Source organism: Chiloscyllium punctatum, chromosome 26 (assembly GCF_047496795.1).
Source record: "Chiloscyllium punctatum isolate Juve2018m chromosome 26, sChiPun1.3, whole genome shotgun sequence".
NCBI lineage: Eukaryota > Metazoa > Chordata > Chondrichthyes > Orectolobiformes > Hemiscylliidae > Chiloscyllium > Chiloscyllium punctatum.
The window spans coordinates 31,990,124-32,062,212 of NC_092764.1; the positions used below are offsets into that span (position 1 = coordinate 31,990,124).

At 40.9% G+C, this 72,089-nt stretch overlaps 2 protein-coding genes across 2 annotated transcripts; one reads left to right on the plus strand and one right to left on the minus strand.

The window, feature by feature from the left end:
- The first annotated feature begins 2,092 nt into the window (after positions 1-2,092).
- Positions 2,093-18,123, plus strand: uraha (urate (5-hydroxyiso-) hydrolase a). Its single transcript, XM_072596066.1, has 4 exons — positions 2,093-2,273; positions 8,853-8,992; positions 17,257-17,392; positions 17,931-18,123. The coding sequence occupies exons 1-4, from the start codon at positions 2,223-2,225 to the stop codon at positions 18,018-18,020; spliced, it is 417 nt and encodes a 138-aa protein (XP_072452167.1). The 5' UTR covers positions 2,093-2,222; the 3' UTR covers positions 18,021-18,123.
- A 2,179-nt stretch (positions 18,124-20,302) lies between these two features.
- Positions 20,303-60,196, minus strand: gas8 (growth arrest-specific 8). The gene is made up of 11 exons (XM_072596065.1): positions 60,077-60,196; positions 59,012-59,104; positions 56,833-57,030; positions 50,973-51,179; positions 49,931-49,985; positions 43,055-43,260; positions 41,186-41,353; positions 35,503-35,589; positions 28,413-28,622; positions 26,746-26,811; positions 20,303-21,537 (listed from the first exon to the last, which is right to left on the minus strand). Exons 1-11 carry the CDS (start codon positions 60,077-60,079, stop codon positions 21,388-21,390), a joined length of 1,443 nt encoding a protein of 480 aa, XP_072452166.1. The 5' UTR covers positions 60,080-60,196; the 3' UTR covers positions 20,303-21,387.
- Between the last annotated feature and the right edge of the window lie 11,893 nt (positions 60,197-72,089).

A 72,089-nucleotide genomic window follows, 5' to 3' on the forward strand; every position in this document is an offset into this window, starting at 1 on the left:
TCAAATGTGTAAATTCAGATTTTGTATTTTCTGTATGGACAGTTGAAAGATATCACAGCATACCATACCATGGATGGGCTTAGAAAGTCGCCATCTTGAAATTCATCAATTAGCCTAAGCTAGCTCAAAATTCAAGTCCTGAATTATTGGAATCCAAATCAATTTCTCTTCACAAGTCAACCTTCATGGAACTTGCCCAAAATAGTCTAACAAAGCCGAATTGCACAAGCTCATTTGTATGTTAAAATTATGTTTTATGCATGCACCTTAAAATCAAACTACTTGAGAAACAAAAAATTCTCAATTATGGAGCAAATATTTGTCATTTAACTCCAAGTAGTCAACTATATTATTTCGAGGGCACTTTCCTCTGTGTAGAATAGAATTTATCATTATAAACTAGATGTACATGCCCACTCATACATAGTAATTGGAAAAATGAAAAAGAAAACATATTGTGTACTATGTTATAAAGATGTGGGTGTACTGTACCTTTAAGAGAGTTAAAAGCTGGTAGAGCTACCTGACAGCACCAAGTGTTCTCAATAAGGTAACGATGTAACACTTAGTCAAAAGCTAAATTAGCTGGTTGCCTGGAAATGACAAAACAGATGCGGATTAGGCCAATCAGTTTAAATTATACCCAGAAAAAACACCAAACTCTAATCCAGTTTGAATTTAGTATATTGACAATCTTAAAAGCTAATGACACAATCTGATGCGTTGAGGGTATAGACTGGAAACATTGAACAGTTGAGAGGAGAACTGCCAAGCTACCAGCATGTAAAAAGACTGCCCAAAAAAAACTCTCTTAAAAGGTACCTTTATCGATAAGTAATCTGTAAAGCAGAATCCCCAAGAAGAAGAATAGAAGACTAAGAATCAGAGAAAACAAAAGCTGCCTAGTTTTCAGATAAGAAGTTTCGTTTAGTAAATCGTAATCGGGTTTTATCATACTAGTATTATAGAAGGGAAGGTAAAAGCTAGGTTTGAGGAAGGAATTGTAAATAGTTGTTAGTTAATTATTCTCTCTCATACTTCAAGAAATAAAGTTGATAACTTTTACTTTAACTAGTTCTTAGCTTATTGAATTTTCACAGATTACTGCACAGGATAAATCTTTTGAGTTGCTGGTTTTAAATTAAGCAGGATGATTTACCCCATGTCATAACAACTAATTCAATGTTAAAGGGTCGACACACTGTATGCAGAACAAATTGCATCAGCTGGGACATACAAAAAAATCATGGCATAATAATTTTTGATGTCAACAGATATTTAGAACTTAGTCAAATTTTGTGGTGGTTAAATGCTTCTGTGCAACTTATTGATAATTGAATTATGTTAAATGATCACAATTTATCTTGTTTCTGTGATTTCATTTTACATCAATTGATAACTAACTATATCAATCAATTGCTATTTCATCACTTGGTCTGTCACATTTTGGCAAATGATTAACTTTGGAGGACAGATGATGAAAGCAATGGTTAAGTGATCTTTATTGAGTGTAGATTATCATAAATGTGAGCATATGATGACAACTGAATATGCTTTATTGCAAATGATGTTAACATTTTCTAAGAGTCCTATAGAATCCAAATTTTAGAAAGCTGATCTTTCAATTACATACCAAATACTATTGTAATTTTGACATCGTGTCCACACCTGTGGAACTTATTTTGTGGTTTTGCTATATATTTTCTCAACCACCAGTAAAGTTCTGCTTAATGTGGCTGGCTTTTGTACAATCCACATTTCATTAAATAAAACTGCCAACAGAAGTCTTAAAAATTCTGTCATTTCCTTAACTAGAGGGATTAATATTAAATGACATTACTATTTTACTGTTTGCTCTCTACCCAATGCTTGTCTCCATGTTCTCCCAGTTGGGATGAAGAGTTAACTGAACAACTGTCAATTTCTCTCGCTTTATCTAGTATTCCTCCCCGCAAAACCTACTGATTTTTCCACTCTCCACTACGTTAATAATAATTATTAACTAGGTTTATCTTTTCACTGAAAACGCAGGTTTAGTAGGATTAGATAAGGACATGGACATTGATAGAGCTGTCATTGCGAAAAAAGCAAACATGCTAGATTTGAACAACAATCTCAAGGCCACTACAATGCTGAACACCAGAAGTTTACTGTTTGGATATTCAGCTATTGATAATCAGCCACCTTGGAATGTATCACATATCCCTGGAACATTGGATTAAATGAGTGCACAGCGCCTTTTGCATATTCAGGATCATCTCAAAATAAAAAAGGTGGGTCTACCAAAAAAGAGATGTTTGTAATAGTTAAAATTCTGCAATTGAATCTTTGGAAAGTTTTGAATTGTATAGTTTTCTTGAACATACTTGTGGTAGACTTGCAGTAAACAGTTTACACTGTAAGTTATCTGGTTAAATGTAAAAATGCAATCATAGTTTAAAAGTTTGAACAGTATTTATTGTATCAAAGGTATTTACTGTATTTAAGATCTTTCTTTTGGTTCTTTTCTAGTTTTTAATATAACCATTATTTTTAGGGTTATCACAATAACAAAGGACAGTTTGTACCATTCACTTTCCACCTCACTCAAAAGTATATGACACGACACAATTTGACCATCTCTTGTTTGGCTGGGACAGCAATTATAACCATCTTTCACTGCTGACTATGAAGCCATATAATCCATTATGTGAAGGTGGAGAACAAGATTCTGTTACTAAAAACCCTCAACCCACATCACTTACATTTATCACAGGCAAATATTGTACACAACCACTGTATTTAAGATGAAAGGAAAATATTTTTAATTTGCATTCCAGTATTCATAAAACTTAAGTCAATAAGAAAGATTACATAGTTAAATGAGCTCAGGATTAAAGATGTATTTATTTCCTCTGCTAATTTGCATTGTGTCATTGAAACAATCTGTAAAACAACTTTTTTTTTTACAAAACTTTTAGTTCAAATTTCTTCTTTAGCTCAGTCCAGCTATGTTTTTTATTTTGTTTCTGGGATGTGGACATCATCAGCTAGGCCAATAGTTATTACCCATGGTGATTAGCCACTTTCTTGAACTGCTTCTGTCCATTTGGTGTAGGTAGACTCGGTGCTGTTAGGAAGGGAGTTTTAAGATTTTGACCCAGTGGGAGTGAGAAACAGTGATCTAGTCAGGATAGTGTCTGATATGTTTGGGGGGAGATTGGGGGGGGGGGGGGGGGGGGGGGGAGGTGGGGGGGAAGGGGGTTCGGGTCTGCAGGTGGTACTGTTCCCATTTATCTGCTGTCATTGTCCTTCTGGATGGTGGAAATTGCTGGTTCGGAAGGTGTTCTCCAAGAAGCCTCGGTGATTTGCCTGGTGAGCTTCTGTGAAATGATATGAGATAGTTTCGTGCATTTCATGTGTTATATAAATGAAAGATGTTGTTGTCCCTTCATTGCATCATCATTCCCGTGCTTCTCCAATCCTACAATCCTTTGAGATATCTGTGCTCCACTAATTTTAGCCTTTTGAGCATTCCCAATTTTACCTAATTCCCCAGTGGTGGCTGTAGCTTCAGTTGCCTTGTATTTCTTCCCCATCCATCAATCTCAGAGGTTCACGTTTCTATTTCAAAACATTCCATAAAACCTACCTATTTGAAGCTTTCAGTCATCTGACCTAATACCTTCTCTTGTGGCTTAGTGTTAGATCATATTTCATAATGTTTCTGTGAGGTGCCTTGGAATGTTTTGTTTCACTGTAAGAGCTCCATAGGTTGCTCTTGTGTAAAAAGGTGCAGGAAAATGCCAAAGGTTGTCTATTGTAGGGATCTGTATATGAGGATAGAAGCCAAAGGTAATCTCAAAAAATACAATTTGTAGAAGTGGGAAATGATTTATGTATGCAATCTTGTGTGAGTGATGACGTGAATTGAAATGTTTGGGGCAAGCAGTTTGTGGAATACGGGAGCATGGTGAAGAGTATTAAAGAACCTCAAGGAATACCATTATGAAAGTTTTCCATTTCCACCTCCACACCATCACCTTATACTTCTCTGTCTCAGCTCACCTGTTGCTAGAAACCTCATCTTTGCCATTGCTTCCTCTAGATTTGACTGTTCCAAAGCCCTCACTGGTCGCCCAGCTATCAACCTCCACAATTTAGATCCCATTCAAAACTCTGCCCGTATCTTAACTTGCACAAACTCCATTCGTTTCTGACCCTGTGCTGGCTTATGTGGACACACATTTCACAATTCCTCAATTTTAAGTTTCTGGTCCTTGGCTCTTACCCAATTCTGACCCCTTGAATATTCCCATTTTTACTTCTTCATATTGGCAGCCATAACTGCTTTGGAGCTAAACTCTGGAATACGTTCCCCAAAGTTCTCTATTTCACTATGTATGTCTCTCTATTTAAGAATTTTCTTAAGACCTTTGTATTTGGTCCCTATCTAGACATTACTTTGTGGGACTCAATGTCAAATTTTGTTTGATAGCACTCCTATGAAGCACATTCAGACATTTTATAATAGAGGTGCTATGTAAATCCAGATTATGGTGATAAACAATGGAAAATATACTGTACAGTAATGATGCTGAGGATGATTGAAGTGAAGGCAATTTTTCAGAGGTTACAGAGAATACTCTAGTTTGCAGAATGAAGGAGGGAGAAGAGGTTCAGACAGGATGAAGCATTTCAATGTGATCCTGAACTTCCTTGTTTTGATTTTAATATCATATTAGTATCATACTATTTAGCCAATGATGTATGTGCCAACTCTTGAAGGAGTTGTCTAATTTAATACCATACTACAGCTTTTTAATCTGTGTGCCTGTAAATCTTCCAGTACATGTCCTTTTGAAAGTTCCCATATCAAAAAGTTGATAATTAACCTGTTAAACTGTGGGAAAATGGAAAATGGGTGCATGTATTATCCAAAACAAATGAACAATTTCTTCAGGAATTTGTTTTCGTTATCCTTTGGGATCATGTGTTCCAGAACAAACAATCCTCTGTGTGATGAGTTTCAACATTTCTTCTTTAGTTCTTTTTAAAATTTATAATCTTTGGTTATCAACCACTTGCCAGAGGAAATAATTTCTCTCTAACTGCTTTATAAGAGCCTTTTACAATTTTGAATACCTCTGTTAAATCTCTGCTTAATATTTTCAGCTTGAAGGAAAGCATTTCTAATTTCTTTACTTAAGTGAAGTTTCTCAGCCCTATTAGAGTTCCCATTACAGGAGACAATTAAATGTTACTGAAGGACACAATATCCTTCCTTAACCATGTTACCTAGAAGTGTCATAATTGGTAGGCTCAGGGCTCAGCAGAGATTTAGCAAAGCATTCTTGGTTTTGTATTCTATTTTCCTGTTTATATACACAATTATCCCAAATGCTTTCCTAAACATTTTAATCAGCTTGCCCCATCATCTTTACGAATGTTTGAGTGTGCATTTGCAAGTCTCTCTGAATTTCACTCTATCAAAATGAATTCATTTGGATTATCCTACCTCTCTATGTTATTTCCCCCAAAGTGCATTGCTTCACATTTATCCACATTAAATCATGTCTGTCCATTGCATCCTTCCAAAGTCTTGATGTGGAGGTGCTGGTGGACTGGGGTGGATAAAGTTAAAAATCTCAAAACACCAGGTTATAGTCCAACAGGTCTATTTGGAAGTACAAGCTTTCAGACCCCTGCTCCTTTGCCACATAGCTAGTGGGGCAGGATCATAGGACACAGAATTTACAATAAGAGATCAAAGTGTCATATAACTGATGCAAAGTCTTGTAGAAACCTAGATTGCTGTTAAATCTTTAATTACTTATGCAGGTTTTGAGTGATTAATATGTAAATCCAGAACGTCTTTCAAGTCACAGTCCTGAGCTAACTTAAGGTTTTGTAAAAGAAAGGTGGCATCTCAGCTCAGGCAATGCATTGAAGGTATGAGGTTAGAGTCTGTCTGTATCCCAACCATGAGTCAGACTGATCCTATTTTCGAAGTAGGAATTAATAAAATGTCACATAAACTGACTGCCTACGGATTGTATGCTTTTTGAACAAAATAGAATGTTTCTGCAAATACAAATCTATGCAACTTCACCCTATAGATTTATATGTGTTTGTGTTTATGCATGCTTGATAGTGTTTGCGTGAGTGTGTGATTAAAGACTTAACAGCAATCTAGATATGTTCAATACTTCGCATCAATTGTATGACACTTTGATCTTTTACTATAAATTCTGTGTCCTATGATCCTGCCCGACTATCTACTTGAAGAAGGATCAGCACTCCGACAGCTTGTACTTCCAACTAAACCTGTTGGCTATAACCTGGTGTTGTGTGACTTTTAATTTCTTCCAAAGCCTGTCATTATCCTGCTTATTATTTGCTGCTTTTAAAATTTTATATAATTTGGAAACTTTGAAATTGTACTCTCTAAATTCGAGTCTAAATAATTTATGTACAAGAGAAATAATGGCCCTAAATACTGATCTTCAGGTGCCCATGATATAATCATCTCTAGCCAGAAAAGCAACGGTTACATCCTGCTTCCTATATTCTAGCCAATTATTTATCCAAGTTATCAATGTTCCTTTAATGTTCTGTTCTACTTTATGACAAAATCTATTGGGAAAAACGTATATTTCATTCAGGTCTTAAGGTCAGGCAGAAAGCTATCATGTATAATGACAGCTTTTGGGTTGATGAAAGAATGTTATGTCTTGTGGAAGCTAATACTATCTTTATACAAACTTACCATTTAGTATAAATGTTATATTCGTTACCTCTTGCTATTTTTCCATTGAGCATTCCATTGATTCCTGAAGAAGGGCTCATGCCCAAAACGTCAATTCTCCCGCTCCTTGGATGCTGCCTGACCTGCTGCGCTTTTCCAGCAACACATTTTCAGCTCTGATCTCCAGCATCTGCAGTCCTCACTTTCTCCTATTTTTCCATTGAACCAAATTGAACTATCTCATCATGACACTTAATTTGGTCTGCCACTTATATTCCATGGAATGGAATGGAATATAAGTGGCAGATCAAATTAAGTGTCATGATGAGATGGTTCAATGGAAAAATAGGAGAAAATGAGGACTGCAGATGCTGGAGATCAGAGCTGAAAATGTGTTGCTAGAAAAGCGCAGCAGGTCAGGCAGCATCCAAGGAGCGGGAGAATTGACGTTTTGGGCATGAGCCCTTCTTCAGGAATCAATGGAATGCTCAATGGAAAAATAGCAAGAGGTAATGAATATAACATTTATACTAAATGGTAAGTTTGTATTAATCTTATCTTATTAATAACCAGGTGCAGCTTCTTTTGATTCTCAGAATAACTTACCATTTTTATTATTTTACTATATTAAAATTTGGATTTAATTATCTCCAGTCTTATATCCAGATCATTGAAGTACATCGTATTAATTCTCCATCCTAATCAGTAACCTTTAATTGTCTCCTGTAAACTCTAATATGGTACTAGCAAAAATTGTCTGAAAGTCCGATTACACAGCATCCACTACAATTCACTCATCCACCACATCAGTCACCCCTTAACCATTTTTTGTCAAGTATCATCTTCCTTTAATTGTCTGGGAGTGGTATCTGGGGAAATCAGAAAGCAAGTTGTTCACTTCATTGAGTGCATTGGCAGAGAAACTGGAGAGAAGTTATACACTTGTTTGGCATGGATTCATTTGGAAGAAACCAGAAAGGAGATCACAGCAATGACGTCAAAACAACATAACTCTTTATACATCCTTAATCCTTATACACACGTTGTGTTCTATGAGCAGGTAACAGGTTCTGATCCATTCTAGGAATAAACCAGACTCTGTTACAAGATGAAGCAACTTGATGAGCGACAGCGTGGTAAAAGATTATAGCAATCCACTGAATGCTGGTGTAGTCTGTGTTGTGATGGTAGCATGCACGGTCCACATGCTTACTCCTCCAACTACAGGAGCAAAAGCAGGCCCATAAGGATATAACAAACTCAAATTCTCACTCCAAATCGCATATCATAACCTGAACATATAACAGCAATCCCCCCACATAGCTAGATCAAAAATCCTGGGTCTCATTATTTATTGAAACTGCTGCAAACCTTCACCTAATGGACTGCAGCTGTTCAACAAGATTTACACACCACCAAGATTACCAGGAGTGGGCAGCAAATATCAGCCTTGCTAGTTACACAAGTAATCCCAAGAAAGATTTTCTTTTCAAAAAGTCCATTTTCACATTCTTTTAACATATGGCAGAATGCGTCATTGGCTGAGGAGGAAAGCTCAGATTCCAAAACTTGCTGTTTTTCCCTGTTTATGCAAATTAGAGAGCGGTACCTCATAATTATGTGTCTTGTAACTGAGAAGAACATGACAGCACATCTATCACATGCAGCTGACTGGAGCACTTGAACAATTCTTACCTGAACACTACAGAGGGGTAAAATAACTTAGCTGGCAGCTAAATATACATGTTTATAACTGGGGAGAAACTTCCAAATGTCAAACCAGGACATATATTTAGAATTAACAAAGGATGAATAGATTTAAATATATAAGCATATAATTGTATTTAAGTATAAATTAAGTATATAACACGTGTTTCTTCAATGCAGTTTGGCTTTAACACAATTGAAGAATTTAGACCATTAATTGTAGAACGTGAACTTTCCTTACCTGTATTGGCTATAACACAATTTCCGCTCCAATAGTTTAAATGGCGTGGCTATTGAGCGATTTTCATATAACGTGAGGTCACACGAGAACGGGAATATCACGTTATATCAGAACGGACTGTGTAATTTGTTTTGTGAGATGTCTGATATTAACATTTGAACAACTCCTCTGTAACAGAATAACTTTCCAGACCACAAAATGTCACAGAGCCCTCTAACTACCCACATACTCAACACAGCACAAGGCATCCCTGCTGCACATGTTACAGTCAGTGTTGTCAGACTGGAGGATAAAGCATGGAGAGAGATTGCAAGAGGGTAAGTCAAATCTAACCATTAACAGTTTGGAAAGGCCATTATTCTTAAATAAATACAATTGTAAAAGCTATTGAATTAATTTTATTAAGCTAATTGATCCTCCCCTTATGCCTTCATGTGGTAGAATAATGAACAGGCATGACAATAGACATGATTATCCGTCACAATTCAACTTCTAAATGGGGAAACGTTCCTCTGTTGCTTTCATGTATTCTCTAAGGAGATGGTTGTGTGAGCTGACTTCCCATTTTTGATAAATCTTCACAGCTTCATAAAAATATTGCTTTCACACTACTGTGAGGATAAAGTAGAAAGATTTATGACAGAGGAGTTAATAACTAAATTGAATTCTGTAAGTAAAATTGTACAGCCACCAAGTGATCAAATAATTGGAACTCAAGAGCTTACTTCAAAGATGCCAGCCTCCCAGAATGGCACATGAAACTTCTTTATATATTGTGTTTATTGGGATGCTTGCATAAGAATTAAATTTCTTGGCCAGCCTTATCATATCTAGCAAGTTTACTCTGGGAATATTGCTGTTTGTACTGGATCCATATACCGCATAAATACAAAGAAAAAGGAGACAGTAGTTTCAACAGCTCATTGAGAAAGAGGCAGTAACAGTAGCAGCAGTGGTCTACCATTGTTTCCTTAAATAAAAATCAAACAAATTCAGATAATGTGAAAACAATTTCCTTCCATCTCTGCTAATTTGGGAAGCCCTTTAAACTTTACATATTGTGAATTACAGCAAGCAATTTCTGAGCACAGACAAAGCCTGTGATCATGAACACTTGAAATTGAGCATGGGTAATCCAAGATGGAGGATGGGAAAAATTTCTGACTGGAACAGGCTGCTCCTTTTTTTTAAGGTATTTTAGGTGTTGGAGGTGATTTCCTTGAACTCCAGGAGCAGCAATTACTATTTTATATGCTGTTGCATTGTTTTGGAACTTAGGAGAAAAAAACATCAAAACAACAGCACTTTTAAAAGGGAGAGGAACAGACAAAGGCAGCACATGGTGAGGTCCGTGCGGGGGGGGAGAGAGAGAGAGAGAGACAGAGACAGAGAGAGACAGAGAGAAAGAAACCCACACTGCTAACTGACACAGCAGGGAACCTGAACAGTTACTGCCTTTGCTGTTTGAGCTCATGTATCGCTGGACATCGGAGTGCAACTGGGAAAATTAACAAGCAGTGAAATTCACAACCGATGTTGGAGAAACCTGTTTGAGAGAGGTCACAGCACAGAAAAAGTTAAGTAAATAGTTTTAAGTGTGGTCTTACATGAAGTCTGCAGTCGTGAGTAGAGTGGGTTCTTTCTTGATTATATGTTTCATTGAGATATGTCTCTTGATTAGACTTAAAAATATAAGACATAGGTATTAAGTTAGCCTGGAGCAGTGTTTTGTAGAGTACTAAGACAGTGCTATTTTCTGGGTCTGTAGATTGAAAGAAGCAAAAATGGCCTTTCATAGAGTGATACGCTCTTCTTGTCAGATGTAGGCGTTTAGAGAGAGTTTATGTGTTCCTGAGGATTATATCTGCAGTGAATGCCATTGATTGTGAACCCTATCAGATGTAATGGATCGGTTGGAGAGACAGAGGCAATGAGTAATTTACAGGAGCAAGGGGGTGTGATGGACGCAGTTATAGGAAAGGAGAAAAGTTGCAGATACAGTCACATAGATGTTAACTCCAGGAAAGATAAGAGAGGTAGGCAGGTAGTGCAGCAGACTTCTGTGACTACCCTGTTTCAAAAAAATATGCTGTTTTGGAAACTGTAGAAGGTGATGGATTTTCAGGGGAATGTAGCACGAACAGCCAACTTTCTGGTATCAAGACAGGCTCTAAGGCAATGAGGAGTACATCGGGTTCCAAGAGATCAATTGTGAAAGGGGACTTCTAGTCCAAGCCATAGGTAGACACTTCTGTGGCCAGCAGTGTAAAATCAGAATGGTGTGTTGCCTACCTGGTGCCAGGATCAAGGATATCTCAGAGAGGGTGCAGAATGGTATCAAGGGGGAGAGGGCCCAGCAGGAGGTCATTGTACACATTGGAACTAATGACATAGGAAGGGAAAAGGATAAGATTTTGAAGGGAGGTTATAGAGAGCTAGACAGCAATTTAAAAAGGAGGTTTTCGAGGGGAGTAATATCTGGATTACTCCCGGTGCTGCAAACCAGTGAGGGTAGGAATTGGAGGATAGAGCAGATGAACGTATAGCTGAGGAGCTGGTGTATGGGAGAAGGATTCACATTTTTGGATCATTGGAATCTCTTTTGGTGTAGAAGTGACCTGTACAAGAAGGACGGATTGCACCTGAATTGGAAGGGGACTAATATACTGGCAGAGAGATATTTGCTAGAGCTGCTTGGGACAATTTAAACTAGTAACGTTGGGGGGAGGGAACGGTGGAGGTTGTGAGGAAAGAGATCAATTTGAGATTGGTACAATTGAGAAAAGAAGCAAGTCAAACAGTCAGGGCAGGCAGGTACAAAGCAGAGAGCAAGGTAGGACTGATAAATTAAACTGCATTTATTTCAAATGTATGGTTATCCACTTTGGTGGCAAGAACAGGAAGGCAGATTACTACCTGAATGGAATCAATTTAGGTAAAGGGGCAGTACAGAGAGATCTGGGTGTTCTTGTACACCAATCAATGAAGGTTAGCATGCAGGTACAGCAGGTAGTGAAGAAGGCTAATAGCATGCTGGCCTTCATAATAAGAGGGATTGAGTATAGAAGCAGAGAGATTCTTCTGCAGCTGTACAGGGCCCTGGTGAGACCAACTGGGCTTGTATACCCTTGAGTTTAGAAGACTGAGAGGGGATCTGATTGACACATATAAGAGTATTAAAGGATTGGATACTCTGGAGGCAGGAAACATGCTGATGGGTGAGTGCCGAACCAGAGGACACAGCTTAAAAATATGGGGTAGACCATTTAGGACAGAGATGAGGAGAAACCCAGAGAGTTTCTTCACCAAGAGAGTGGTGGCTGTGTGGAATGCTCTGCCCCAGAGGGCAGTGGAGGCCCAGTCTCTGGATTCATTTAAGAAAGAGTTGGATAGAGCTCTCAAGGATAGTGGAATCAAGGGTTATGGAGATAAGGCAGGAACAGGATACTGATTAAGGATGATCAGCCATGATCATATTGAATGGTAGTGCAGGCTCGCAGGGCAGAATGGCCTACTCCTGCACCTATTGTCTATTCTATTGTCTATAAATGCTACAGGAAGGACAGAAAGGGAGGCAAGAGAGGAGGGGAGTAGCGGTTTTGATAAGTGATAGCATTAGAGCTGTACTGAGGGAGGATATTCCCGGAAATACATACTGAGATTGTATTATAATCAGAAGGAAATTGAGAAACAAATTTGTAAGGAGATCTCAATTATCTGTAAGAATAATAGGGTGGTTATGGTAAGGGATTTTAACTTTCCAAACATAGACTGGGACTGCCATTGTGTTAAGGGTTTAGATGGAGAGGAATTTGATAAGTATGTACAAGAAAATTTTCTGATTCAGTATGTGGATTAGCCTACTAGAGAAGGTGCAAAGCTTGACCTAGTCTTGGGAAATAAGGCAGGGCAGGTGACTGAGGTGTCAGTGGGGGAGCACTTTGGGACCAGTGACCATAATCCTATTAGTTTTAAAATAGTGACGGAAAAGGATAGACCACATCTAAAGGTTGAAGTTCTAAATTGGAGGAAGGCTAATTTTGACGGTATTGGGCAAGAACTTTCAAAAGTTAACTGGGGACAGATGTTTGCAGGTAAAGGGATGGCTGGAAAATGGGAGGCCTTCAGAAATGAGATAATGAGAGTCCAGAGAAAGTATATTCCTGTTAGGATGAAAGGAAAAGCTGGTAGGTGGAGGGAATGCTGGATTGTTAAAGAAATTGGTTATGAAAAAGAAGGAAGCATATGTCAGGTATAGACATGATAGATCGAGTGAATCCTTACAGTATAAAGGCAGTATGAGTATACTTAAGAGGGAAGTCAGGAGGTCAAAAACGGGACATGAGATTACTTTGGCAAATAGGGTTAAGAAGAATCCAAAGGGTTTTTACAAATACATTAAGGACAAAAGGGTAACTAGAGAGGGAATAGGGCCCCTCAAAGATCAGCAATGCGGCCTTTGTGTGACAATAGACAGTAGGTGCAGGAGTAGGCCATTCTGCCCTACGAGCCAGCACCACCATTCATTATGATCATGGCTGATCATCCTCAATCAGTATCCTGTTCCTGCCTTATCCCCATAACCCTTGATTCCACTATCCTTAAGAGCTCTATCCAACTCTTTCTTGAAAGCATCCAGACACTTAGCCTCCACAGCCTTCTGGGGCAGAGTATTCCATACACCCACCACTCTCTGGGTGAAGAAGTTTCTCCTCAACTTTGTTCTAAGTGGCCTACCCCTTATTTTTAAACTGTGTCCTCTGGTTCGGGACTCACCCATCAGCGGAAACATGCTTCCTGCCTCCAGAGTGTCCAATCCTTTAATAATCTTATACATCTCAATCAGATCCCCTCTCAGCCTTCTAATCTCAAGCGTATACAAGCCCAGTCGCTCCAATTTTTCAGCGTAAGATAGTCCCGCCATTTCAGGAATTGACCTCGTGAACCTACGCTGCACTCCCTCAATAGCCAGAATGTCTTTCCTCAAATTTGGAGACGAAAACTGCACACAATATTCCAGGTGCGGTCTCACCAGGGCCCTGTACAGCTGCAGACGGACCTCTTTGCTTCTATACTCAATTCCTCTTGTTATGAAGGCCAGCATGCTATTAGCTTTCTTCACTGCCTGCTGTACCTGCATGCTTGCTTTCATTCTTCACTACTACCTGCTGTACCTGCATGCTTGCTGCAGGAGATGGGGGCGATACTAAACGAGTATTTTGCATCAGTGTTTACTGTGAAAAAGGACATGGAAGATATGGAATGTAGGGAAATAGATGGTGACATCTTGAAACATGTCTATATTACAGAAGAGGAAGTGCTGGATGTTTTGAAATGCATAAAAGTGGTTAAATCCCCAGGACCTGATCTGATGTACCCTAGAACTCTGTGGGAAGCTCGGGAAGTGATTGCTGGGTCTGTTGCTGAGATATTTGTATCATTAATAGTCACAGGTGAGGTGCCCGAAGACTGGAGCTTGGCTCATGTGGTGCCACTATTTAAGAAAGCTGGTAAGGACAAGCCAGGGAACTATAGACTGCTGACCCTGATGTCAGTGATGGGCAAGTTGTTGAAGGGAATCCTGAGGGACAGGATGTCATAGAGTCATAGAGATATACAGCACAGAAACAGACCCTTCAATCCAACTTGTCCATGACGACCAGGTATCCCAACCCAATCTGGTTCCACCTGCCAGCACCCGGCCTATATTCCTCCAAACTCCTCCTATTCATATACCCAGCCTTTTAAATGTTGCAATTCTACTAGCCTCCACCACTTCCTCTGGCAGCTCATTCCATTAATGTACCACCCTCTATGCGCAAAAGTTGCCCCTTAGGTCTCTTTTATATCTTTCCCCTCTCACCCTAAACCTGCACCCTCTGGTTCTAGACTACCCCACCCCAGGGAAGAGACTTTGTCTATTTATCCTATCCATGCCCCTCATGATTTTATAAACCTCTATAAGGACACCCCTCAGCCTCCTACCCTCTAGGGAAAACAGCTCCAGCCTATGTTATAGCTCATATCCTCCAACCCTGGCAACATTCTTGTAAATCTTTTCTGAACCTTTTCAAGTTTCACAACACCTTTCCGACTCAATTTGGCTCTATATAGCTTTTGGCACAATGAACCAAACCAGCTACCTCCGATAACTCTCCTCTCTTGTTGAACTCTGTGCAACTGGCTTCCACACTCACTCTTGGTAACCAAATAACCTTGCTCAATACCTTCAGAGATCCCCACACAAATTGTCTTTAGCTCTATGCATCTTACACATGAGTGGCAATGATTTCACACCTGGCTTTCACATGTCCACTCATGACACCCAACTCTATTTTTGCAAAGCCTTGACAAACTCCACGCCTACTTGGTAGTTTCAGGATCAGCTTCAATTTTGTATAATTAAACATTGGAAATCTAAAACCATCGCACTGGCACTCTTGTGGTAATGTGCAGTGAACCTACCTCTGAGCCAGGAGACCCATGTCAGATCCCTCCTGCTTCTGAATAGGTTAATTAGAAAATATCTAAAACCCTTGTCTACAGCATCCACCATGAGTTCTTCCAATTCCACAAAATCTATACACCTCCTGAGCCACAGTCTCAATCTAGTTTGCAATTTCAACATCATATTTGACAGAGCTTCCAAACCCTTGTGTCGCAAAGACCAATGACTTCCACTTCTAGCATTTTTTCCTTCCAACACTATAGGTCATCTTCTGCCTTTCAATTATGCCTTTGTTGCTCCCAAACTCATTAGTCCCAAGTTCAAGGCCAGCCTCTGACCTCCATAAACCTTACCTTATTCAAACTTGACTATCTGTAACTTATCCTGCACTAAAGTCTTCCATCCCATTATCATTGAATTATTTTGTTTTTGGATCCCCAATGCCTTAACCTTAACATTCTCATTATGCTTAAATCCTTTAATTGCCTTGTGCCTCCAATGTAGAATAAAAGTAGAATAAAGATGCAGGTCAGCCATGATTTTACTGAATGATAAAAGAGGTTTCAGAGTGAATGGTCTACCTCTGGTCTTTATAACCTCCTCTAGCTCAACAACCACTCATCAAAAATTCCTCCTCCAAACTCTCTATTAAGCTGTTAATAGTGGCTCTACATTCTGCATTTGCTGTCCAATCACAGATTCACAGAGTAAAAGTGAAGTCATCTTAGTCCATACTGCGCTCTCATTAGAGAGACAGGTGACTGGTGGTGGTTTAACCTAAGGATCAACACACTTCAAGCAAAAGGTGAGGTTGAGCAGGTTGGATCTTCATGGTAACCTCAGCTGGTATGGCAATTGAACACATGCTATTGACATCACAGTGCGTCACAAAACAGCCATCCAGCCAACTGAGTAAATCAACCCAGATTCAGAATAGTACAATATAGCTTTTGAGACTTTATCACACAACTCTGACCTAAGCTTTGTTCATCTCACGTAATGCTTCTGTTAGTTTGGCACTTTTTTTTTAATGAGCACCTTTGTGCAACATCTTTTCCTTTGTTAAAGCGGTAGTTAGTTTTTGTACACTTGTGGGCATCACTGGTTGGCCAGCATTTATTGCTCAAACCTAGTTGACCTTGAGAAGATAGTGGCGAACTGCCTTCTTGAACTACTGCAGTCCTCATGCTGTAAGTTGACCCACAATGCCCTTAGGGAGGCAATTCCAGGATTTTGACCCAGCGAGAATGAAGGAACACTGGTATGTTTCCAAATCTGGATCATGAGTGGCTTGGAGAGGAACCTGCAAATGGTGATGTTAGCACGTATCTGCTGCCCTTGTCCTTCTAGATTGAAGTGGTCATGGGTTTGAAAGATGCTAAGGATCTTTCGTGAATTTATGCAGTGTATCTTGAGAGTAGTACACACTGCTGCTACTGAACTTGCTGGTGGAGGGAGGGGATGCTTGTGGATTTGGTGCCAATCAAGTGTGCTGCTTTGTCTTGGATTGCCTGTTGTCAAGCTTCTTGAGTTTTGTTGGAGCTGCACCCTTCAGGCAAGTGGGGAATATTCTGATATACTCCTGACTTGTGCCGTGTAGATGGTGGACAGGCTGTGGGGAGTCAGGAGGTGAGTTACTATTCCTAGCCTCTGATCTGTTCTTGCAGCCATTGTGTTCATGTGTTGAGTCCAGTTGATTTTCTAGTCAGTGGTAAACACCTCCACACTACCACCCAAGGATATTGATAGCTGGGGATTCAGTGATGGTAAGATAATTTAATGTCAAAGGGCAATGGTTAGATTATCTCTAATTGGAGATAGCCATTGCCTGGCATTTGAGTGGCACCAATGTTACTTGCTACTTCGTGGTGCTTTTATTTTAAAAAAGTGCTTTATAAAGGAAACATAAAAGATCAAGTTTGCATTGCTGCAACTTTTGTTCAAGTTAAAATATTTTTGGAAGAAATGAGGAAGTAAACGGCAGCATATTGTACACTGTTTTCTCCATATTTGTCATTTAAACAAAAATCATGTATATTATGTAATACCATTAAGTAATGCTTGCTTCAGTGAAATAAGGTAGTTCAGACACAGCAAATGTTGTGATTTCATTATGCACTTCTGTGTCTGCAGGGTTACAAACTCCGATGGCAGGTGCCCAGGTCTGCTTACGTCAGAAACCTTCGTTCCTGGGATATACAAGATGAAGTTTGCTGTAGATGAGTATTGGCAATCATTAAACTTGGCCAGTTTCTATCCATACATAGAGGTAACAGCTATACAAAATGCTTTCTAAGTATACCAATAGAACTCATGCAATGTAGGAATTAAAAGTGTTTACTTCCAATATTTAACATTGATATCAGAAGACAATTGAAAAATGTCTCTTCAAGTAAGGTTTATAAACAAAATAAACTTGATAAGATTCAATAGTATGACTGATAGAACCACCATAAATATGGCATAATAAGGATACAAGTATTTCACTTGCACTACATCCATCCGCGTAAGGCAAATATTCTCATTGCTTTAGGATGTTGTAGGATTGGTCTTTCTTATTAAATTATTTCTTAATTTCCTTTACAACAGGGTAGGAGTTTTTGAAGTGTAGCTTTAAACAATTTTATTGGGGTAATTTTGACTTTGTCTGATAACATAAAATGTGAATCAACAGCTCATTTACTACTCTCCTGATATTTATATTTCCATTTTATATTATTGTGCCAGATCAAAATTTCCCATTTCAAATGCAAGGAATTTGTCTGATTGGAATCTACAACTGAACATCTCTTATTGTGTTCTTTCAGGTTGTTTTCAACATCTCTGATGCAAGTCAGAAGTACCACATTGCTCTTCTCCTGAGTCCCTTCTCATACAGTACCTATCGAGGATCCTAAGTGCTTTAATTATTGCTAATATGAGCTACATATTAAGTTTTAGCCACTCAAAAGGAAGCATCATGTGTCACTGTTCAAATTTGAATAAAATTCAGAAAATGGGGAGTGTGTTATATTTTGTTAATGTTCATAATAACTTCAGATAGAAATTGATAGATTTAGCTCTGATGAAGTCATCTAGACCTGAAATGTTAGCTTGCTCTCTCTCTATGATACTACCTGACCCGCTGTGATTCCCAGCATTTTTTTTTTGTTTTCAGTACAGATTCCAGCATCTGCAGTAATTTGGTCCAAGATTAATTGAATGTTGGCTTTTTCCTCAAGTGGGCTAGAATAAGAAAAGGGAATAAGTTATGCTCAGTTCTGTGGAACCTTACCTAAATTCTACCAGTAACACTGCATTCAGGTTTGGGTACCATACCTTGGAAAGAATATGCTGGCCATGGAGTGAGTATAGTGCAGAATCACCATTAATGATACTGAGTCTACATTTTGAGGACAGATTGCATAAACTGGACTTGTTTCCTTTTTGAGGTTAACTGAAGGGTGACCAAAGTGCTTCAAATATTTAGAAAGGTTCAATAGGGCAGGTTGAAATAAGGTATCTCCTTTAGAATAATGAAAATAAGGGAACAATTTCAAAATTGAGCAAATCCCAATATTTTTTCTTATGCACAAACTAGTAGAACTCTATTGCCCCCAAAGGCTGTGCTTCTGAGGACAAATGAAGATTTCAAGCTTGAGATTAATGGATTTTGCCAGATATTGATGTTAATACATATAAATAAAAGTAAAATAAAAAGCAGGTGCAGGTCAGCCATGATTTTACTGAATGGCAAAAGAGGTTTCAGAGTGAATGGGCTATTCCTGTGCCAAATATTCTTAGATTAATGTACTAACACTAACAAACTCCACAAACCTAGACAGTAAGGCGATTTCTACCTCACCCTCCTGTCAGGCTGCAATGTTGATTTGAAGACAATGAAGAATAATATTTGACAGGATGTAATGGAAACACGACCACCAATCCCATGTATTTCTGAAGTTACAATGATTCCTCGTGTTTGTTTTGATTTACGTTTGTATAATTATCAGATATAACACTCAGGTAGATTTCAACTGCTTATATTGAATTCATAGCATTTTTTTCATATTAGCTAATTCTTTGCAAACATCATTTATCAAAAATGAAACATTTGTACAATACTACCTTTTTCAATCTTTGGCTATAAAGACAATCTGTTCCTTTTTCAGTTTGTGAAATCAGAGTTCAATGAATTGAGCCTGACTGCCCATCCCTTGTTGATAAGTCTACTTGGATGCTTTACCAAAATGTAGTTAATAGGTAGATTCTTGAATAATGAAAGAACATTGAAAATATATTATTTTCCTGTATCATTCAATAATTGCATTTTAATGTAAATGTTGTGTTTGTAAGTGAACATAAATTAATAAATGTACAAAAGTTTAGTCTTTTGGGCAGACCATTCAATTGATGGATTGTGAAGGCAGTCTAGTTGAGCTATGAGCTCTGTAGCTGAAATCATAGCAACAAGCAACCCGCACAAAGATTCATAACTTAGGTGATGTCTGGAGGAGTTGAGTTATTTGCAGTGGGATGGGGTGAGGGGGTGAATAGAGTGGCGAAAATACATAAGGAATTATGCAAACCTTCTAAATTAATTGAACAAAGTTGATATTTTCTTTAAGACAAATCATCAATGAAGCCCACAGAAAGGTTTATTAAGAAGCTTTAAGCAAAAACTCTGAATTTAAAAAAATATTTGCTACTGAATTCTGAGTTCACAGTGAGGCACAATAAATATTTGCACCAGTGACACAGTTAACATCTTGGATAAAACTTATAGAGATGATACTGTGGTCAATCTGATTTTAAAAAGATACCTTTAAACATCATATAATTTTAAGTGACATGACTCCCTTGGAGGTGAAACTTGTTAAATGTCAGATTTACCCCAGACACGGTCTAACATTTAATCAAATTGGGGTAATATACAGGGTCTGTAAATTTGAGTGGCAAAGTAGCCTCCTGAAGCATGGCAGAAATTTAGATAAAAACTATGGTCTGAAAACTATTAGCTTTGCGCTATGTGGAACTAAAAATTAATGCAGCAGATAAGAAGACAAAATTTGATGTAGGATACGGAGTTTGAGATGATCTTGGTTGTCAGTGAAGTTTCTCACAGGGTGTAGAAATTGTAAATAAGAAAGGCAGCTTGAAAATTGGAGGCAGGAAATAGAAGTGTCACAATTCAAAGGGATTCTTTATATTATTGAAATGTATTTTATTTTGAACTCATTTGACTTTTGAAATAGCAAATACAAAAATGCTCAGGTGAACACAAGTAGCTTACCACAACAGCCCTGAGGTTTGAAGGCATCAAGCATGAGTGATAAACTTAAAATTTTATTGAAATGGGTATTACCAAATTTCTCAATTATATACAGTAAAATCATGACAATAGGAAGAAGAAGTTCAAGAATTTTATTATTATTGATAAATTGCCTATGGTGCTGTGCATAATTAATTGTGGAACGTGATTATCTTCAAAAAATTGGTAATGGAATTGAGAGATCAATTTAGGTGCTTGCTCCAGGAAGTCACCAAATAACCGGAATATGCACTTCATTATAACAGTTGTCATAACAAAATTAATGAAAAATATTGACGGAACAGCTTGTGAATAAATGAACAGTACAGGAAGTAAAGTTTATGCTAAGCATGCAAGATTGTTAACAATATATAGATAAATGGTTGCTTAAAGAGAGAAGATCGTAGTTTGAAATTTCAAAAGATAACTAAAGTTTAGTTTTCAAGAAGTCTGGAATCAAAGTAGACCTAATCCACCCTACCTATATTCTTTACAGAATGTTACAGCTATGCACATAAAACATGATTAGTGCGCATAGAATATTTGAATGTTTTAGCTGCATTGAATGGAACTGAGGTAGGTAAGTTAGCGGGAAATTATCACATTTCTGTATACAATTAAGTAATCAGCGAAATCTTGATGTTAACAGTAAAAATGTTGTATTCTGTATTGCTCAAATTAATTGAATATTTATTCTGGTACACAGGAATCCAATCTGATTTTACTAAGATGAGGCAAGTGCTCGGTCCTAAATGTATATTTAAATGTTCTTTCTTATTTTTTAAAAATTGCAGGTCTTAAAGCCATGAAGTAATTACAAACTTCACTTCATTAATTTCTAGTGTTAAAAAGATATCCCCTAACAAGTTTTGCTAGAGCAGTTTGTATCACATCATAATTAGGAATGTTACCAAACTTATTTATTGGTAACCAAGTATCCCACATCTTTAGGATGTATAATTTATAACTCAGACCTATGTTGAAGCAGCAACCAGCCCAGCTGGGCCCTGACCGATCTTCTGTCCACAAAAGGCAGTCTCTAGTGGTTTGAATCCAAGTTCATCTACTGGAATTCCAAATGCAGTGAGTTTTGCTTCATATGTTCGCAGCAAATCATTGTGAGCCTGTGTAAGAATTAGACTGTCAATTTTATTCCGTAATCCCACAGAAAATGTGCTTATAATTTTACATTAAAATGACCTTTTCCATATTACAACCATACAAATATAAGGAACCTTTATGAAAAAGTGGCAAACAGACCGTATTTAGATGGTGCCACCTCAGATTTCTAATTAATGCGTCAAAGCATGCTATACACAATGAATGAATTAACAGCAACTGTTATTAAAATAGCTGCCATATTGCTCATGTAAAAGAAGACTCTCACAAACAGGTGTGAAATTAATATTGGTGATGCTTTTTGGGAGAGGAATTTTGGCCACAACACTGATCTTCTCATTATTCAAATCCTACCTTGAAATTTTTAAAATTTACCTGAATAATCAGAATATGTCATGGATTTTACCTCATTCAAAAGCTGGCACTGTCCCCGGTACAATGAACATTTATTAATTAATTACTGGCACTTAATAGTCTAGAATATAGAAACTCAGGCCTTTGATCAAGGCAAGCACACCAAGGTGAGAGTATTTCTAGCTGAGATATTTGTATATATGATTTGCCAAAGGTTGTGTAATTCCTGTTTCTCTTGAGAATTTTCAAATTTAAAAAGCTAATGTTTCTTTACTTTAGGTTTAACTATCAATTAATATTCAGGAACGACTGAGATATAGGTCATCATTACAAACTGTTTTTTTGCTGGTAATTCATGAATCACAGTGGTACAGCATATGCAAAGCAAATTGTTTCCTACAAGTTAGAAAAATAATTAACTTCCATTCAAAAGTCCTAAAGCTTATTTAAAACAACACTTGATTTTGTGGGCACTAGTTGAAAATTAAGTGTATTGCTGTTTGGTGGTAGTTATTCCAACAAATTAATGGTGATTCTGGGTTAAAGGGACAGAAAAGGAAGAAATCACAATATTAGACTTGGTACAGAATGACAGCTTAATGTAGCACAGAAGGTAGGCATTCAACTTGCTCTTTCAAACATATTGTCCATCGATAAGTTTTCAGTAATTTCTCAGATGAATTTTCTGAGGAGTGGCAATGCCACATAGTTTTTTTTAGGAAAGAAAGGAGCTCCAAAAGTTTTTAGGGGCGATTTTGCTCTGGACTCTCTCAGAAATGCAGACCTATGCTTCAATTCTGACAGTTTCTTTGTAATACAGTAATGTCAGAGAAGGGCAAACTACATCTGCTGTTCACAGCACTCACCTGCCGTATTCTGAAACATCAAGGTCCTGACAGCCACTTTGACAGTTTCTGTCAAGCCATAAGGACACAAGGCAAGTGTGATGGTACGATGCTGGGAGGGTAGTGGGGATAGAGTGTCAGGGATAAAAGATGGCAGCTGGAAGTGTGTTAATAATGGTAGGATACCAGATGAGTAGTGGGTAGTGTCAGGTTAGTAGGATGTCAGCTGGGTAATGTGCTGGTGAGTAGACTTACCAGTAGCATAGGGATGTAGTTGGGGAGCTATAAGATGGATACCAGATTGGTAGAGTGTTGGGTGCCACTAAAGTAAAGTGTCAGGTAGGGAGCAGGGTGCCAGATAAGGAGATAATAGGGTGTCAAATGGGTAGGATGCCAAGTGGGAAACAGGGCAAGATGTCAAGTGGACAGGGTGCCAGGTGGCAAGGTAAGTGATGCAGTTTTAGGGTAGGTCGGGATATGTGGGAGAAATCGGGTCCAGTGAAGGCTGGTATTGGGTCAAAGTCGTTCAGGTCCAGTGGTGGAGAAACCAAGTCCAATGGGAGGGGTTGGGTCAGGTTGGCCCCAGTAAGGTCAGGGGGCAACGTGAGAGGAGATGTCAGATCTGAGGATGGTGCCAAGTTTCAGTGTGGGCATTTAAGTAGATGAGGGAGGTTTAGTTGCAGGTATCTGAGTACAGGGTCAATTTAATAGTATCTCAGGATTAAGAGGTATTTCCTAGGCCGTTCATTCACTGTTTGCTATGTTAGAGATTCTGCAGAGTCCACATGTATAAGTCCTATCTCTAATTAATGTCTGGTCAGCAGAAAATCTGGGCCAAAACATAACAGATTCAGAACAATCTGTTGGCATGATAGTGGTATGTTTCTTCCTAACTGAAGTAGAATATTCCAATATTTATTTTAGTTCAGCCTGCACTATGGAACTATTTCTTTTCAAGTTCCATCCACTTCCAGCTATCCTCCTTTAAAGACAAAGACAACTGGACAATCTTCATAATATTCAGAAAAATGGTCAACCGCCAAAGGTATGTGTGGCCTTTGTAGTACAAAGTTTAAACTTGATTGTTGGTATACTAATGAGACAGAATATATCATAACAGCACATGATACAGTATCTCCCTTAAAGCCCCATGGCAAGATAAAGCCATGTTTTTTTAAGTTAGGATCTCCTTAACTTCAGCAGAAACTGTATATGTTCTTTAACAGCACAATTGGAGCAGAAATACATGGTGACAGTGAGTGAAAGAACAATATGGAGTAATCTTCATCTTTACTGGGAAGCTTCAAGGCTTCCAATCCAAAAGTGCAGCTATATTGGTGTTGAAAGTTTACCCAACTATTGAACTGTATCTGTTCTTGCTCTAAAGATGAAGTGAGCAGATCAGTACATATTGTATGCAATAGATGGTTGTGCAAATGATATTTAGAGAATCACAGAATCCACACAGGTTTGAAGCAGGCCATTCAGCCCATTGCATTGAGTCCACACCAGCCCTCTGAAGAGCATCCCACCCAGACCCACACTCCTACGTTAGTCTACACATCCCTTGACTCTATGGACAATTTGGTATGGCAAATCCACCTTATTTGCACATCATTGGACTATGGGAGGAAAACGGAGCAACTGGAAGAAATCTAAGCAGACAGGGGGAGAACGTACAAACTCCACACGGACAGTCACCGAAGGGTGGAATTGAACCTGAGTCTCTGGCGCTGTGAGGCAGCAGTGCTAACCATTGAGTCACTGTGCTCAAGAAAGACACTGACAAAAATAAAGCTATGTGCGAAGCAGTAATAAAAACATTAGATATTCACGTCAATCTACAGAAACAGATTTTGTTCAGTGGACTTAGAAGCATACCCAGATGAAAGGGAAAAGCATTGATACTTCTGGCAATGGTCTGTACAGACAATGCAGAGGACAGCTAAAAGGATAAACTAATCAGGCAGCAAATTATTGGATGAAGTTTTATCTGATCCCCTGCAATTAGTGCACTATTTAACATTAACAAAGGCAATTTAACTGAGCAGACTAGCTGAAGTCAGGAAGCAAAATGAATCTGATTTGGGAAAGGGACAGAGTCACTTTATGGGATACAAAAGCAGAGATGACACAAAGAGCATTTATAAGCTGCCCTTACCAAATGAAAACAATCTGGCAGAAAAAAAAACAGCCACAAAAATTGCTGTGCCAAAGAGCACAAAAGTATCTTTTTTCAAAAAGGGTTGCTTTCAAATTGTGCATCACAGCCACAAGCTCGTATGGAATGAGTAAAAGAAGTCTTCAACAAGTGGCAAGATCCATGAAACAGAAAATATTGATGATATTGTGACACCTTTAAGAGATCTTTTAGGACAGCAGTTTATAATCCTGATACTGACTATGATTGGAAAATATAAACGTTCTGTACAGTCACACATAAACCTAAATGAGCCAGGTGGTATGGAACTCAAGGATCCACAGTACTAGCTCATACAATTGAAAATGAAACACTGCAACAGAATAGACATGGACTACTTTCTCCATAATCGAAGCAGTCATCAACACAGTCCACCAGAGCACAGATGATATGTTTATCAAGAGATCCAAGTGATAATTCGGTGAACACGGTGGCACAGTGGTTAGCACTGCTGCCTCACAGCACCAGAGACCTGGGTTCAATTCCCGCCTCAGGCAACTGACTGTGTGGAGTTTGCACGTTCTCCCCGTGTCTGCGTGGGTTTCCTCCCACAGTCCAAAGATGTGCAGGTCAGGTGAATTGGCCATGCTAAATTGCCCGTAGTGTTAAGTAAGGGGTAAATGTAGGGGTATGGGTGGGTTGTGCTTCGGCGGCTCGGTGTGGGCTTGTTGGGCCGAAAGGCCTGTTTCCACACTGTAAGTAATCTAATTCAATTGCTGAACCAGAATCATCAGGCAATTCTCCTTCTGTCCAGCAATGTCCAACACAGAACTTGTGAAATAACTTTACCAAAGCTGGTATCCCATCACCAAGTCACCCTTTATTTACAATATGCATAGCACAGTCAGTTCTGACACAACATGATACTTCTGTTCTCATGCAATCTCACATTATAAGAAGATCATGCAATAGCTATGCCATGTAAACTCATGGGGCCGGAATAGTTTAATAGCCATTAAGGTAAGGAGAGTTTGTGTTCTATAAATAAGGTCTAAATTCTTCAATTGCATTAAAGCCAATTCGCGTTGAAGTAACACGTTATAGCAGAACTGATTGTAGTTAGACATTGGTCTGGCTTTCTCAGAGTGAACAGAACCTTTGACACTCATGTTGCCATCGGTCAGCCAGAACTCCCTCATTGGACCAGGTTAACAGTCCCATCATATGGCCGGCTGACCTCATTACAATCATTGCAATTTTAATTCCCAACCTCCTCCAAAGGAGTTAAGAACATGTTCAGATATACTAGCCAAGGTACCACATTAGGCAACCCTGTAGAAAAAAATAGTCAGAGGGGAGATAGTGACGGGGTTAAGCCGAACTGTGTGATATGCTAATAAGACTATTTGCATCATAGGAAATGATTCAGTGTCACATGGTTTTGCAGCCTAATGACAAGATGATGTTTTCTTTACTTTATGAGGCTAAATGTTCTTTAGTAACACAAGAAGAATATTATAGTTTCCAGGAATTCAAGTAAATTGAATAATTTCCAAAATGTTTGGACAATTTCTGCATCATCAAAAGAAACCTCTAAAAGGGTAAAGGAAATTGTCCCCTATTGGAGAGCCCAGGGTTTGTTTTTGTTATAACAGGTAGAAAAGGCTAAAAATATACTGTACTTAGTAGAGATTTTTAAGACCAAGTAGAATGGCTTCCAATGATTGGAAGGTTGATACCCAGAGTACAAAAATGTAAGATGCTTAGCAGATATTCAATATGAGTGAAACCTACTATTCAAGACAGAAAATGCAAATCCGTTAGAATATTAACTTAATGCAGTAGTAGAAGTCAATTACACATTTCACTCATACCTTACAAACCCGAGCCAGTTCATACTGCAGGTCCTTTATAACATTGTTCTTGGAGTCCAGGACATCCTGAAAAATAACCAAACAAATAAGACTACTGCGATATTCTACATATTGTAATCGGTTTTACATAATTTATGTTTGTAGTTCAAAATTTTAGAAGCAACTTCTTTCAATTCATTCTTGAGATGCAAGTAAGACCAGCATTAATTCTCCAACAATTATTGCCCTTAAGCTGAGCAACTTTCTATTGTTCATATGTAGCTACATCTATTTTTTTTTTCTCTCTAGTGGGTTTGACACAACTATGCAATATCATTTCAGATGGCAACCACATCACAGTGCATCTGCAGTAAGCTGGTTCAGGAAAGGATTGCAGATTTCCTTCACACGACATAGGGCATCCTGGTAGTTTCATGGTCACCATGACTGAGGCTGGAATTTTATTCTGGTTTTTATAATTAAATTTAAATCCCTCTCATAATTGTGGTCAGATTTGAACTCATGTCAGTAGAACATTCATCAAAGTCTCTGGATCACAAGTCCAGTACCATTACCTCTATGTTACCATCCCCAAAGCAGTTTCACTTCACCTTTAAAGAAAGGTCATCCATATAGTTCAGACAGTTAAAGTTTCTTAGTTCAACATACATCTTGTCCAATAAGCAAAAATTGCATATATGTTTCCTGTGCCCTCAGGACATACAACAAAAAGTATACTTTGCACACTCCAGAAAGAGGAATCAACATGGGTAGAGTTGGATGAAAGACATCACAGAGTGTTTGCAAAAGAGCTATATTGAATGTATGAGAATGGAGTAAGATGGATGTTTGTGACATGCCATGACAGCAAATATTCTGAAAGCAATACATTCAAACCAGTTGTATCAGATGTTGAGCAGCCTTAAAGCGCTATGACAGTTTGCTCAAAGAACACTCCAAGAGAGTTTAAGATTTTATTTGCATGTTCGGGAAGACTAAAAGTGGCTCTCTTTCATATATAACACACCCATTTGATACCAGTGCTCATTTTCCCCCTCAAACTGACCTATAATCCTGCTTTATAGAAGGGAAATATGACCTTCTAACCCCTCAGATCTATGTTGACATGGTACATATTTGGTTCTTAAAACATACTGACAGTATTTATGAGATCAGAACCTGAATTTGGTTTGACCTCATTGGCAAAATTGGCAGGCATTGCAGCTGGTCTGTATACTTCATGTTTGTTTGGGGGAAAATCAAATTGTTCAGCAATGGATAGATGCCAACTTTCATTAACCATGTCACCAATATTCCAGTCAATCAGAATAATGTTTGAGGATTAAAATGATAAATCTCACCTTTTGTTTATAAACTTTGTACACCAAGATAATGTGATTGTATTTGCTGTTATCTCTCAAATTATTTTGTTTAACCTGTTGCATGTGAATATGTATAAATTTGAAAAGTTTGTATTTATAGCTCCTTAAAGAATGAGCACCAAACAGTGCCAGAAAAGGCCATTTCGCCCACCGGGTCTGGACCAGTGCCCCGAAGACTATACCGCCCAATCATCCTCATAACCTCACACTGAAGTTTCCCCATTGTAGCCCAACCTTCAAACTACAAGTAGACAATGCACTATGACAAGGAGAGAGAAACAGAAAGACAAAGCTTTCTGACAATACCTCCAGTTTGTGACTGATCATACTGAGTGCAGTGGGGTCAAGGTTGGAAGCAGCGAGGACCTCATTCAGTTGTGCTTCTTTCTTCTCTAGGCATTCAGACAGGACAGTAAGTTTCTGCTCAAGGATTATATTCTTCAAGCCAGTTTTCTGTTGAACCTCCTGAATGGCTTTGTCAAATTTGTTATACAGGTCATCCCGTTCTTCTTGAACCTCAATAAAAAGAAAATCTAAGTTATTAGATATGTGTAAAGTTAGGCAAAAACAAATAAACCAAGTTAATTATATTACAACTCATTCACATGTTGATGTTAATGGATATTGGAAGGCATTATTTGAAATTATAATGATGAAACCTTGCTTTTCTCACCATTCTGAATATAGATTGTTATTTGTAAAAGTATCATAGTGAATGTTACACATGTACCAAATCACCTGTTATCTATATATTTTGTAAAGTTCATATGAATCGACACATTAACTATCTATAGATGACTGTGTGAATGGTCATAGTTTCAGAAGAGCTAAATAATTGTTTTTATATTATAAAACTGGTAGTCATCTTTTTCCAATTTCATTTTTAGTCTCTTAGACCATAAGACCATAAGACATAGGAGTGGAAGTAAGGCCATTCGGCCCATCGAGTCCACTCCGCCATTCAATCATGGCTGATGCGCATTTCAGCTCCACTTGCCAGCGTTCTCCCCGTAGCCCTTAATTCCTCTAGACAACAAGAACCTATCAATCTCGGCCTTGAAGACATTTAGCGTCCCGGCTTCCACTGCACTCCGTGGCAATGAATTCCACAGGCCCACCACTCTCTGGCTGAAGAAATGTCTCCGCATTTCCGTTCTGAAATGACCCCCTCTAATTTTAAGGCTGTGTCCACGGGTCCTAGTCTCCTCGCCTAACAGAAACAATTTTCTAGCATCCACCTTTTCAAAGCCATGTATTATTTTGTACGTCTCTATTAGATCTCCCCTTAATCTTCTAAACTCCAACGAATACAATCCCAGTATCCTCAGCCGTTCCTCATATGCTAGACCTGTCATTCCAGGGATCATCCGTGTGAATCTCCGCTGGACACGCTCCAGTGCCAGTATGTCCTTCCTGAGGTGTGGGGACCAAAACTGGACACAGTACTCCAAATGGGGCCTAACCAGAGCTTTATAAAGTCTTAGTAGTACATCTCTGCTTTTATATTCCAACCCTCTTGAGATAAGAGACAACATTGCATTCGCTTTCTTAATCACAGACTCAACCTGCATGTTTACCTTTAGAGAATCCTCGACTAGCACTCCCAGATCTCTTTGTGCTTTGGCTTTATTAAGTTTCTCACCATTTAGAAAGTAGTCCATTCCTATATTCTTTTTGCCAAAGTGCAAGACCTCGCACTTGCTCACGTTAAATTCCATCAGCCATTTCCTGGACCACTCTCCCAACCTGTCTAGATCCTTCTGTAGCCTCCCCACTTCCTCAGTACTACCTGCCTGTCTACCTAACTTTGTATCATCGGCAAACTTCGCTAGAATGCCCCCGGTTCCCTCATCCAAATCATTAATATATAATGCGAACAGCTGTGGCCCCAGCACCGAACCCTGCGGGACACCGCTCGTCACCGGCTGCCATTCTGAAAAAGAACCTTTTATCCCAACTCTCTGCCTTCTGTTAGATAGCCAATCCTCAATCCATCCCAGCAGCTCACCTCGAACACCATGGGCCCTCACCTTGCTCAGCAGTCTCCCGTGTGGCACCTTATCAAAGGCCTTTTGAAAGTCCAGATAGACCACATCCACTGGGTTCCCCTGGTCTAACCTACTTGTTACCTCTTCAAAAAATTCCAACAGGTTTGTCAGGCATGACCTCCCTTTACTAAATCCATGTTGACTTGTTCTAATCAGACTCTGCTCATCCAAGAATTTAGAAACCTCATCCTTAATGATGGATTCTAGAATTTTACCAACAACCGAGGTTAAGCTGATTGGCCTATAATTTTCCATCTTTTGCCTTGATCCTTTCTTGAACAAGGGGGTTACTACAGCCATCTTCCAATCATCCGGGACCTTTCCTGACTCCAGTGACTCTTGAAAGATCTCAACCAATGCCTCTGCTATTTCCTCAGCAACCTCTCTCAGAACTCTAGGGTGTATCCCATCGGGGCCAGGAGATTTATCAATATTAAGACTTTTTCACTTTTCTAGCACTATCTCTTTCGTAATGGCAACCATACTCAACTCAGCCCCGTGACACCCTTTAATTTTTGGGATATTACTCATGTCTTCCACTGTGAAAACTGACGCAAAGTACTTGTTAAGTTCTCCTGCTATTTCCTTATCTCCCATCACTAGGCTCCCTGCATCAGTTTGAAGTGGCCCAATGTCTACTTTTGCCTGTCGTTTGTTTCTTATGTACTGAAAGAAACTTTTACTATTATTTCTAATATTACTGGCTAGCCTACCTTCATATTTGATCCTCTCATTTCTTATTACACTCTTTGTTATCCTCTGTTTGCTTTTGTATCCTTCCCAATCTTCTGATTTCCCACTGTTCTTAGCCACTTTATAGGATCTCTCTTTTTCTTTAATACATTTCCTGACTTCCTTTGTCAGCCAAGGTTGTCTAATCCCTCCCCGGTTAATCTTTCTTTTCTTGGGAATGAACCTCTGTACAGTGTCCTCAATTATACCTACAAACTCCTGCCATTTTTGCTCTAGTGTCTTCCCGGTTAGCCTCTGCTTCCAGTCTATTTTAGTCAGTTCCTCTCTCATGCCCTCATAATTACCTTTATTCAACTGTAACACCATTACATCAGATTTCGCCTTCTCCCTTTCAAACTCCAGACTGAACTCTACCATATTATGGTCGCTACTTCCTAAGGGTTCCCTTACTTTAAGATCTTTTATAGAGTCTGGTTCATTGCAAAGCACTAGGTCCAGAATAGCCTGCTCTCTTGTGGGCTCCATGACAAGCTGTTCCAAAAAGCCATCCTGTAAGCATTCCATGAATTCCCTTTCTTTAGATCCACTAGCAACATTATTTACCCAGTCCACCTGCATATTGAAGTCACCCATGATCAATGTAACCTTGCCTTTCTGACATGCCTTCTCTATTTCCCGGTACATGTTGCGTCCCTGGTCCTGACCACTGTTAGGAGGTCTGTACACAACTCCAATTATGGTTTTTTTGCCTTTGTGGTTCCTCAATTCCACCCACACAGACTCCACATCATCCGACGCTATGTCATTCAATACCATAGATTTAATTTTGTTCTTAACTAACAAGGCAACCCCACCCCCTCTGCCCACCTCTCTGTCTTTTCGATAAGTCGAAAAACCATGGAGGTTTAACTGCCAGTCCTGACCCCCCTGTAACCAAGTCTCTGTGATGCCTACTACATCATAATCATTCACTATTATCTGTGCCATTAATTCATCGGCTTTGTTATGAATGCTACGAGCATTCAGGTAAAGTGCCTTAATGCTAACTTCCTTATTAGAGATGTTGTAAGTCATATGTCCTAAGTTATCCTTGCTTTTTTCTGCATTCTCAGTCTGCCTCAATTTTAAATCCGCCTGGAAACATGCTATCCTGCTGCTTATCTTTCCATTTACTTCCATACTCCCTGTCGCTTTCACTTTCCCTTCCCCCCAACTCAGAAGTTTAAAGTCCTACTGACCACCCTATTTATCCTCTTCGCCAGAACATTGGTACCTGATCGGTTCAGGTGGAGACCGTCCCAACGGTACAGATCCCCCCTGTTCCAAAACTGATGCCAGTGCCCCATGAAGTGGAATCCCTCTTTCCCACACCAATCCCTTAGCCACGTGTTTACTTGCCTAATTTTCTTGTCCCTATGCCAATTGGCACGTGGCTCGGGCAGTAATCCGGAGATTATGACCCTTGAGGACCTGTGCTTCAATTTCCTGCCTAGTGCTTCGTAATGCCCAAACAGGTCCTCCACCCTAGTCTTGCCTATGTTGTTGGTACCAACGTGGACCACAACAACTGGATCCTCCCCCTCCCGCTCCAATATCCTTTCAAGCCGGTCAGAGATGTCTCGCACCCTGGCACCGGGCAGGCAACACACCATGCGAGACTCCCGATCCGGCTTGCAAAGGATACTATCTGTCCCCCTAATTATAGAATCCCCTATAACCACTACCTGTCTATTAGCTCCCCCCTCTTGAATGGCCTTCTGCACCATGGTGCCTTGGTCAGTTGGCTCATCCTGTCCAGAGCCCTTTTCCTCATCCGAACAGGGAGCAAGAATCTCGTACCTGTTGGACAAGGTCAAGGGCTGAGGCTCCTCCACTCCTGAACTCTGGGTCCCCCTACCTGCCTCACTTACAGTCACACTCTTTTGTGCCTGATCACTAGCTGAAATTATTATTGAACATACTTCATCTGTCTTAATTCCATGCTTGTTATTAAAATTTAACATTTGCAATCATCTTGCTGTCTATTTCACTCAGTTTATTTTGATTTCCCATTACCATCATTGTGAAAATGCTTCTTGTGGCTTTGCTTTAGGAACTTAGGATGTTTGTGGATCATGCTGGGTAGGTCAAGACTGCATCTTTTTAATTATTCTTTTTCTTTGCAAACTAAACTTAAAAAGGACTAGGGAAGGAATTGCTGCACTAACTAAAAACATATTACTGGAACTTACTGGGAGTTGTGTTTAGACACTTTTTTTCAAACAGTAAGTGAGGTGAGATAAGATGGCACAGCACCGGATGGCAGGGCCATTACTGATTTGGCACATTCTGTAAATATTATAATTCCAGCCAGTGGAGATTTTTCCTGCAATTCCTGCTGATTACAATTTTATTACAGCTCAGAACTATGCTTGATCAAGTGCTGTCTTGACATCAAGGGCAGTCGTTCATTCCTCACCTCTGAGATGAAGCTCTTTTGTCCACATTTGGCCTAAAACTGTAACGAAGTATCGGACTGTTGTTCTGGTAAAACCCAAACTGAGAATTAGTGAATGGGTTATTGATGATTAAGTGTCGCTTGGTAGTAACAAAAATGACACTTCCAACACTTTGCCAATGATTCTGAGGATAATATGGTGGTAAATGATTGGATTGGACTTAGCTGTTTTTCATGCAAGAGACATACCTGAGATAATTTTTACTTTGTTAGGTAGCTGCATACTTTTGCAGCATTGGAACAGCCTGGCTGGAAATGCAGCTAGTTTTTTGTTCTTGTTATGGCAGAAGCCTGTGCCATATCCAGTGCATACTAGCCATTTCTAGATATCATGTGGCGTGAATTCATTTGGCTGAAGTAGGGCCTCTGTTGTGATTGGGTTTTCCATGGATGTCTGGATGGATTATCCATATGGCATTTCTGTTCCTAAAGTGGGTGCAAACACTTCAGCTTGGACTTCTGCACTCATGCAGTGCCCCACCATTATTGGGCATGGACATGTTCATTGATCCACCTCCTCCCATTAGTTGTTTAATTGTCCATCATCTAAGGCTGAAAATTGCAAGACTAGAGTTACAACTTGATCCATTGGATTGGTGAATACTAACTCTGACATTACATTGGTCCTTCCTGCTTCATATTTCTCATTTGAAGTGTTTTGGTCAAAAAACTTGATGTAATGGTAGAGTAAGAGATATGCAAGGTCATAATTTTAGAGATTATAGTTAATTCTATTGTCGCTAAACATTTACAGCCTCATGGATCTCCAATTTTAACTGGATCTCCTCTTAATCTACTCCATGTTACTTTATATGATGAAAGGTATCCGCAGTATAAAAGTGGGATTTCATCTCCACAAAGATGCAGTGATTATCATTCTCACCATTATCGTCATGAACAGTGGGATTGGGACCGATAGATTGGAGGGGATGAGGCCAAGTAGGTTTCGCCTTTATGTTGATTCTCTCTCCGTCTTCTTTCAGCCCAGTTTAATGTTATGTCATTCAGGACTCAGCCAACTCTGTCAATTATAATGCAACCAAACCAATCTTTGCAATCAACATTTAAGTGTGCCAGCCAGACTACACTAACTCATCAGCTGAGGGAAGCAATAATCGGTAGGAACGCACCTTGTCCAAATTTTATCTGATGCCATAAATTGCTTGGAATCTGGAGTCAATGTTAAGGGGTCCAAGGAAAACTCCCTTCTGACATTAGTCTATTGTCTCACCAGTGGGAAGGGACGCTATTTTCAGAAAATTTCTGAGTACGGTAATGACAGGCTGTTGCTTACTGGTGTGTGGGACAGCTCTCCCAATTTTGATATGTACATCAGGAAAACTTTATACTTTCAGTTGGGCTGGACATGCCTTTGACTTGTTGTGGTCAAATCCAATATCAAGGACAATATTGAATCAATATTATTCTTATTAGAGCAGTGTCAATATATTGATACAAATGAATGACTTGCTAGTCTAGAGGGCAGTTAAGAGACAGTCAATCACGTCTCTCTGTGTATGGACACCCATGTGGATGAGGCAAGGACAAGACTACAGATTGATTTCCCTAAAAAGGATATTAAAGAATTAGATGACAATTCTGTAGTCACATGGTCACCATTATTGAAATTAACTTGTTAACACTTTTTCTTAAATACATTGGATTTAAATTCCACAACTGCCAGATCTTCTGGACACTAGATTGCAAATCCTTGTAAACTTGTAACATAATGATGTCATCACTTTTCTTATGGTATGTTCCACAATTAAAGTTCTTGCTCAGTGTTATTATTAATAATCTTTCTAACTTTAAGATGCAATGTGTTTCTGCAAGTCTCCGAAATTTGCCTATCTAGAATAATTTCCCTAAAGGCTACGAATTCTGGAAAAAAACTGATCATTTAAGGCTGAGATGAATTGACTTATTTTGTTAGGTAAGCATGTCATGGAGTATTGAGTCAAAGCAGTTAATGTGAGTTGAGGTACAGATCATCCAAACTAGAGCAAAGAGTAAGCTACTTGTGTTCCTGTGGTCTGATTTTAGTTCACAACTTGTCTCACAACCAGTCATTCCAACTTCCCACCATAGCATTAGAAGCAGGGTGACTCCTGCATATTTGAGAAGCTGCAATTTAGTAAATATTGTTATTGTAACCTACCTTGCAAAAACGCTGTTCTAATACTTCGTGCTCCCACCTGAACTGCTTCATTTCTTTGTCCATAAGGTTAAGCTTTGCTCTAGCTCTCTGTGAAAAGAAAGATCATGCTGTATGTCACCATAATGGCTTTCACACTGACTGTTGAATTATTTTCAGAAGGCCTGTTGCCATTAACACAAACCACGGGCCATCCAAGCCACAAACCTTTTATTATCTAGGTACTCCTCATACCTTCATGATTAACTGGTAGAATTATACAACGTATCTGTTTTTCCACAACAAGATGGGGCTGTGTTGCTTCATGAAGGCTATCAGACCTGAATCTACCAAACCAACCATAACCTTATAGTTCCAGTAGTCAAGTACTTAAAAGGAAAGTGGTTAGCCTGGCACAAATACAAGTAGCAGTGTGATTGAACATTCTCCATTTGTCTGTCTGCAGCAACACCAACACTAAAGACTTGGCATCATACTGGACTTATAGTTAATTTGAATGGTAGTGTAAAATTAATTTCATCTAGCATTGATGATAAAGTTGGAATAGTTCTGCTGTACCATAGGCCTGTTCTCTCATTATAGAGAGACATCTGTTGGGAGTTTAACCTGAGGATCACACACCTTAGGCAAGGAAGCAATTGAGAAAGACAGCCCTTCATGATCCCATCAGATAGTGTGGGAATTGAACCCACACTGTTGGCATTACTCTGCATTTCGAATCAGCTACCCGGCCAAGTGAGCTAATCATACAATGATTACAAAGGTTTCACAGAATCTCCAAATCCCATAATATTCAGTACCAACGAGGAACAAATCGACAAATATATAAGAACACTATTGCCTCCAAGTCGTCTACCACCCTGACTTGGTTCACATGCTCAGAATACACTGAATGGAGGAAAGGAGTGGTATGTATGAGAGTGGAAAATCCCTAAATTGTCTGGAAAAATTTAATCATATGGGAGGCAGGTAGGTGGGCCAGGGAAAGCATGACAAGGCCTTTTGCCAAGGCAGCCATTTGGCCACGAGATGAAGTGATTGGTTTTCAGGGGAATTTTTGAAGGATGAAAGAAATGATACAGTAGGGAAAAAAGTTCCAAGGCTTTGGCATATGTGGCTGATGGCAAGTTTAGAGCAAAGGCAGTCAAGAGGCTCAGGACACAAGAGTTGAAGGATTGTTATTTTTCAAGAGGTTAAAGAGATAAAGAAGGGCTGAAAGTCATGGAGGAATTTGCAAACAAGGTTTAAAATTTTGAAGTTAGTGAGTTGAGAACCAAATTAGCTCCGCAAGCACAATGGCAGTGGGCAAGGAGTGGTCAGTCCATATCTGTAGTGAGTAGAATATTGAATGACTTCAAGATGGCGGAATATGGAAGATGGGAAACCAATGAGGAAAGCATTAGACCAGTTAAACATGGTGATAACATGAATGATGGTATTACTAGATGAGCCATAACAATTAATGGGAATTGAAGGTCTTTGTGCTGTTGAGGATAAAAGATTTGAGATAAAGCTCAACAAGAGAAGTTGAAAAAGAGATGTCGGGGGGGGAGATGTCAGGGGAGATGTCAGGGGTGGGTTCTTTACCCAGAGAGTGGTGGGGGCATGGAATGCGCTGCCCGTGGGAGTGGTAGAGTCAGATTCATTGGCGACCTTTAAGCGGCATTTGGATAGGTGCTTAATCTAGGATAGAAGTTCGGCACAACATCGTGGGCCGAAGGGCCTGTTCTGTGCTGTATTGTTCTATGTTCTATGTTCTATACAATGTCTTTTATGACTGAAGGATGTCCCCAAGCACTTTATAGCTAATGAAGTATAGTCACTGTTGTAATACAGGAATTCACTCGCTAACTTATGCACAGCAACCTGCTCAGACACTAATAATGACCAAGTAATCTGTTTCTGTAATATTGACCGGGGTATAAATATTGGCCGGGGTATAAATATTGGCCATGACATTGGAAATTACTCCTGCGTTTCTTCAAAATAATGCCATGGAATCTTTTTGTTCACCCAAGTAAGCAGATCGGACTGCAGTTTAACATCTCAAGTGAAGGCCAGCACCTTCAAGAATAAACAGAAGGTCACCTTCACTTTTGGGCCTAAATACTGAGTGGAGCTTGAATCCACTATTTTCTGACTGAAGTGAGAGTGCTATCAACTGACAAACAGCAAATATCTGCTCCAGTTTCCTCCCACAATTCAAAGATGTGCAGGTCAGGTGAATTGGCAATGCTAAATTGCCCATAGTGTTAGGTAGGTTAGGAGAATGGGTCTGGGTGGGTTACTCTTCGGAGGGTCGGTGTGGACTTGTTGGGCTAAAAGGGTCTGTTTCCATAGTGTAGGTAATCTAATCTGTTAAAAAAAATTAAGGCAAAAAACTGCAAATCCATGAAATCTGAAAAAAATTAAAATTCTGAAGAAACTTATCAGGTTGTGTAGTTTGGTTCAGTTCAAAACTGACACACCAGATGAAGTGGAGATGATGCAGAATGCATGTGTAATGTATAGGGGAACTATGGCTTGACTTCAGATAATGCTGCTCAGGGGTAGCATGCAGATGTGACATTGTGGAAATCAAGAACAAGCACAGGAAAAAAGAGCAAGCCTGGAATGGAGGTCATGACTAAATAGATAAGAATGAAACCCAGTAAGATAAGTTGCACAACTGAGGGTGGGCATCAGAGGAAGATGGTGTAATCAATCATGTTGAAACTTGCAGATGGATTGAGAAGAATAAGGAACGATAGTGAACCAGGGCTCACAGTCACAGATTGTCATTTATGACTAATTGGGAATCATTTCAGTGCTGTGGCAGGAAAGAACTCTGATTTGAGTGATTTAAAGATGGAGTTGTAGCAACAATGAAGACCAAAAATGGGAGGCATCAATACATTTAAGGACTACATGGACTAAAGGGATGTTGGAGTTATATAGTTGTTTGGAGAATGGGGTTCTAAGAATTTGGGAACTAACAGAAGACCTGAGAGTAGGACGGACAGTTCCCGAGAAAGGCAAATATTTAGAATTCAGTTAGTAAGTGATACATTAAGTAGTCATCAATTTAGGTGGAACAAAAAGCGAGATTGATGGACAAGATTGATTGCTTACAGTCCAACAGGTTATTTGGAAGCACTAGCTTTCAGAGCTGCTCCTTCATCAGGTGATTGTGGAGACTAAGATTGTAAGACACAGAATTTATTGCAAAGGTTTATAGTGTGATGTAACCGTTAAGTCTCTCATCTTTTAGAATGACCATGTTGGTTTCAGTTCTTTCATATGTAAATCGCAAAAGTTACATTCTCAAGTGAACTTTAACAATTGGTGTCAAGTCCGCCCAGATAATGTATTGAAGGTGTTAGCTTCCCTGTGTGAGGCTCTCTGTGCCACTACGGTCAGACTGATTCTAATCTAAAAATCGGATTTACAGATTCTTACATGGATTCATGCAGTTTTTGAGCAAAGTAAAATGTAATTCTGCAAGTACAAGTTCACCCCACAAACTTATAAGTGTATGTATGCATGTGGGTGTGGTTGTGTGTGTGTGTGGTAGGGGGGGAGAGAGAGAGGTGGTCTGTGAGAGAGTGTGTCCAGTTCTTCCCAGGAGCCCAAAGGTTACACCATGTTCTTCACATCCTGTAACATATTATCAATTGAAGATGAGCACCTCGCCAAGACCTTCCCCACACCTCCACTTCTCGGCTTTAAACAACCACCAAACCTCAAACAGATCATTGATCGTAGCAAACTGCCCGGCTTTCAGGGCGATACCATACAACCTTGACGCGATAGACACTGCAAGATGTGTCAGAATGTTAACATGGATACCACCATTATGTGTGGGGACACCTCCCACCCTGTATGTGGCAGGTACTCATACAACTCAGCCAACGTTGTCTATCCCATATGCTGCAGGCAAGGATGCCCTGAGGCATGGTACATTGGTGAGACCAAGCAGAGGCTATGGCAATGGATGAATGGACACCACACAACAATCAACGGACAGGAGTGTTCCCCTCCCGGTTGGAGAACAATTCCGTGGGACATTCGACCTCGGACTTTCGGTGATTCTCCTCCAAGGCAGACTTCGGGAAAGTGGCTGAGCAGAGGCTGATAGCCAAGTTCGATACCCATGGGGTGGCCTCAACTGGAACCTTGGGTTGATTTCACACTACAGGTGACCCCATTGCACTATATACACACACAGACAGCCAGACACACACGGACAGACAGACAGACACACACACACACACACACACACTCACGCAGACCCTCTCTCATACGCTCACACATACACTCCCACACACTCTCTCTCACAGACATATACCCCTTGGCACTCACACTCACACATATACACATACTCTCTCACAGACACACATAACCACCCCCCCCCCCCCCCACACACACACACACATACACATATAAAGGTTTGTGGGGTGAATTTGTACTTGCAGAATTACATTTTACTTTGCTCAAACACTGCATGAATCCACATTGGAGTCTGTAAATCCAATTTTTAGATTAGAATCAGTCTGACTATTGTGGCACAGACAGCCTCACATAGGGACGCTAACACCTTCAGTACATTATCTGGGCATCAATTATTAAAGTTCACTTGAGAATGTAACTTTTAAAAAAGTTTTGTGATTAACATATGAAAGAACTGAAACCAACATGGTCATTCTAAAAGATGAGAGACTTAAACAACCCAGGTCTTTTTCAATATATAATTTCAGTTACATCACACTGTAAACTTGTGCTACAAATTCTGTGTTTTACAATCTTATTCTCCACAACCACCTGATGAAGTAGCAGCACTCTGAAAGCTAATGCTTCTAACAAAACCTGCTGGACTATAACTTGACACTGTGTGATTTTTAACTTTGTACACCCCAGTCCGACACTGGCGGCTCCAAACCAAGATTGATTGGAAATAGTAAAACTACAGACATGGCTTTACGGCTGAACCAGGATGATACTTGAGGAGTACCTTTGTTTACTAGCAAAGGAGAGGGAATGATGTGGCAGAAGTAAGTGAACAAATAAAGTCAATCTTAGTAGCAAAAACATCCATAATCTCCTCACTTCTTATTGGAGATGTATTACAATTTCTTCATTGTTGTGCAGTCAAAATTCCTTTGCAGGAATATCTTTGTAATACAGATAGCAATGTTTCAAGGTGATAGTCCACAATGCCTTCTTAGACTAACAGACAGTGTGCAATAAATGTCAACTTTGCTGACACTACCATCACTACCATGTTTTGGCAGACATGAACATTCTGAATTGAGAGTGTATTGCTGGAAAAGCACAGCAGGTCAGGCAGCATCCAAGGAGCAGGAAAATTGACATTTCGGGCCAGAGCTCTGGCCCGAGAAGTCGATTTTCCTGCTCCTCGGATGCTGCTTGACCTGCTGTGCTTTTCCAGCAATACACTCTCAACTCTGATCTGCAGCATTTGCAGACCACACTGTCTCCCATGAATATTCTGCAAGCATTTTACAACATATTCTCCAGTTTAGCAATGCAGTTAAAGAAATTTATATTATTGAGAGCATCTCTACAAAATGCAAGTTACTATGAATCATTAAGTGTTACTGGTTGCATAACCAAAAAGTAGGGGAACCAATAACAGTCACGTAAACGCAAGCTGTTATGCACATCAACTTGCAACTACGATACTTACAGAAAGAAAACCTTTATCTTGTTCATAGTTGGCCAATAGTTTATTAAGTCTTGTCACCTCATCCTTTGCCTTGTGCAGTGGCTCTGTCAGTCGCTTATTTTGAAACTGAACCTCCCACATTTCCTTTTCTAATCGTTCTTCTTTTAACTTCATTTCCTCCATTTGTTCCTAAGGAATTAGAGCAAAATCTGATGATCGTGGCTTACCATTACAAACTATGTTTACAAAATCAAGAGTAAATATAGAGTAAATCAACCACAAGAAATAAAAACTTTAATATCTACATAAAGATGTTTGTTAATATCTATTATGTGACAAAGTAACAATGTACTAAACCTTTGTTCAGTAAATGACATCACTTGAGCATTTTTAACACAAAGATCACAAAAACGTTTGCAGAAGCAACATCTTCATATATGAAGCTATCAGCCAATTCACCTCCCTTAAAGAAGTCACAATGTTTCCAGTGCAGTAACACACAGATCACTAACTGATTAATTACATGATCTTTGATAGCTATCTCACAGCTGCACATGTTCCTTTGCCACACTCACATCAACTGCCATGCTATTGCACGGCTTTCACTTCCAGAATCCATGCAGCAAGATATTAAAAGGCTTTGCCAGCTTATTGCTTCATATGTCAGTCTGCCCGATGGACTACCATTGCAGAGTAAAGTAAGTTTTGTGGGGGCAATGCAATCAAATGAATAAGGTATACTTTAGGAACTGACTTGTGAAGCCAGTATACTACAGTACTAGAAATATAAGAGATTATTCAGACCATCATTTCAGGCAGCCTCTCTACAAAAGCAGCTTATCTACTCCCGCTCCTCTGCTGACCTAAGTTTATTTTTTTCAGCTGCTTACCTAATAGAACCATGTAGGATGAAGAAATATTACGGGGAATGTTTCTGCATCCCATATGCAAGGTCCGAGCAATGCAAACTGATCAGAGGCCCCAAAACCAACTCATGACCACAGAAGTGACCTTTGCAAAAAGTGCCTCAACCACTTAAAAGCAACCAGTACTATTTTGGGTGCTCCAGAAAAACTAATTTAGAGACCTATTTGCAGAGTGACCAGTGGTAGAGTGACATCACAAGTTAACTACAACTAACTCATTTCAGTTTTGACCTCCAAGATGGTATCAGAGTTCGCAGCACAGTATGTGGGCTCCTGCCCCAAGCAGATTGTCCACTTTCACATTACTTTCTTCCTTAACAGCTTTTCTCGTACTTTACTTACCTTCTGTGGATAGATTGAGTCAGTGTAGGGAATAGTGAGAGAGTGCAGGGGAGAGAGTGATTGAGCCCATTGGGGAGGAGAGCAAACCAGCATGGGGATAGCAAGACAATGAGCCCAGCGTGGCTGCAATAGAGGTCCCCTGGCATCTGCGGCAAGGATAGCAGGCAGCCGAAGATCTCCTGGCATCTGCAGCAGCATTGGGCATGGGGAGATCACACCCTTGTGGAGAGTGTGAGCCCAGCATGGCTAAATACTTAAGAAAGGCTGCAATGTTGAATTTTAACTTTATTTTTCTATTTTGTACCTAGGCACCTTTGTACCGAATGTGGCACCAATTATGAGCAGCTTTATACTTAGGAATGACATTCCTACTTACCGGGCCAGAATCTCCACATCTATTTCTCATAGATGGTGAGAACCATCAAGATGAAGAAACGCCAATTTGATTTAAAATGAAATATCAGAGCTTATAGGACAGTGTGCAAATCCACCATGGTTGAATGTCTCCTTATAAAAACTTTTGTTATTATTCTTTCAACAAAGTATGAAACACCTGTGATTTTACTTACACCCATGTACAAATATCTAGAATGTAATTATCTAATAACGTGGAATATCTAACCTTCAATGAGTTAATTAGCGCAAGGTTGTTAAGAGTAATATCATTGTAGTAATTTTTGATATCACTGAATGCTTTTTCATGGTTTTTCATCAAGGCATTGATCTGACCATTCTTTCTTTCTTCAATTTCATGAATTTCTGTTTTTCTTTTCAATTCCATCTCATCACGCAGCACATCCATCTTCTTTTGATACTTGGCTTCGATATCTGGGAGTGGTGAAGGTCCAATTAGAAGATTTTCTTACAGAAAGTGACAGAAATCAATCACAAATACATTGCATTATCCAGAGCAAAAGGAAATAATGTCTAGTTAGAGCCATAGAGATGCACAACACAGAAACAGACCCTTCGGTCCAACCCGTCCATGCCGATCAAACATCCCAACCCAATCTAGTCCCACCTGCCAGCACCCAGCCCATATCCCACCAAACCCTTCCTATTCATATACCCATCCAAATGCCTCTTAAATATTGCAATTGTACCAGCCTCCACCACTTCCTCTGGTAGCTCATTCCATACATGTACCTCCTCTGTGTGAAAAAGTTGCTCCTTAGGTCTCTTTTATATCTTTCCCCTCTCACCCTAAATCTATGTCCTCTACTTCTGGACTCCCCCACCCCAGGGAAAAGACTTTGTCTATTTATCCTACCCATGCCCCTCATAATTTTGTAAAGCTCTATAAGATCACCCCTCAGCCTTCGACGCTCCAGGGAAAACAGCCCCAGCCTGTTGAGCCTCTCCCTATAGCTCAAATCCTCCAACCCTGGCAACATCCTTGTAAATCTTTACTAAACCCTTTCAAGTTTCACAACATCTTTCTGATAGGAAGCAAACACAATTTTCTAACAGTGGCCTAACCAATGTCCTGTACAGCTGCAACATGACCTCCCAACTCCTGTACTCAATACTCTGACCAATAAAGGAAAGCATACCAAACGTCTTCTTTACTATCCTATCTACCTGCGACTCCACTTTCAAGGAGCTATGAACCTGCACTCCAAGGTCTCTTTGTTCAGCAACACTCCCTAGGACCTTACCATTCCATGTATAAGTCCTGCTAAGATTTGCTTTCCCAAACTGCAGCACCTCTCATTTATCTGAATTAAACTCCATCTGCCACTTCTCAGCCCATTGGCCCATCTGGTCATGATCCTGTTGTAATCTGAGGTAACCTTCTTCATTGTCCACTACACCTCCAATTTTGGTGTCATCTGCAAAATTACTAACTGTACCTCTTATGCCTGCATCCAAATCATTCATGAAAATGACAAAACGTAGAGGACCCAGCACTGATCCTTGTGGCACTCCACTGGTCACAGGCTTCCAGTCTGAAAAGTAACTCTCCACCACCATCCTTTGTCTTCTACCTTTGAGCCAGTTCTGTATCCAAATGGCAAGTTCTTCCTGTATTCCGTGAGATCTAACCTTGCTAATCAGTCTCCCATGGGGAACCTTGTCGAACACCTTACTGAAGTCCATATAGATCATATCTACTACTCTGCCCTCATCAATCCTCTTTGTTAGATCTTCAAAAAAAATCAATCAAGTTTGTGAGACAAGATTTCCCACGCACAAAGCCATGTCGACTATCCCTAATCTATACTTGCCTTTCTAAATACTTGTACATTCAGTCCCTCACAATTCCCTCCAACAACTTGCCCACCACCGACGTCAGGCTCACTGGTCTATAGTTCCCTGGCTTGTCCTTACCACCCTTCGTAAAGAGTGGCACCACGTTAGCCAACCCCCAGTCTTCCGGCACCTCACCTGTGACTATCAATGATACAAATATCTCAGCAAGAGGCCCAGTAATCACTTCCGTAACTTCCCACAGAGTTCTAGGGTACACCTGATCAGGTCCTGGGGATTTATCCACTTTTATGCATTCCAAAACATGAAGCACTTCCTCCTCTGTAATCTGGACACTTTGCAAGGTGTCACCATCTATTTCTCTACAGTCTATATCTTCCATATCCTTTTCCACAGTAAATACTGATGTAAAATACTCGTTTAGTATCTCCCCCATGTCCTGCGGCTCCACACTAAGGTTGCCTTGCTGATCACTGAGGGGCCCTATTCTCTTCCTTGTTACCCTTTTGTCCTTAATATATTTGTAAAAACCCTTCGGATTCTCCTTAACTCTATTTGCCAAAGCTATCCCATGACCCCTTTTTGCCCTCCTGATTTCCCTCTTAAGTGTACTCCTACTGCCTTTACACTATTTTAAGGATTCACTCAATCTATCCTGTCTATACTTTACATATGCTTTCTTCTTTTTCTTAACCAAACCCTCAATTTCTTTAGTCATCTAGCATTCCCTACACCTACCAGTCTTTCCGTTCACCCTAACAGGAATGAATATACTTTCTCTGGATTCTTGTTGTCTCATTTCTGAAGGCTTCTCATTTTTCAGCCTTCCCCTCATCTGTGAACATCTGCCCCCAATCAGCTTTCGAAAGTTCTTGCCTAATACTGTCAAAGTTGGCCTTTCTCCAATTTAGAACTTCAACTTTTAGATCTGGTCTATCCTTTTCCATCACTATTTTAAATCAAATAGAATTATTGTCACTGGCCCCAAAGCGCTCCCCCCACTAACACCTCAGTCACTTGCCCTGCCTTATTTCCCAAGAGTAGGTCAAGTTTTGCACCTTCTCTAGTAGGTACATCCACATACTGAATCAGAAAATGTTCTTGTACACACTTAACAAATGTGAAAACGTTGACATTCCAATTTTCCATTTCTTCATTGGAGAAAGTGCCTCCACAATCTCAGACATATTTCCATGATATCAAGCTTGGAATTTGGGGACAGGAACAAATGCCTAACATGTTAGTAGAATGAATACCTGTCCTACGAAGTTTCCAACAGCAGTGCGTCGAAATGACATATCAAAACTAATTAGAAAATGTTACAAAGAACAAACAAATTTAACATCAATTTTCATATTCTTATTCTTTCTATGGATTTTATTGAAAAAGTGAGAACAAACAGTTGTGTTAGGGGGACTCTCTAGTCCAAGGCACAGACTTTTCTGTGGTCAGCAGTGAAAAACCTGAATGGTGTGTTACCTCCCTGGTGCCAGAATCAAGGATATCTCAGAGAGGGTACAGAATGTTCTCAAGGGGAACCAATGACATAGGAAGGGAAAAGGATTGAAGGGAGAATATACAGAGTTAGAGCAGATGAATGCAAGGCTGAGCATCTGCTGTATGGAGAATGATTCACATTTTTGGATCATTGAAACCTCTTCTGGGGTAGAAGTGACCTGTACAAGAAGGACGGATTGTACCTGAATTGGAAGGGGACTAATATACTGGCAGAGAGATTTGCTAGAGCTGCTCAGGAGGATTTAAACTAGTAAGGTGGGGGGGTTCCCAGGGAGATAGTGAGGAAAGAGATCAACCTTGAGACTGATACAGTTGAGAAAAGAAGCAAGTCAAACAGTCATGGCGCAGAACAAGATAGTCCTGATAAATTAAACTGCATTTATTTCAATGCAAGATGTCTACCAGGAAAGGCAGATGAACTCAGGGAATGGTTTGGAACATGGGACTGGGATATCATAGCAATTACAGAAACATGGCTCAGGGATGGACAGGACCGGCAGCTTAATATTCCAGGATACAAATGCTACAGGAAAGATAGAAAGGGAGAGAAGAAAGATGGGGGAGTAGCATTTTTGATAGGGATAGCATTACTGCCGTACTGAGGGAGATATTCCCGGAAATACATTCAGGGAACTTATTTGGGTTGAATTGAGAAACAAGAAAGGGATGATCACCTTATTGGGATTGTATTATAGACCCCTTAATAGTCAGAGGGAAATTGAGAAACAAATTTGTAGTAAGGAGATCTCAGTTATCTGTAAGAATAATAGGATGGTTATGGTAGGGGATTTTAACTTTCCAAACATAGACTGGGACTACTATAGTGTTATGGGTTTAGATGGAGAGAAATTTATTAAGTGTGTACAAGAAAATTTTCTGATTCAGTATGTGGATGTACTTACTACAGAAGATGCAAACTTTGACTTAGTAATGAGAAATAAGGCAGGGCAGCTGACTGAGGTGTCAGTGGGGGAGCACTTTGGGGCCAGTGACCATAATTCTATTAGTTTTAAAATAGTGATGAAAAAGGACAGACCAAATCTAAAAGTTGAAGTTCTAAATTGGAGGAAGGTTATTTGACAGTATTAGGCAACAACTTTCAAAAGCTGATTGGGGCAGATGTTCGCAGGTAAAGGCACAGCTGGAACATGGGAAGCCTTCAGAAATGAGGTAGTAAGAGTTCAAAGACATTATATTCCAGTTAGGGTGAAAGGAAAAGCTGGTAGATGTAGGGAATGCTGGATGATGAAAGAAATTGAGTGTTTGGTTAAGGAAAAGAAGGAAGCATACGTCAGGTATACACAAAAGAGATTGAATGCATCCTCAAAATAGTGTAAAGGCAGTAGGAGTATACTTAAGAGGGAAATCAGGAGGGCAAAAAGGGGACATGAGATAGCTTTGGCAAATAGAGTTAAGGAGAATCCGAAGGGTTTTTACAAATACATTAAGGACAAGAGAGAGATAATGGCCCCTCAAAGATCAGCAAAGCGGCCTTTGTGGGGAGCCACAGGAGATGGGGGAGATACTAACCGAGAATTTTGCACAAGTGTTTACTGTGAAAAAGGACATGGAAGATATAGAATGAAGGGAAATAGATGGTGACATCTTGAAAAATGTCCAAATTACAGAGGAGGAAGTGCTGGATGTCTTGAAATGCATAAACATGGATAAATCCCCAGGACCTGATCTGGTGTACCCTAGAACTATGTGGGAGGCTACGGAAGTGATTGCTTGGCCCCTTGTGGAGATATTTGTATCAACGATAGTCACACGTGAGATGCCGGAAGACTGGAGGTTGGCTAACGTAGTGCCACTGTTTAAGAAGGGTGGTAAGGACAAGCCAGCGAACCATAGACCGGCGAGCCTGACGTTGCTGGTGGGCAAGTTGTTGGAGGGAATCCTGAGGGACAGAATATATGTATATTTGAAAAGGCAAGGACTGATTAGAGATAGTCAACATGGCTTTATGCGTGGGAAATCATGTCTCACAAACTTGATTGAGTTTTTTGAAGAAGTAACAAAGAAGATTGATGAGGGTAGAGTGGTGACGAGATCTATATGGACTTCGGTAAGGTGCTCGACAAGGTTCCCCAAGGGAAACTGGTTAGCAAGTTTAGATCTCATGGAAAACAGGGAGAACTAGCTATTTGGATACAGAATTGGTTCAAAGGTAGAAGACAGAGGATGGTGGTGGAGGGTTGTTTTTCAGACTGGAGGCCTGTGACCAGTGGAGTGCCACAAGGATCAGTGCTGGGTCTACAACTTTTCGTCATTTATATAAACAATTTGGATGTGAACATAAGAGGTATAGTTAGTAAGATTGCAGATGACACCAAAATTGGAGATGTAGTGGATAGCGAAGAAGGTTACCTCAGATCATAACTGAATCTTGATCAGATGGGCCAATGTGCTGAGAAGAGGCAGATCAAGTTTAATTTAGATAAATGCAGGGTGCTGCATTTTGGGAAAGCAAATCTTAGCAAGACTTATACACTTAATGGTAAGGTCCTAGGGAGTGTTGCTGAACAATGAGACCTTGGAGTGCAGGTTCATAGCTCTTTGAAAGTGAAGTCACAGGTAGATGGGATAGTGAAGAAGGCATTGGGTATGCTTTCCTTTATTGGTCAGAGTACTGCGTACAGGAGTTGGGATATCATGTTGCGGCTGTACTGGACATTGGTTAGGTCATGATTGGAATATAGTGTGCAATTCAGGTCTCCTTCCTATCAGAGGATGTTCTGAAACTTGAAAGGGTTCAGAAAAGACTTACAAGGATGTTGCTAGGGTTGGAGGATTTGAGCTACAGGGAGAGGTTGAATAGGCTGGGGCTGTTTTCCCTGGAGTGTTGGAGGCTGAGAGGTGACCTTATAGAGGTTTACAAAATCATGAGGAGCATGGATAGGATAAATAGACAAAGTCTCTTCCTTGGTGTGGGGGAGTCCAGAACTAGAGGGCATAGGTTTAGGGTGAGAGGGGAGAAATATAAAAGAGACGTAAGCGGCAACGTTTTCACGCTGAGAGTGGTACATGTCTGGAATGAGCTGCCAGAGGAAGTGGTGGAGGATAGTACAATTGCAACAGTTAAAAGGCATCTGGATTGGTGTATGAATAGGAAGGGTTTGGAGGGATATGGGCCGTATGGGTGAGTTGGACTGAAGGGTCTGTTTCTGTGTTGTACATCTCTACAACTCTATGATAAAAGCATTAATTTAGATTTAAGGTAGTCCGTTCTCAGATGGGAATGATCCAGCAGCAATTCCACACAGTGGAGCCTGAATTCACAAATTCCCCAAAAAATACATTAAAGTTTACACTCTAGGCTACTCTACAGCTGAACCAACAGCTGAAACTGTGCAGCATGTGCTATATTTGGTCACCCAATTAAGTTCTAAGGAAATAGGAATCTTGAGTTTATCTTCAGACATGAATATGGAAACTGAAGCAATGTTCAGCTTGACTCAGATGACACTTCAGTTGTCTAGCAATCAACATTTAGGAAGATGGCTTTGTTGACACAACTGGCAGAAGTGGAACAGACACCAACATGTACAAGGTTTCAGTTTGGATATTTTATTTCTAGGTATCCCTTCTGTGTACTCTTGCTTTTAACTATGGCAACTTTTACTAGGCTGACAAAATTCTTGGCAATTTAAAATTCAAACCCAAGTTCTTCATACAAGCTTTTGTATTCAGTGGGAATCAGAATTGAAGCTTTGATCATAACAATATGAGCTTTTAAGAGTTTCTGACTGACAAAATTCAGACTAACCTTGTGATTGTTTCTCAAAGTCATTCCACAATCTTGTAATCTCTTCATCATTTTTCTATTATTGAATATGAAAAGAAATCTTAATTAAAAGCTCACAGGAGTTTCATAACATACTGCTGCTGATGCCTTTTCTATGTGTTCAAGTGAAGAATTTACATATATTAATGATCTTCTTATGGGAGTTTTCCAGCATTTTATCCTTTTAACTTGAATTTTCAGAATTTTTAATTTCCCATTTTGTTTTTGAATTAGAACAATTTGCTCTTGCCAAACTGCTTTATTTTTGCGAAGCTTTTCATATAATTCCTTCACTTGATCTACCCATGTCCGTTAACTAGTAGTACAACATTCTGGAGTGTTATTAAAATAAAATAATAATACTTACCAGCCACTGTAGTTTGTTGATGAAATGGTACTGAGCACAAAAATAATTAAAATAAAGAAGAAATGTGTTCCATCTCACTCAATTTAAAGAGAGTAACACTAGTGCTTTGGAAAGGCGATCATTGCTACATTGTGGATACTTGCCCAAATCTCCAAATAGTTTTCTTTGGTTGATTCAGAACTAATAGCTCTGACTCTTAACTATAAACAGAAATTCATTATGTGAATCTTGAAATCTACCATGGCATTTTATTCTGCTACACCTCAGTCCATAGTCCATAGTCCTATCAACTTCTTAATGCATCAAGTATTTCCTAAACTTCATTTTCTTTTGATATCATTAGATTTAAGCTGGTACCAAGTTTGTTTTAAATATTCAGCTTAACAAAGGAAGTTTCAAAATTTAATTTCTCAATACTTGCAAAATTTTAAACTAGACCCTTTGACAATACTTTGTCTTCAAAGTCATTCAAAAATAATCAAACCAACAATGACCCCAATATTGTCCCCTAAGGAACCCCAAAATCAGATAAATTCCACTCTGTTGCCTCCCAACATGAGTCCAGCATAAGATTCTACCATTTAGCCATTGGCACAATTTTTTTTTCACATTCTTGAGGATAATTATGGACAAATAACATAGTTAATTGAAGCATACCAGTTTAAATGTTTTCACCATGTTTTGATTGGAGAGCTCTTGTTCCTTCAGCTGCACCTTTAAGTTTCTGATATCATTTAGTATATCATGTTCTTGGTCATGATGCTGTTTTTGCTCCAGTTTCATGGCTACTGTATTCTCTGCCTTCAACTCAGCAAGGTTGTTCTGATGTTCATATAATAAATGTTTGACTTTCTGCTTATAGACCTGTGGGATGAAGAAAATATAAACTAGGCTAAGGGAACTATAAAACAATTTACAATTTAAAATATTAGCGGAAATATTTTCTTCCTTGTGAACTGACAATACTTATCAAGAAATAATGTTTTCCTCCATCTTTGATAAATATTCTGAACTATACTGACTGTCCAACATTGTTCACGTGTTTGGAAAATGTGGAAAAAGTTAAAAATGAAATTTCTAATAAACTGCTTATTTTTTTCAAACTATTTGCTTGTAGTCTATTTAATCATCTTTTGGCGACTTTTATCAAAAACTTATAAATTATCAATGAAAATGTTATAGACAGTAAAACCCAACTACCACTATGCAACTAGTGAACATCGTATGTGGAATAACAAAGTGTGAATATTGATTTGGCAGACTTGTAAAGATTTGCAACAGCCAATGTAAGATAACTTATGCAAAATGCAGGGAGGGTGGCTAAATGGTGTTTTAGGAGAAAGTGAGGACTGCAGATGCTGGAGATCAGAGTCAAGAGTGTGGTGCTGGAAAAGCACAGCAGGTCAGGCAGCATCCGAGTAGCAGGAGAATCGATGTTTCGGGCATAGGCCCTTCATCAGGAATTAGACTTTTGGGCCGGGGGGCTAAGAGATAAATGGGAGGGGAGTGGAGTTGGGGGGAAGGTAGCTGAGAATGCAATAGGTAGATGAATGTGAGGGAGAAGGTGACAGGTCAGAGAGGAGGGTGGAGCAGATAGATGGGAACAGAGTTGGAGGCCTGGGAGTGGTGGGGGGAGAGCAGGGGAAATAAGGAAACTGTTGAAATTCACATTAATCCTGTGTGGTTGCAGGGTCCGAATTAGGAATATGAGACGTTCTTCCTTCAGGCATCGGGTGGTAAGGGTTGGGCAATGGAGGAGGCCCAGGACTTGCATGTCCTTCACTGAGTGGGAGCCGGGGTTGAAGTGTTCAGTCACAGGGCAGTGGGATTGGTTGGTGTGGGTGTCCGAGAGGTGTTCTCTAAAGCGATCCGCAAGTAGGCATCCTGTCTACTCAATGTAGAGGAGACCACATCCGGTGCAATGGATAAAGTAGATGACATTGGTGGAGGCACAGGTAAATTTCTGTCCAAAGTGGAAGGATCCTTTGGGGCCTTGGATGGAAGTGAAAGGAGTGGTGTGGCACAGGTTTTGCACTTCCTGTGGTGTCAGGGAAAGATGCCAGGAGTGGGATGTGGGCTGGTGGGAGTTGGGGGGAATCTGACAAGGGAGTCAAGGAGGGAATGGTCTCTTCAGAATGCTGATGGGGTGGGGAGGGAAAAATATATCTGGTGATGAGGTCCATTTGTAGGTGTCGGAAGTTACGGAGGATAATGCGATGTATGTGGAGGTTGGTGAAGTGGAAGCTGAGGACCTGAGGGTTCTGTCCTTGAGTTGGGGGCATGGGGTTCAAGGGTGGTGGTGTGGAAAGTGGAGGAGATACACTGGATGGCATTGTCGACCACGTGGGAAGGGAAGTTGCAATCTTGGAAGAAGGAAGCTATCTGGGATTTCTAAGGTGGAATTGGTCATCCTGGGAACAGGTGTGGCGGAGGTGGAGGAATTGGGAATAAGGGATGGCATCTTTACAGAAGGTAAGGTGGGAGGAGTTGTAGTCTAGGCAGGTGTGGGAGTCAGTGGGTTTGTAGTAGATGTCTGTGGTGAAGATGGAGATGGAAAGGTCCAGGAAGCGGAGGGAGGTGTCCAAGATGGTCCAAGTGAATTTGACATCGGGGGTGAAACGTGTTGGTGAAGTTGATGAACTGTTCAACCTCCTCATGGGAGCACGAGGTAGCGCCGATACAGCCATCGATGTAGCAGGGGAACAGGTGGGGGGTGGTGCCGGTATAAATGCAGAAGATGGACTGTTCCATGTACCCAACAAAGAGGAAGGCATAGCTGGGTCCCATGTAGGTGTCCACGGCTACGTCTTTGGTTTGGAGGAAGTGGGAGGATTGTAAGGAGAAGTTGTTGAGGGTGAGGACCAATTCAGCCAGGCGGATGAGAGTGTCAGTGGAAGGGTAGTGGTTGAAGGGTATGAGAGGAAGAAGTGGAGGGCTTGGAGGTCTTTGTCGTGACGGATGGATGTGTACACGGACTGGATGTTCATGGTGAAGATGAGGCATTGGAGGCCGGAGAAATGAACATCTTGGAGGAGGTGAAGGGCGTGGGTAATATACCAAACGTAGGTGGGGAGTTTCTGGACTAAGGGGAACAGGACGGTGTCAAGATATGTAGAGATAAGTTCAGTGGAACAGGAGCAGGCTGAGACAATGGGTCAACCAGGGAAGTCAGGCTTATGAATCTTTGGTAGAGGTAGAAATTGGCAGTGTAGGGCTCACGGACAATGAGGCTGGAGGCTGTGGATGGGAGATCCCCAGAGGTGATGAGATTGTGGATGGTCTAGGAGGTAATGGTTCCGTGATGGGAGGTAAGGTCGTGATTGAGGGGGCAGTAGGAGGAGATGTCTGCAACGGTGTTAGCAACAAAGATTGAGCTAAGAAACCAAATTCGGTTGAGTTTAATTGCAGCAACGAATGTCAGATTTTGATATGAGCTGTTTACAGCCCTCCCGGTAACACCAATTCATGAGTAGTTTGGGCAGGACTGCTACACCTGTCAGGTGTGTAGAAATGCTAATAATGGTAGCAAATAATAGCTTAATTAACTTTAAATTTGAAAAGTGAAACCAAATGGACAATTATTTATTGTAATTCTGAAAAGAGGTACAAAGAAAGTAAGAGGTTCAAAATGTAAATCTGAAAAAGACACTTGCAAAGGATATGAAACTATAAAACTCCATCAAGAGGAAAAAATGGGGCTATGAACATATGAAAGCAGATGTTATAAAGTGCATTTTGAGAAGATTTGTAGCTCAGGTTGAGGTTCTGGATGTAAGTTTGCTTGCTGAGCTGGAAGGTTTGTTTTCAGACATTTCGTCACCATACTAGGTAACATCATCAGTGAGCGTCCGGTGAAGTACTGGTGGTATGTGTTTAGGTTTCCTTGGGTCGGTGACACCATTTCTTGTGATGATGCCATGATGCCAAGAGGTCTGAGACATCAGTTCCGAGATGTCTTTGTTGTAGCGGAGAGTAGCTGGGTTTCTTGATGCGTTTTGTCTGCTTGTTTGCGTTTGTTGTTGAGAAATCGGTGTACTGTGTTCATTGGGTACCCGTTCTTTTTGAATACACTGTATAGGTGATTTTCCTCTGTTCTTTGCAGTTTCTCTGTGCTGCAGTGTGTGGTGGCTCGTTGAAATAACATTCTAATGCAGTTTCATTTGTGGATGTGATAAAGTACATACTTGAGACAGCCCAGTAAATTCCTTATGAACTCAACCTGTTAGCCTCTCTTGGTTCGTCCCGGAGATTGTACCCTTAGTAGACTGGAATAAAAATAAAACTCTCACAGACAGTTTAGTTTAATTTTAATCGTTTCCTTCATTTCCTAATAGCATCACTGTTACAATATATAACTGATACCTATAAGCCAGGTTAAATGGATTCTATTAACCTAGGAGAATAGAACGTCAGGCTCTTCCAGAGCCCTAGCAGGCTACTGTGTTGTACTATCTCAAACAGACTACCATTATACACAAGTTTACGAAGGCTGTCCTGTCACAAAAACAAGTTAACAAAAGCACTGCATGTTCTGAACTAGACACATAATAGTGAAGGACAATAATTCGAGAGAAGTTATTTGATACCGAGTTTCGTTTTGAGGTCATAATCACCCAGTGTCCTGTACATACAGATTCACTGATGTTAAGGCAAACACCTTACCCTCCCTGCCTGTCTAGTTTTTAGTGTGCAGCAAATATGTTCTATAATTCAACATTACATTTTAGTTAAATGTTTAAAGACAAGTTTTAAGGCTATAAACTTTCTCAGGTATTGGGATGATTGCTTGGTTGAATAGCTTGGGTGAACTACGAAGAGCAGAGGAAAATCACCTAAACAGTGTATTCAAAAAGAACAGTACCCAATGAATACAGTCCACCGATTTCTGAGCAATAAACGCAAACACGCAGACAAAACACGTCCAGAAATCCTAGCCACTCTCCCCTAAATCTAAGACATCTCGGAAATGATTGCCAGGCTACGCAGACCTCTTGGCATCATGGTAGCCCACAAGCCCACCAACACACTGAAATAGTAACTGATGAACTTGAAAGACTCTATATAGACGACAAGCAAAACTAATGTTATTTACAAAATACCTTGCAAGAACTGTAACAAATACTACATTGGACAGACAGGCAGAAAACTAGCCGCCAAGATCCATGACCACCAACTAGCCACAAAAAGACATGACCCACTCTCACTAGTATCTTTACATTCGGATAAGGAAGAACACCACTTTGGCTGAAACAACACATCCATCCTAGGACAAGCCAAACAGAGACACACACGAGAATTCCTAGAAGCATGGCATTCCAATCGGAACTCTATCAACAAACACATTGACTTTGATCCCATTTACCACACCCTGAGAAAAACAACAGGAAATGACATCACCACAGGAAATGGCGTCACTAACCCAAGGAAACCTAAACACATAAATAAAAAGAACGCCATAGCACTTGTGCTTCACCTGAGACTCACTGATGATGTTACCTAGCATGGTGATGAAATGTCTGAAAACAACCCTTCCAGATCAGCGAGCAAACTTACATCCAGATGTTAGAGATGAAGAAGAGAAGATGGACTTGTTTAATAGGTACAATACTTTGTGAAAATGATACAGTGGAAGAAGAGGACAAAATAATAACATTGTAAGGGTATCTAAAAATTAAGTAAAAGGGAGGAACTTCATGAATTGAACAAAAGTAAACAAAATAGTAAAGGGGAAATGAGACTAAAAATAAAGTAAATCTACACTTCAGAATATAAAAAAGAAGTAGTGAGGAACTTGCGCATGTATTCGCCATCATTTTGCAATAATACTTAGATTCAGAAAATATGCTTTTGAAATGGAAACTTAGAAATGCCACTTTCTTACTCATGAAGAGTTGGAAGGAAAATTGACATTCTCAAGATCTAAGATTGAAGTTGAACAAGGAGATTACAACGATTGTTTGTCCACTTCAAATGGAGCATTGTGTCAAATTCTGGTTTTCACATTTTAGGAAGGATGTGAAGGCTTTAGACTGGGGGCAGAAAGGATTGACATGAATGATTTCAGGAAAGTCATATTTCAGTTACTTCGCTTGGAGATGCAGGAACTGGTCATTTTAAAGACAGAGAGATTTGTAGCGGCATTTAAAATTGTGAGTGCTTTAAACAGAGCAGATACAGAGAAACTGTTCCATTGGAAAATAACCAGATTAAGCCCACATGAAGTGATTGGCAAAAGAAATGCACAACTCAAGAGTTTGGGACCTCTCAAAATATTGCAGGCCTCAAGGGAAAAGCAGGAAATAGGAAAAAGCTATTATTGCAGAAAAACATATTGGACATGGAACAAAGGCAGGTAAATGCTGTACATCTCTATGACTCTAAATTAAAAGTGAGAGAAATAGCTTTAAAATTAAATGGACCCAACATATAGATTAATGATGATGTAAATGAGCACTGAAATAGTTTTGGGAGATCGAGCAGTCTACCAGGAATTATATTATTGAATTACACTCCTTACCTTAATTTCAACTTGGTGTCTTTCCTCTGCATCTTCCATTTCTCGATCTTTATTTCTTAATTCTGATTTCTTCTCCTCCAGTTGCCGTTTTGTGATCTCCCAAAAAGTGTGGATTTTGTCACGTTCAAGCTGAAAATAATTCCGTTCTTCTCGTTCTCTGTCAAGTTCTTCACGCAGCCGAACAATGTGCTCCTCCAACTGTGTATGGTCAATAAAGAATAATTTTCACAAGGTTTGTGAAGGTTTGTAGCTCAGGTTGAGGTTTAGGGTGTAGGTTTGCTTGCTGAGCTGTAGGTTTGATATTCAGACGTTTCATTACCTGGCTAGGTAACATCATCAGTAGCGACCTCCAAGTGAAGCGAAGCTGTTGTCTCCTGCTTTCTATTTATATCTTTCTCCTGGATGGGGTTCCTGGGGTTTGTGGTGATGTCATTTCCTGTTTATTTTCTGAGGGGTTGATAGATGGCATCTAGATCTATGTGCTTGTTTATGGCATTGTGGTTGGAGAGCCAAGTCTCTAGGAATTCTCTGGCATGTCTTTGCTTAGCCTGTCCCAGGATAGATGTGTTGTCCCAGTCGAAATGGTGGGTTTTTTTTCATCCGTGTGTAGGGCTATGAGGGAGAGGGGGTCGTATCTTTTTGTGGCTAGCTGGTGTTCATGTATCCTGGTGGCTAACTTTCTTCCTGTTTGTCCTACATGGTGTTTGTGGCAGTACTTGCATGGAATTTTATAGATGACGTTGGTTTTGTCCATGGGTCTTTTAAGTTTGTTAGTTTTTGTTTGAGAGTGTTGGTGGGTTTGTGTGCTACTAGGATTCCGAGGGGTCTCAATAGTCTGGCTGTCATTTCTGAAACTTCTTTGATATATGGTAAGGTGGTTAGGGTTTCTGGCTGTGTTTTGTCTGCTTGTCGTGGTTTGTTCTTGAACCCCAGGAACCCCATCCAGGAGAAAGATATAAATAGAAAGCAGGAGACAACAGCTTCGCTTCACTTGGAGGTCGCCACTGATGATGTTACCTAGCCAGGTAATGAAACGTCTGGATATCAAACCTACAGCTCAGTGAGCAAACCTACACCCTAAAGAATAATTTTTCAGCTGAAACCCCAAAACACCAAACTCTACAGATATAGAATCATATCACACAGGTTACTTAGCATGTCCTAAAATAGCAATCTAATTATTGCTGTTTTCTGTTGTGCTTCCAATTTATTTTTCCGTTTCAGTATTTATCCAATTTTTAATTTTTAATTTGCTTCCACCAATATTTCAGGCAGGGTGAATCAGATCATAACAACTCATTGTAAAAAAAAAATTCTCATCTCCTCTCTGGTTCTTTGGTCAGTCGCATCCTTGGATTATATAGTCATATAGTCATAGAGTCACACAACGCAGAAACAGTCTCTTCGATCCAACCAGTATATGCAGATCATAGTCTGAAACTAAATTAGTCTCATGTGCCTGCACTTGACTCATATCCATCCAAACATTTCTTACTTATATACTTATCAAAATGTCTTTTAAATATTGTAACTGTACCCGCATCCACCACTTCCTCTGGAAGTTCATTCCACACAAACTATTCTCTGTGTAAAAGAATTACCCCTCATGTCTTTTTAAAATCTTTCTCCTCTCACCTTAAAAAAATATACTGCCTGTCTTGAAATCTCCAATCCTAGGGAAAAGGAACCTGCTGTTCACCTTATCTGTACCGCTCATTATTTAAAAATCTCTATAAGATTCTCAATCTCACAACCTCTTCTACTCCAGTGAAAAAAGTCCCAGCCCACCCAGCCTCTCCTTATAACTCAAACCCTCCATTCCCAGCAACATCCTGGTAAATCTGTTTTTGAACACTCTCCAGCTTAATAATATCTGTCCTATAACAGGGAGACCAGAACTAGATACTTCAGAAGAGGCCTCACCTACCTTTTACACAACCTCAATATAACACCTATACTTAAAGGTCTGAGCAATGATGACAAACATGCTAAATGCCTTCTTAACCACCCTATTTAAATGTAATGCAAACTTCAAAGAATTATGTACCTGAACCCCTAGGTTTCTCTGTTCTACAACAATGCCCAAGGCTCGGACAACCAACTCCCGGAAAATACTGATCAATCTGCCACAGATATTGTTCGTACATAATTTTCACTTTCACAAAATAGATGCATTTACCTGCTCCTTGGACATTTCCTCTGTAGAAAGGCCATCGATCACCGTTGGTGTTTTTGCTTTCTTGCCTCCTTTTCCTTTCTTCTTTTTGGGTGGCTGTTTAATGGAAAACCATATGACATTCCTTTTGCAAAACACAACTAAACATAATGAAATCTCTTAGTAAGATTAGTAATGCTTACATTAAGACCAAGAATACTCAGTTTCCTGAGATCGCAATGTTACAGTTTAGAATGAGCAGTTTTGCTTCTTTTCATACTTTTAACAAAAGATTGATTCATCTAACATTGCCATTGATAATTTTGCAAAATAGTAATGGGCATACACTTTTGATTAAATAGAAACAATTCTTCCTGAACAAGGGCCTCTTATTAAGAACCTGTCGAGAAATCCTCGAATGCAGCAATAGAAAAGATCATCATCAAACCCATTCTGAGGTTTAAATGTCAAGCTGACACTTTGAAGGCTATTGTGAAAGGTTAAGTGTGTCATATATTAGAATATCGTGTAAATGACTGAGTGTGTAGTTCAGGGCAGGTGGGTCAGGACGAGTGGTGGTGTGGTGGGCTTATATTGGGGGGGGTGGGGGGGGAAGGTTGTGTGGTGGGGGTTGGTCCAGCAGTTCTTGTTGGACACAGAGGTGTTGGGTTTGGGTGAGTGCTGGCTGCAGTGGGGTGGTGGAGGTGATAAATGATGAAGTGGGGAGAAAGGGTAGTAGGATGTAGGTGGAGGAGATGTGGGGGACGGGACAGGAGGATAAGGGGAGTTGGTGGGTGGGGAGGGAGGGAGGGGAAATTGGGAGGGAAAGGCAGGAGATGAGAGGGAATTAGGAGGGGAAGGGGTAGTTGGGAGGGAAAGGGCAGATGAGGGGGAGTTGGGAGGGAAAGGGGGAATTGGAAGGGAAAGGGGTAGTTGAGGGAGAATTGGGAAGGGAAGGAAAGGGGCAGAAGAGGGGCAATTGGGAAGGGAAGGGGGGAGGGGTATTGTAGGAGGAGGGAAAGATGTGAATCTGTCCGTCCAGACTTTAAGGTTCTTGTTTGAGCTTTCCGGCTTCACATCAACACTCACCATCTTGACGATATTGCTGCTCCAAACAGTTATTCCTGTCCTGTCTATTTACCGCCAGCACCATGGAAACCGCCGTCAGGGACACGGCGAGCAAATGCCGCGAGACTCTGTGTGCGCGGGGAGGGGCTAAAAGGGAGGGGCGAGGAGGGGGGGCGGGGAAGAAAAGAAACTCGGGGGCGGGGCTGAGACACATGTGGAGGCGGGGCTGGACCCGTGTGGAGGCGGGGCTGGACCGGTGGGGGGCAGGGCCAGTCCGTGTGGAGGCGGGCTTGGACCGGTGAGGGGGGACAGAAGGGGAGGTAGGGCTGGACCCATGTGGAGGCGGGACTGGACCCTTGTGGAGGCGGGGCTGGACCCTTGTGGAGGCGGGGCTGGACCGGTGGGGGGGCGGGGATGAAATCTATTGGTAAAGGCCACTCCAAACTCTGCATCTGATTTTAGCATAAAACCTGAGAGTCTTTAGCATTGCAGTGAAATAATCCAGAACTTTCATCGCATTAAATGTCACTTAGGGATATTTGCAAAAACAGAAACTGGAGTAAAATTAATTTATAATCATGCTCATGATAATGGATTGGATTATATGGCTTTGGTCAAAAAATCGTTCCCGCAATATTTCTCCCCCCTTTCCCTCCCAATTCTCTCCTCTCCTCCCATTCCTTCCCAACTGCCCAGTAGCCATCAAGATCTCAGCTTCTCTGAGTTTTAATGGTAGCAACTGATTTCAAGGAGCAATTGGGGACTTGTAGGACATCTCCCAAACCTCGGCCCACACATGAATCTGGACATTGCTGATGCCATTTCTTTAGATCGCAACTGTTTTAATTCTTTCACCATTACAAGAAGTGTTAGGCAGCCCAGGTAGCGGAAATTTCCACCATTACTATTTTCCCTCAGTTTGCACTGCTTTGAGAGCACCCTATTATGAATCTGCTGAGTATATTAACAGAAAAGGCATCCATTCCATCAATGTTCAAACATACTGTATTTTGGAGATCTGCACAAGAATCCTGGAAACTTCCATGATTATTATACATTAGAAAACTTCCTGCTTCCTTCCTAAATCCTTGGGCCATACCTGGATGGCTGTTGGGACATAAGGACTACCCCTGGTGGAAAATGTGTGTAAGTGTTGCTTCTTCAGAAGTCATAAAGACTCAGTGTGCAGAAGTGATAAGACTCAGTGTTGAGTCAGCAGAAGTAATGAGACTCAGCTATCAAGGGAGGTTGCACGCTAACAACAGGCCACAGATTAGATTAAGCAGCTGCACAGAGCAATACAACTGTCACGTATGAGGTAAAAGGGGAAGTACAGAGAGGCTCATAGAAACTGTATAAATGTGCACTAATATTATTCAGGAGTGTGCCTACTTTTGCTTGTCACCTGGTCTTGCAAGACCAGAAGAATAAAGACTGCTTCGGAATTTGACTTGGACTAAAATTATTTGGCCATGAGCTTTGTTTCTCACAATTGGGGGCCTCGTCCGGGATTACTGTCATCACCGGCGGAGTGGTCACCATCGACGACTGGGAAGACGCATCCCATTCCTTTTAGAATGGTCCTGTGTCTTTCGTCGATGGGTGCCCCGTCTGGTCAACTGACAAGAATCCTAGGGGAGTCATTCCGAACCAGGGCAGGAAAATAAGGCAGGCAAACTCTGTGCACGGACCAAGGTAAGAAAAGGGACTTTTAAGTATTGCCTTGGTGACTGGAAGTGTGATACCTGTCAAATTAAGGGACTGACGGGTTGAACACTGGGATGTAAAGGAAGTAAGAATAAGGCGCCTGGGAAAAAGGGTAAAGAAGTCCCGGATAACATCCCTCCGGAATGTCCGTTGGAAAGAATGTTGAGGAATTGGAAACATAATTCTTGTACAAGGGAGAAGGATCAGAAAACTATGATAAAATATTGTTGTTTTGTTTGGACCAAAGAGAGTATTCATCCACCATCGGTCTTTTGGCCGAAATATGGGTCAAACGAGGATTGGCTCTGTCAATTGTTGAAGTTATATGTTGGGTCTGTCAATTGTTGAAGTTATATGTTAATGAAAAGCAACCTTTCTGTAAAGAGGAGTCTGACTATGCCTCCTGCTGGCAGGGCAGTCAAGACACACGTTTATATAGCATGAAAACTACAGGGGAGGAAGATGAGGAACAGGTGAAGGTCGTGAGGTCAAAAGTCCCAAAAGCAGGACTGACGAAGGAATTAGAACAATTAGAAAAGGATATTGAGAAATATCCATTCTTGAAATCCAAGGAACGACACCCCGAGACAAATCAATACTCTCTCGTGGAAATTTACTTACTTACAGTGTGGAAACAGGCCCTTCGGCTCAACAAGTCCACACCGACTCTCCAAAGCGCAACCCACCCAGACCCATGCCCCTACATTTACTCCTTCACCTAACACTACAGGCAATTTAGCATGGCCAATTCACCTAACCTGCACATTTTTGGACTGTGGGAGGAAACTGGAGCACCCGGAGGAAACCCACGCAAACAAGGGGAGAATGTGCAAACTCCACGTAGAGGTTGCTCGAGGCAGGAATTGAACTCGGGTCTCTAGCGCTGTGAGGCAGCAGTGCTAACCACTGTGCCACCATGCTGCCCATAGGTCAGGGAGTAATTGGCTTCATTAGTGCACCTCTAACAAGCGGAGTGGTTCGGACCTTTAAGAAGGAAATGAAATCCCTTATTAAAGATCCTGTTGGTCTTTCTGAACAAGTAGATCAATTCCTAGGTCCCAGTTAATACACTTGGATGGAATTGATGTCTATTTTGAATATTCTCTTCACAGGAGAAGAGAGGGGAATGATTAGAGGGGCAGCTATGCAGTTGTGGGAACGAGAACACCCCCCCGGGGCGGGAGTCATACTGGCCGAACAGAGGTTTCCCAACACAGATCCAGGATGGGGGAACAATAATCTAAATCACCGAATGCAGATAGAGTCATAGAGTCATAGAGATGTATAGCATGGAAACAGACCCTTCGGTCCAACCTCTCCACACTGACCAGCTATCCCAACCCAATCTAGTCCCACCTGCCAAAACACGGCCATATCCCACCAAACCCTTCCTATTCATATACCCATCCAAATGCCTCTTAAATGTTGCAATTGTACCAGCCTCCACCACATCCTCTGGCAGCTCATTCCATACACGTACCACCCTCTGCGTGAAAACGTTGCCCCTTAGGTCTGTTTTATATCTTTCCCCTCTCACCCTAATCCTATGACCTCTAGTTCTGGACTCCCAGATCCCAGAGAAAAAACTTTGTTTATCTACCCTATCCATGCCCCTCGTAATTTTGTAAACCTCTATAAGGTCACCCCTCAGCCTCCAACACTCCAGGGAAAACAGCCCCAGCCTGTTCAGCCTCTCCCATAGCTCAAATTACCCAATCCTGGCAACATCCTTGTAAATCTTTTCTGAACCCTTTCAAGTTTCACAACATCTTTCCAGAATTGCACGCAATATTCCAACAGTGTCCTAACCAATATCCTGTATTGCCGCAACAACTCCTGTACTCAGTATTCTGACTAATAAAGGAAAGCATACCAAATGCCTTCTTCACTATCCTATCTACCTGCAACTCCACTTTCAAGGAGCTATGAACCTGCACTCCAAGCTCTCTTTGTTCAGCAGCACTCCCTAGGACCTTACCATGAAGTGTATAAGTCCTGCTAAGATTTGCTTTCCCAAACTGCAGCACTTTGCATTTATCTGAATTAAACTCATCTGCCACTTCTCAGCCCACTGGCCCATCTGATCCAGATCCTGTTGTAATCTGAGGTAACCCTCTTCGCTGTCCACTACACCTCCAATTTTGGTGTCATCTGCAAACTTACTAACTGTACCTCTTATGCTCGCATCCAAATCATTTATAGAAATGACAAAAAGTAGAGGACCCAGCACCGATCCTTGTGGCACTCCACTGGTCACAGGCCTCCAGTCTGAAAAACAACCCTCCACCACCACCCTCTGACTTCTACCTTTGAGCCAGTTCTGTATCCAAATGGCTAGTTCTCCCTTTATTCCATGAGATCTCACCTTGCTAATCAGTCTCCCATGGGGAAACTTGTCAAACGCCTTACTGAAGTCCATATAGATCACATCTACTGCTCTTCCCTCATCCATCTTCTTTGTTACTTCTTCAAAAAACTCAATCAAGTTCGTGAGACGCGATTTCCCACGCACAAAGCCATGTTGACTATCCCTAATCAGTCCTTGCCTTTCCAAATACATGTACATCCTGTCCCTCAGGATTCCCTCCAACAACTCTGAGGTCAGGCTCACCGGTCTATAGTTCCCTGGCTTGTCTTTACTGCCCTTCTTAAACAGTGGCACCATGTTTGCCAACCTCCAGTCATCCGGCACCTCACCTGAAGGACCTCAAAGACTTAATAATAAAAGGAATTAGGGAAGTAGTCCGTAAGTCTCAGAATTTAACACAGGCATTTGATGTCCGACAAGAGAAAGATGAGACTCCCTCAGCATTTTTACAGAGATTACGGGACTCAATGAGAAAGTATTCGGGTATGTATCCTAAGGATCCAGTAGCACAGCGCCTCCTCAAAGTACATTTTGAGACAAAAGCATGGCTGAATATCCAAAGGAAAATTCAGAAAATAGAAGGATGGAATGACAAATCATTGGATGAATTATTAAGAGAGGGACAGACAGTGTTTGTAAAGAGAGAGGATGAGAAGCAAAAACAGAAGGCGAAAATGATGGTAGCCACGGTTGGGGAGGTAGTCAAGAAAAGAGTGGAACCGATAGTAAGCAAGTGATGGCTGACAACATGTTGAAAACAGAGGTAGGGGAAGAGAACAAGGAGGACCCGTTAGGGGGTCCCGTCATCAGGAACAAGGATCGAGGTGGAAATCTCCATGGGCAGGATGTTACTACTGTGGAAAGACAGGTCACTTTAAGCGGGAGTGTCCAGGTCAGAAAAGGGAAGAGAGGGCAATACCGCTTATGAACTTTGATGAAGAATAGGGGCTTCAGGGGTTCCTGCCCTCGGGGACCCACCGGGAACCCTTGAAAACTTTAAGGGTGAGACCTAGTGAAGAGGATACAGTTTTCTTAGTAGATACCGGGGCAGCACGATCATCTTTAAATTTTATACCCAAAGGAGTACAATTTACAAAACAACAGATAACGATGTTCGGAGTGAAGGGGGAAGGACTTACAGTCCCTGTATTTGAACCTATGATGATTGAAAGTAATGAAGAAAAAATTGCGGGACAATTGTCATACATTCTGGACATAGGAAGTAATTTGTTAGGAAGAGACTTAATTATACTCTTAGGACTAGGGATCGGGGTGAGCGACTGACAACTAGTAGTAAAAATGGCCCTTTTGACCGAAGAACAGGAAAAACAAATAGACTCCACAGTATGGGCACGGGAAGGCAATCAAGGGGGATTGCAGATTCCCCCTCTCAAGATCAGCTTGAAACAGGTGGGGGAGACGGTATGTGAGAGACAATACCCAATTTCGACCGAAGGAAGAAGGAGGTTACAACCTGTGATTGAGGGGCTAATTAGGGACGGCCTGCTGGAACCTTGCATGTCCCCCTATAATACCCCCATTTTGCCAGTAAAGAAAACAGATGGTACCTATCGTCTTGTACAAGACTTAAGGGCACTTAACAGGATAGTACAGACTCGACACCCGGTTGTCCCTAATCCTTATACCCTCTTGAGTAAAATCCCACATGACCACAAGTGGTTCAGTGTGGTGGACCCAAAGGACACCTTTTGGTCATGCCCCCGGCAGAGGAAAGCAGAAACATGTTCACCTTCGAGACCCAAGAACGAGGCGGAAACAGCAATATAGATGGACAGTGTTTCCTCAGGGATTCACTGAGTCCCCGAACTTGTTTGGCCAGGTTTTAGGACAAATTTTGGAAAAGTTTATAAGTCTCCAAGGCACAAATTTGCTGCAATATGTAGATGACCTACTGGTCACGGGAGAAGATGAGAAGGGAATAACAGAAGCAACTAACCAATTGCTAAATTTTCTGGACAACAGGGATTGAGGGTCTCGAGGAATAAATTACAATACGTACAAAGGGAAGTAAAATGCTTAGGACACCTGGTCAGTGAAGGAAAAAGGAAAATAAGTCCTGAAAGGATTGAAGGGATAGGGGGGAATGCCACTCCCTCAGACTAAACGGGAATTGAGGAAATTTCTGGCGCTAACGGTATACTGTAGATTATGGATCGAGTCGTACACCCAAAAGACAAAGAAATTATACCTTAAATTGCTGGAAGAAAAACCACAGCTGTTAAAGTGGACAGAGGAAAAAAAAGAATTAGTGGAAGTATTGAAGAAAAGTTTGATCCATGCCCCTGTCCTTGCATTGCCTTCCCTAAATAAGCCCTTTCACTTGTTTGCCACCATTGATAAGGAAGCAGCCCTAGGGGTCCTGACCCCGCAACGGGGAGGGATGAAACGGCTGGTAGCATTCTTGTCTAAATTATTAGATCCAGTTTCTAGAGGGTGGCCTAAGTGTGTGCAGGCAGTAGCAGCAAATGCACTACTGATGGAAGAAAGTCGAAAACTCACATTCGGTGGGGCAGTGATAGTAAGCACCCCACATCAAGTACGGGCCATACTATACCAGAAGGCAGGGCGGTGGCTTACGGACTCTAGAATTTTAAAATACAAAGCAATTTTAATAGAGGAGGATGACCTTATGTTGATCACAGACACTTGTCTGAATCCAGCTACTTTTCTCTGCAGGGGGGAGGACATAGCTCCCTCGGAACCAGAACACGACTGCCTTGACATCATAGAATATCAGACTAAAGTAAGAATGGACCTTAGGGACATCCCTCTCCACACAGGGGCCAGACTGTTCATTGATGGGTCCTCCAGAGTAATTGAAGGCAAAAGACACAACGGATATGTGGTAGTGGACGGATTGGAGGGGAGCATAGTCGAGGTTAGTAGGCTGCCCGATGACTGGTCGGCACAAACTTGCAAACTCTATGCGCTAGATCACGCTCTTAAGGCTCTGGAGGGGAAGGAAGGAACTGTCTACACAGATTCTAAGTATGCCTTTGGGATGGCACACACATTTGGGAAAATACAGCAGGAAAGAGGAGTGGTAAACAGTAGAGGTAAAGAACTGGCCCATGAGGCATTAGTTCAACAAGTATTGGAATCACTTTTGCTGTCAAAGGAGAAAGCCATAGTCCACATTAATGGTCATCAGAGGGGAGATGATCCCGAAACAAGGGGAAATAGGTTGGCAGATGAAGCCGCTAAGGAGACAGCTCTGAACCCACAGGTCACCCCGATATTTACCTTGGTCCCGACAATACAGGAACCTGTGGGGAGACCACTATTTAGTGCTAGGGAAAAGGATTTGGAGAAACTAGGGGCTACAAAAGCGGTAGAAGGGAAATGGGTGCTACCTGATGGTGGGGAAATGTTATCTAAGATGCTGATGTGAGAAATCATGGCTGTCCTACACCAGGGGAGTCATTGGGGAGTGCAGGCAATGTGTGATTTTGTTCTTAGGAAACATAGATGTAAAGGGATATACACGATTGCCAAACAGATATGTGAAGGCTGTGTAACATATAAGATGATAAACAAGAAGGTACAAAGGAAACAGGTCCCAGGTGGGAGAGGCCCTGGGCTAAGACCATTTCAGACCATACAGGTGGATTACACTGAATTTCCCCGGGTAGGAAGGCTAAAATACATGTTGGTTATAGTAGACCATTTATCCGGTTGGTTGGAAGCATACCCCCTGGCTGCAGCAACAGCAAGTGGGGTGTCTAAGATAATTCTTGAGCAAATAGTTCCCCGGTATGGGATCGTGGAGTGTATAGACTCAGACCAGGGAAGCCACTTCACCTCTAAGGTGCTCCAGGGAATAATGTAAAGTTTGGAAATTTCCTGGGATTTTCACACCCCCTGGCCCATCTACAGGGAGGGTCAAGTGGATGAACCAAACTCTTAAAAGACAGTTGTCCAAATTGGTATTAGAGACTAGACTCCCCTGGACCCGATGTTTGCCAATAGCACTCCTACGAATGTGAATGGCTCCAAGGAAAGATTTGGGTCTGTCCCCTTATGAAATATTGTTTGGGCTGCCATACTTGGGAATTTCAGGGGGACTGCCAATCCCCGAGACTAAGGACTTGTTCTTAAGAAAGTATATACTGGACCTGTCCTCCTCTTTGTCTTTTCTCAGGAGACAGGGTTTACTTGCACAGACTCCACCTCTCAATTTTGCCATTCATCCAATCAGGCCAGGAGTTTGGGTCCTTGTGAAGTCATGGACAAAGACTACCAGGCTCTTTTGACTACCAAAACAGCTATAAGGACGGTGGAGAAAGGTTGGACTCACTACACTAGAACTAAGGGACCAGTGGAGTCTCCGGTTGAGAAAGAAGTCTGGACAGCTGAATCAATGAAAGAACCATTGAAACTCAGGCTAAAAAAACTTGGAGTGACTGATTATACAGGGGCAAAGCGAGTGCGGGATAACTTCTATAAGATTGTATATTAAGTCTCTCAGTGCTTCAGCACTATTTTTGGAATGAGGTGGATACTTAGGTATATGATCTTAGCTCTCCTAGTCTTAGGATTTCATCGAACCTTGGTGTGGTCCTCTTACTTGGTAGTAATAGTGCCTGAGAGTGCTAATCCGCAAGTAATAGATACCAATGCTTGCAGCCTAGTTGATTGTGGAAATGTAGAAAATCAGAGGCAGTACAGCTACTTGGAGATACATCTTAAGTCCTACGGGATAGCCTTGGGGGTGGTACTTGGATTAATCCACTCATCACAGTATACCGGGGCCCCTTCTGGCCAGCTCTTGAGTGTCCCAATAAAAAGTGTAACCCAATATATTTAACAATAAAGAAAACCACATGGCACGAAGCGGTTTTGGGAGGAGACACCTATCAGGTCCAGTTAAATTAAACATTTGGGATAGAGATGAAAGCAAACGGGAAGGATTTCTCAGGCTGTTGTTTCCGCATACAGGTGGGCAAAAGGAAGTGGCCAGTCGAAGTAAATGAAAAGAGCACTCAGATGCCATAGGTATATCCTTTCGCCCCTTTGAAGTGAAGGACTTAAAACAGACCATCGAAATAGAAACTGGTTACGGGGATACAAATACCTGGCTTGAATGGGTAAAGTACACTGAAAAGTCTGAACAAAAACAATTGCTATGCATGTGCCTCCAGTAGGCCAGTGGCCCTTTCCACTCGGGTGGCAGCGAGACAGGAAGGGCATGAAATGTATGATAGCCCTGTGACAGGATAAGACTGCATGGAATAATGGGAATTGTACTTCCCTATCACTAATGTTCCCTCCCTTGGAGAAGAAAGATTTAAAAAGACCCCCATGTTTTTGGCCGTGGTCGGAAATCACACATTGTGTGTTAGCAGACAAGGTCTAAATCAGTTCAGAGATTTGGGGGAGCTGAAATCGTGTATCAATATTGAAAATGTGACCGGAACGGACAAGGGAGGGAACTACTCAGCACTGCAGCTTCCCCGAGCGGATCTGTGGTGGTACTGTGGAGGGAGAATACTGAGACCCACCCTACCTCCAGATTGGGGAGGCATATGTGCAGTTGGCAATCCCATTCACCTTGGCATTTGAAAAGGAAAAGATTGTCACAAAAGGAAGTTGGAGTAAAAGATACTTCTTTTGATGATCGGATATATCTAGACTCTATAGGCGTGCCAAATGAGTTCAAGGCTCGCAACCAGATTGCAGCAGGCTTTGAGTCAGCTCTCTTCTGGCGGGTAACGGTTAACAAGAATGTGGATTGGATAAACTATATTTTCTATAATCAGCAGAGGTTCATTAACTACACTAGGGATGCAGTCAAAGGTATAGCATAGCAGCTCGATGCAACCAGCAGAATGGCTTGGGAGAACAGAATGGCCTTGGACATGATCCTAGCTGAGAAAGGGGGTGTGTGCGTGATGTTAGGGGGGATCAGCTGCACCTTTATTCCAAATAACACAGCACCTGATGGGTCAATCACTCGAGCCCTGCAGGGGTTGACTACCTTAGCAGAGGAGCTGGCTGAGAATTCAGGGGCAGACAATTCGCTTACTGGGTGGCTGGATTCATGGTTTGGGAAATGGAAAGGTATAGTGGTATCCATACTCACCTCCTTGATAGTGATTGCTGGAGTACTGATAGCTATAGGATGTTGCATCGTACCTTGTGCACGGGGACTAACCCAGCAGCTGATTGAAACAGCCCTAACTAAATGAATGCCCCTAACAGGTAGTCAGTGAGAGGAACTCTACCTGTTGAACAATGAGAGGATGAATGATCTTGGAGAAGTTTCCAAGATAGATGAGGTCTCAGGGATGCTGCTGGCGAATTTGGAGGCGGCCTATGAGGTATGTGCAGAAGACAACAATTATTAGCCTAAAAGAAAAGGGGGAATTGTGGAAAATGTGTGTAAGTGTTGCTTCTGCAGAAGTCACCTATTCAGAAGTCATAAAGACTCCGCGTGCAGAAGTGATAAGACTCAGTGTTGCATCAGCAGAAGTAATGAGACTCAGCTATCAAGGGGGGTTGCACGCTAACAACAGGCCACAGACAGATGTGCTAAACCAATTAGATTAGCAGCTGCACAGAGCAATACAACTGTCACGTATGAGGTAAAAGGGGAAGTACAGAGAGGCTCATAGAAACTGTATAAATGTGCACTAATATTATTCAGGAGTGTGCCTACTTTAGCTTGTCACCTGGTCTTGGAAGAACATAAGAATAAAGACTGCTTTGGAATTTGACTTGGACTAAAATTATTTGGCAGTGAGCTTCATTTCTCACACCCTTAAACATCTTTACAAAATTTGACAAGAGGTTGAATGAGCTGAGCTTGGACATTGTTTAACATTCTTGTCAGTTATATGGCAGGCAGCTGTTGCTTCATGTAAAGCACAGTTGGACTTTGTTACTATGACAGTCTTTGACCTTTTTTGTTAATGATAAAATTATTTGTTATCCATCTTGGAATGCTTGATATCTTTCAGCCATCCTCACTGAACTGTGTCATTGCCTGGAGGAGGACTTGCTTGAGTGTCTACACATTACACACCCTACTGTGCGTAAGAGAAAGAAGCATCAGTCAGTGAGACTATGTAGGAACATCACATGGAGTTAAAAGTTAGGTAACACTTATGGCTTCAGTCAGTGTCTAATATCCAGTGTTGTGCAGTGACATCTCTCATTGATGGGCAGCAGCTTAAGAGGAATCCTGAGGCATCACTTTTTCAACCTTCCATCATTGGTTAGACTTCAACATTTCAGAATGCACGACAACAACTAAGTTACCCTGAAATATATCAGCATCTTTAGGAAACTGTTTAATGTGTAAGAGTCAGTACTTTATGGAACCTTTCACAGCAGGCCAATCAGAGAGAATGGACTAGTCAATTGTACAACTTCCAGCCTTCCCTTGAAATACTCTCCCTTGAAAACCTGGAACCTAGAATGAGTGGTTCCCTCGACAGATATTTATGTAGATATCACTGACTACATACTCCTAATCACAAGGTAGTGTAGTTTGAAATGATGTCTTCTGTCCAGGCTCTGACACTAACCTGCACATTGTGCTTCACCCCCGTGTTTAAAGATCCCTTCTGTTTGATGCTATCTGCAGTCAAAGAGTCAGTTGCTTGTGAGTAATCATCAATGCTTGATCATTAAAACTTATTTTAATCTTGGGTTGTCTCAAGAAACTGCTCATCTCTCAAATGGCCTCATCAGGTCTGACAATGACAAAGATGCTAGAGCCAAGCATTTTAAGAGTGCAAGTGAATATATATTTCAAAAGTGCAAGATTATGTCACCCAAGTCAGTGATGTAACCTCAGTAAGTTTTTCTTTCTTTCTCTCTTTCTCTGTCTCACCATGTATAAGTGCAGTTCTAATGTCCACAGTTAGGATGGAGGAAGCCTGCTTTAGAGCAGTTGGCCTGAAGACGTGGGCATTTGACACCAGTGAGATTTGG

Excerpts from the sequence above, each read along its gene's own strand:
- gas8 (XM_072596065.1), bottom strand. Across the intron at positions 51,180-56,832 it reads GACACCAAGTTGAAATTAAG|GTCTATAAGCAGAAAGTCAA; the intron begins GTAAGGAGTGTA and ends TTCATCCCACAG. Across the intron at positions 43,261-49,930 it reads CTTTGAGAAACAATCACAAG|ATATCGAAGCCAAGTATCAA; the intron begins GTTAGTCTGAAT and ends CACCACTCCCAG.
- uraha (XM_072596066.1), top strand. The coding sequence starts at position 2,223 with ATGAGTGCACAGCGCCTTTTGCATATTCAGGATCATCTCAAAATAAAA. Across the intron at positions 2,274-8,852 it reads ATCATCTCAAAATAAAAAAG|AATAACTTTCCAGACCACAA; the intron begins GTGGGTCTACCA and ends CCTCTGTAACAG. Across the intron at positions 8,993-17,256 it reads TGGAGAGAGATTGCAAGAGG|GGTTACAAACTCCGATGGCA; the intron begins GTAAGTCAAATC and ends CTGTGTCTGCAG.